Below are 72,089 nucleotides of genomic sequence, written 5' to 3'. Positions count from 1 at the left end.
AATATAATTAATCTATGAAACTTAATAAGTCAACTATAGATATAGCTAAAAGGATAAAATAATTTCAAAATAATTATACATGCATAATGATTTTTAAATACATTATCAAACTATTGGTGGAATTTTTATTATTTAAATAAACATTCAATGAAGAGCAAAATAAAAAAAAAAGTGATTAAATAATATTCAATAACAATATTTTGTGTTTAAGTTATGAAAAATAAAAAAGATAAACATTCATAACTACGTGGTGTGGTGTGCTAAGGGTGTAGAGAAAAACATCACATTATCACAATAATACGTGTAGGGTGTTTGTGTGCTTGAAATGTTTTCAATCACATAGGAGTAGAAGGGGTACCTGGGTTTATGGCGTAGTAAAAATGTTTCCACTCATCCATCCAAACCTCGGCGAGGCGAGCATTGTTGTGGTTGACTATATGTGACGTGCCACCGGGGAAAGTGTAAGGTGTGGATTTGCGAAAAACATGACCAACATGTGAGCACGGCGAAATTTCCAAAATGCCGCCACACATCCAAATCTATGAGTGATCATTTCAATAAAGATAATATTGAAAGAAAACTCTTGGTTCATGTTGTATATGAATAAAGATGTATGTATTTAGACACACAAACACACGCACATTATATCCATTTCCTACCCCTTTCTATCAATTGTAACACACAACAATAAACAAGTACAAGTGAGGACTGTATGAATTCATACAGAATGCATGGAGGACTGTGTAAACCTTATCAATTTTATATTTTGTAGTATTAATCAGTATAATATTTTAAACCTTAAATATTATAACATGGGAACAATAATATTTAAACTAGCAAGCAACATTAATTAGGTTAGATAGTTGTTTCATGTTAGTAAATTTTAGAAAAGCGGAACGAATTTTCACAGGCCACATATATTATCCTATACCTGGATTCATTGCATAATAGAAATCTCTCCATTCGTCCATCCAAACCTCAGCTACACGGGCTGCATTGTGTAACACGATTTTCGATACGCCTCCCGGAAATGAGTATGGCGACTTGTCACGAAATACGTGACCTACGTGTGAACATGGTATTATTTCCAGTGTGCCGCCACATTGCCACACCTAGAAATATCCATATCAACTACTTTTCCCCCAAAACTATATTTCTTTAAAAGAACATTTAATTTCTACATTAAACCCAATTTTCAATTTAAATATCTGTATGGAAATTATTTATAATATAATTGACATTTTATTGATTAACCAGGTTGAAATTAAATTAAATTATATGATTTATTTCATTAAGAATTATGGTATATAATACTTACTCTGAATGACATTTCTAGATTCTCACCACCCCATATATCCATTCCCTCATCGTATGAGCCTAATTCATAAAAATAATCTTTATCAATAGAAAATAATCCACCAGCCATTGTAGGAGTTCTTAATGGTGCTGTACGATCTTGATTACGTCGTGTCATTTCTCTTTGAGGAACTCGGTACCTAAAATAAATATTAAAAATATTAAACTAAATAAACCACTCAAATTTATTAATATACATACCATCTAAAATTTAGTTTCCAATTGAATCCACCCCAGGTCATATCAGATGCGGTAACATATTCAAATGTATCGTCTGATATAACATCAATTACTGGACACACGACAGTTTTTCTAGAAAAAAAAATTATTTAAATTTTATATGAAACAAATGACTAATTTGTGGCTCTCGTCAGTTAGATACGGCTCACGTCTTGTTTATAAAATCAAAATTTAATTATCATTATTATAATTTAAATTTTTTGATATACATTATAAAAAACTATCAAATTATATAATAATGTATTTATAAGCATTTTGGCTCTTGGTATTATTGTATTTATCTATGTGGCTTGCAAACATATTTATGTTGGCCATTTTTGTTATATAATATACACACAATTATAAAAAATAGTAAAACATACCTGTTTAGTACAATTCTGGCTAGAAGTGGTTCAAGCCAACCATCAGCACATTCACAATGTGCATCCAAAAATGTTATCACTTGGCCTGTAACATGTTTTGCCCCAAGTAATCGAGCTCTTATCAGACCAGAACGTTTTTCTGTTCTTAGTACTTTAGTTTCTACGGGAAGAGTGGCAACATAGTCTTCCAATTTTTTCCCCAGAAAATCTGAAAAGGATAAATAAAATATATAGAAATCGCTCTTACACATCTTTACAACTAAAATCACCTCTTTCACTAGCATCATCTACCAACAAAATTTCTTTTAAGAGGGATCGAGGTGATCGGTTGATGACACTCCATACAGTCCTCAAAAGAGTGGACCATGCTTCATTGTGAAACACAATTACTATTGAAGTAGTGGGCATCAATGTGGGATATTGTTTAGTTTTGCATTCTCCTTGTCTTATGTCTTGTAAAGATCGATTTAGTGAGATCATATCGCTAGCTATTATGTTAAATTGATTCTCTTTGAATTTTTGTTTCATGATGGCTTCTTGTTCAGGTTTCATAGTGACGCCTCGTCCTCCTTCGCCGTGTTTACCACGCTTTTCACGTACTGGAGGCATTGGCTGCCAACGCTTCAACAGGTGACTAGGATATGTGGTGTCGTCGTTATGATCGCCACTGTGCTTGAAACGATTAAGCATGTTGTCCTGCACAGGTCCCCATCCCATTCGTGGTGCTGGGGTGGCGTCAAACAGATCATCGACGCTGCCGTCGGAATTTCCGACAGAGTTGCTCTTCGTCTTGCAGTTTGGACCAATGCATTCGGTGTAGTACATGAGCACCATAATGTCAATGAAGATCCACAGCAGCGACGTGGCAATGATTATCTTGCAAGTATGCAGACGGAACTTGCTGCGAAACATTATGGCGGAACGACTCGGAGAATTGAGAAAGAGAGCAAAAAACTTTCCTGGTCTACCTGCGCACAAACAGCACTATCATAACAGCTCTGGATCGTCTTGGCCAGTGTCCGGAGGTGACGGTTGAACGCGACGGCAAAGTACCGCCAATGTCATGTATATGCGTATATGCGCGACGGACGTCTATAGAGCGATCGGTAAGTAATAAGTTGCAGTCACCGCCAGTTCAGAATGGCATCGCAGTATGATATTCGTATCGAACGATCGCCGACGTCGTCATTCGTTTGACGTTTCACTGTAATGAGGGTAATAACGCTAATAACTATTAGTGTAATATAGTAGTAACGCAGACGGGAACACATCACCAAAAACCACTATCACTGGTTTTGAAATATTATTACTATTATTATTATTATTGTTGTGTGTACAAAACGCAGGTTTTATAGGTTAGGTCCGTACGCATTCACCGTCGTTTGATCGTCCTTCTTTATAATTGGTCTAATGCTTTATCTTAAACCGTTGTCCAAATGCTTATGCTACTATCTATGGGTATCACTGTGTATGGTCACAAAAAATTGAGCAATAGTTGTAGCAATAACCGCTGTACCTTTACTTTTTTTAATAATCTTTGGAAAATATTGAGTTTATTTGAAACATTTAAGGCGCGAAAAAAAAAACAAAATGATATATCATGGTCGAAAATTCAGAGCTTTCTCCGATTCTTCAGTAAAATTCAGTAATCCCTATCTATTATTTCTAAAGGTTCGAGCAGGATTGAACATTTGAACCACGATTAAATAAAAATATAACAAATTTAATCTACTGCGAAGGCATCTGTATACTGTATTTGTTTCACTTTGGTTTTATTACGTCGGATACTCGGATTGAATCTTATAAAATGTGAACTAAAAACCAATATTACCATGATGAAAGCTAAGGCAGTGCTAAGAAGCTAAGAAATTGTTCGCAGCCTATTAATTTTATTAATTGAAAAGTTTGAAATTCTAAAGTTGTTATTACCTCATACCTGTAATTAATATGTTGTATAGCCATTCAAATGAATCCAGGTTTGTCGTCGAACGTAAATTCAAATGATTATTGAACCTAGTTTTAAAATGTTTTGTATAAGTCAAAATCCCTATTAGAAAAGAAATAGTTTCTACTTCATTAAAAATAATATTATATTAAATATTAATTGTATTCAAGTTGTGTATGGAATGTTTAGGACATTAAAATATTTATTGTTTATCTTTTTTTATAAAATAAAAAACTACATACTAAGAATGATTCAAATAAGTTCTAGATGTTTCAGCCTTCGAGCCACACTAAACTTCTATAGTTCTATATTACTTCTAGACAGGTTTGGGAAGGGTTTCGTCACCACTTGTCAATTAACTACAGGACAATTTTAAAATAGTCATTTTTTTATTTATAAATATATATGATTTAAAAAACTAAATAAATACCTATATAATAGTCGGACAGTCGATTCTCTGTGTTGCTAATGATAAGCTTTATGCATATATTTTATATTTATTTAATATTATATAATTTATAGGTACCTAGTTAATTTACACAAAATATAAGTAATGTGCCCCCTTTTAAAAAATTCTGGTTAATAAAAATAGTTCTGCGATCATAGACAATAATGAATATAATATATCATGTTCAAATTAAACTTGTAAAATGTCAATAACAAAACAATATAATATACTATTATGTTTTAAATAGTTTTAATGGTATGCGAAACGCGACAGCCTGCTGTTATTCAACATTACCCAATCTGCAATCTGTTCCTGGTGACCGCTCGTCTCTTTTTGTGCTTATATATAATTTGTAGGTTAACCGAAACCGAGTTGATAAGTGATAACATAACATCACAGATATGTATAATAAACTAGATTGCTAACTGCTGCATCCTATCAATGTGTTTAGTTGAAGCAGACAGCAGCCATTTAATTCGAGGCCTATGGGCTTTATCACGGCCTTAGATTTGTTTGATAAGGAAGCCGATAAAAAAAATAAATAATTAAATTATAAAACAAATTTTTATTGCACGTTATTTTTCTTATTTAAACAAATTTTGTATCTAAATATCAATAACAATTTTTAACATAGTTTATTCAGATAGGTTAACAATTTTTACATGTTATAAAATAAAATGGTTTTACTGAGTTTCTGTCGTTTACTAGCAGTTTTCATAATCGAGGATGTTATTATTTTACTGTAAGAATATAATCTCACGTTAAGATAGGTTCTGGTTACTTTGTTTATAATATCGATTTTGTGAGGTCTTGCCAATAAATCTGTTGAATTCCAGCAAGCATCACATTTTGGAAATAGCGTGGTGTCTGTCGCCAGTGAGTTTTGGACATTTATCATAATTTTTAAATCCATATTTTTAATAAACATTTGTTTTTTATCCACCATAATGGTTTTAAATAATGTTTCTGTCAATTTAACAATTTTGTATACCCCATAAGAAGCATACTTCAAACCGCCTCTGTTTTTCATAATTGTAAAATATTTTGGTGTGGTATTATTTTGATAAACGTGATCATTTTCAATGTATGGATCTGTAATAGCTTCAATACAACCATCACATTTCAAAGTTGGGATTAGTTTTTTAACAATATATCCACTTATGTAATATAATATATTTTCAATAGTGATGCTATTAAAATCTAATTTATTGTACTGTTCTGCTAACAATGAAATATCAAATTCATTTTCTAAATTTTGTTCTGGTGCTTTATATTTCCATTTGATTGAAAAAAGAGAATCTTCATGAGGTGACATCAGTGTACAGTTTCCTGAGCTAAGTCTTATTGAAGTGTGCAATAAAGTACTTTTTAGAGCATGTTTGAATTGCAAACAGGTAGGATTATTATTATGACCCAATCGACCTCTCATAAATCCAAAAAAAATTTCTATTGCATCTTGGCTTAATTTGTATGTCAGAATAAATTTAAAATGTTGATTTATTAACAAATCCTTTGCTATAGCTATAGTAGATTTTATGGATGCAGCAAAACCTAATATGAATGTTTTTCTTTTACTTTTCCACAGATCTTGCCCAGTAGCTGTCTTCAGTGAATACAAATAGTCAATATTATTTTTCATTTTTGTTTCTAAGTATTGAATATTTTGTTTATTAATTGGTTGTTTAAAGCCTTTTGCATATGGGTTTCTGGAATTCAAGAAATCAAAAATCTCATCTACAACCCTGATGAATCTTATTGTTGCATCACAATTTTCAAAATCTTTTGAGGTCTTGGATAGAAATTGTAGAGAGTCTGCGACGGAACTGCTAAGTGTTTGAACTGCTAACTTTACCTTCATACTATTGCTTTTCCAATTTATATGTGAAGAGTTTATCTTGTTTGCCAATTTAAAGCCCATGTCGTTTTGCAGTTCAAATAATTTATGAATATATCTCCATTCAATAAGACTGTTGTTTGAATCTTTAAATACTCCTAGTGTTCCCAAAGCATTCCTAGCTAATTTAACATTATGGCATGCATCAGGTGTGAAATAAACATTAGCTTTAGTTGAAGTTATCGAAAAATCAGACTTGATAAAATCAAAAGGTTGGTCTAGATCACATCCTAGAGTTTTAAAAGTTGAAGAATTAGCATATGCTCCATCACAGGTGACTGCCACAACATTAATCCCAAATTTATCACATTGGGTAATAGCAATCCTAATTAATTGAGCTTGTACATTTGATTTAATTTTATCTACAAACCAATACCCAATTGGCCATTTCCATTTTTGTTTTAAGCTAGACAACATAAAAACTAAAACCTCCGTTGACTCTTTTTCACAGTCTTCAACTGTCAAACTATTACCATAGTCACAATAACCAACAAACCTTAAAAAATTTATAATAAGTTATAATATATTCAACTATGAATAATATTTTCTAATAATACATACATATGACTAACTTTATCCCACTGAACTGATTTTTTAATACTCATGGAGTCTAATATCAAACAACAAAATTTGTCTTCTTTGGGAAATTTACCTATTTCTAATAGGACATCTTGTAAAATACCAGTTTCAGCATTTATATTTGATACCCAATTTCGTATAGCACTTGGATTAGGCAAAGAAATTGAAGTCCTTTAAATTACAATTTATTTTTCAAAATTACAATTTCTGTAACTCAAATATATAATTGTTTCAGTTATTGAGGATATATACCTACCTAACATAGTTATATGCTTTTGGAGAATAAAAATAAAGTGTAGTTGCAAACTTTTTTACTTCTTCGCTGTATCGCCTTGCAGTAGGAGCCACATTACCATTATTTATAATATCTTTTAAAAAAACCTCAGTAAAATTTTTTTCAATTATATTAGTAGTTTCTCTATCAGTACAGGATCCAATAGTAGACATCAATTGCTGATAAGAATAATTTTTATTAATAAAAATTACAATATAGTTTATTAATATATAAATATACAGTTAAGTTTCACTCATCCGGTAATCAGTCATCACTAATCACTAGAGGCATTTCACATATTATAATAACTTATTAAGTGTGTACTAAGACTAAGCCAATCTTTCTCAGTTAGCATTTACGTAAATACCTCAAGTGAATTTATTTTTGTGTTCTGCCTTCTAACCGTTTGTTGTAAAAGTTTAATTTGCTTTTTGAGGTTGGCTTTTTTTGGTGTATCAAACAATTTTTTTTTAAATTTTCTTTTAATTGTTGGTGTATATGTAGGGGTATGAGGTGACTGGCTGGAATCTGCAACAAATTTAATACATGACAAAGCATTATTGTATATAAATTAAAATTGTTAACATATTTAACTTACTAGGTCCAATAAAAGTCAGATCGACAACTTCATAATTACACCCAGCATTTTCAACACCAGAATCAATAGGTAAATTAGGAGAAGTAGTTATTATATTAATTATATTTGATGAAGAAGAAACTGTAGATAAAAATGTAATTTACTTAATATAGGTAAGTAGTAGTAATAGGTAAGTAGTACAAATACAACATTGAATGTAAAGAAGAATTTAATTTTACCTGAAGAACTATAATTGTGATCAAATTTGTTGCTGCTTAAACATTTTATTGCTTTTTTGGAACAATCGAAATTGGATGGTATAGCTGTATTTTTTAATATAAGTTTTTCGGGGGCTTCAACAAATTCACTTTTATTAAAATGGAGACTGCATAAGCGTGAAAATTTTGTTGGAATGAAGTTATCTCTTTGGATAGAGTGCACCCATTTTTGTCTCCTTAACTCATCGATTGGAAATCTATAATTAAAAACAAAATATCAAACACATTATTAAAAGTGTATTTCAGTAGAGCTAATTATTTTTGATAACTTTTTTGTAAAGTATTTAGTTACCTAAATAATTTTGTAGTTGAACCAACAACCCCGTCCTTGCTACTGCATCCATCAGCACAGCACTTATATGGCATAATTGGAAAAATAGCATAAAAATATTAAGTCTCAAAACAATATACCTATTGCAAAAAACAGAACACAACAATACTGTCAACAGTGTCAACTACTCAGTTTTGAGTTTTCACAGTAGTACAGTACACAAGTCAACAGACAACAACAACAATTGATAAGGCAAAATCTACGTCGGCCTCGATTAAAATGGCGGATAATAACTTCGCATATTATCATCAGTTAGCAATCTAGTTTATTATACATATCTGTGCATAACATAAACAAGTATCAACAAATTACAATGTTTTGAGTTTTGAATGTTTTCGTTTGCTAAGACGTGACAAAATTATTAATTAAAAATTATTATAAAAATTAAAAAATATAAGTAAAGTTATGCGGTGCCAGATGCCAGTTGCCTGATGTCATTGCGTCTACATCTTGATTTTGATTTGATAATTGGTGTAAAAAAGTATTTAAAAACATCAATATATTCGTTATTATATTATTCAAGTTAATCAATTATTATTTGTTTGAATCATACACAATGAACATTTATGATAGTGTTGTAAGAGGAACACAAGCTAGTCGGTTAATACTTGTTGAAGGTGAGACAACAACAACAATTAGTACAATTTAACTATTCAAATTCATGTATATATGTATACTTGACTCTTGAGTTACTACATGCATTTAAATTGGTATATGAAATTGAGTGTATCACAGAATATTTATTGTGAGCACTAATATCTAAGATGAATAACTTTATATATTTACAGTATATTTGCTGATAATTTTTTTTTGTTGATAATCAATGATAATTTCTATCTAGGTACTTACTATTTTTGTGATCAGCAGTCAAATTACAATAAATTTGAATATTTATATTTATATAAATATAGTCATAGTGGTGTTGATTAAATGTTCTTAATAGGCATATTTCTAATATAAAAATAATTTTTTTCATTCTTGTTTAAACTGTAGTACTTTTGAAATTAACTCATGGTACACATTTTGGGAACTGCTGATCTAGAATTTATTTATTTTTTCTAATTACATAATTTAAGAAATTGACAAAATCACAATAATATTGAATTTTAAATGTGTCAATGTATACCTTGCACGGTCCAAATTGTGCCACAAGTTAATCACTTTTAATTTCTATATCAGTATATTGTTTGGAAATTAAAATTATAAAATACAACCAAGTTCCAAAAAATTATTATTATTATTTATAACTATCATTATTCATTACTTATCTTCTATAATTTATTTTACAAATTGAGTACATTTTCGTCATACCAGTAACCAGTAGGTTACTAAAATCTTAAGATAATATGATTTAATGGTAGCAGCTACTATTTAACTATGTAAAACATTGTGTTTTAATTGTTCAACATTTTTAATGTATGATACGAGTACCATATAATTAAAAATGATTATGTATTTATGTTTTAGAGGCTAATTTACATTATATACATTAAATACTGATACCTATAAATCAGTGGCCTGATAAACCATGATGCCAAAAATATTTTTCAGTCCCTACTCTTGTTCTCTTTAATATAATATAATATATTTAATAATTCTAACTAAATCAAAATCTTATTAATTGTTTTTAATTTGTTTTTTTCAGATTCATTTTTAGCCCAAGGACAGTTTCTATTACATCTTATATCGACAAATCGTAAATCTTACGACATCCATGTACTTTGTTATGAACATTTAGTGTCCAAATACCAAACTTTATTTCCCTCCTTGTCTAATATTCAGTATCATGATTGTATGACTAACATTTTATCTTTAAATTTAAGTATGTATGAAACTGTTTCAAATATAATTGAAAAATCAACTAGAAATATAGTCATTTTTATTGATTCATTGTCTATGTATTTACTTAGAACTGACTTCAGTAAAGTGTATAAAGAATTATTGGATATCACATCATCAGATAAATGTAAATCAATTAATTTTTAAAATTATCATTACTTATTAATTTTATGATATATCTTAGTAACTTGTCTATAAATAATATTTTTACTATAATATGATTTTAGTTCCTAACATTGTACAATGTGTAGCAGTGATACACAATGATGTAACAGAAGTTAATCAAATTGAACACTTGAAAAACATTTGTAAGACTCATGTACAAGTACAAAGTACTAACAATCCGTTATTTTTAAAACTAAGATTAGAACATAAAAGGTCAAACGGTAAATGTGTAGTTCAGGTAATTAAACAATTTACAGTTATATTTTTAATTTATATAATTATCCTCTTTAATTTTATCTAGAAATTAAATGGTGAATTAAAATCAGATTGTTCATTTAAACTAATAAATGACTTGGCACCACAAAAAATCGAAGAGGATAAAGGCATACCAAAAAATTTAGCTAGTTTTAAATTAGATTTACAAGACAATGAGAAGAGAGCCAAGGAAGAATTAATTTTACCATATACTCTGTATGTTAAATGTTTTTGTAGAATTGAAATTATATTTTAATTATCTCATATTTATAATTTGTTTAGTGTGCAAAATACATCCAATGCTGGTGGAATGATCCATTACGTTCCAGATGAAGCAGATGACTGGGATGAAGAAGATCCGGATGATGATTTAGAAATATAGCATCGTATTATATTATTTATAAATCATGTTATGCAAATAAAATATGCATTTTGTTATACATTGATAGGTTCATTTTCACAAATTTTTTTTATTTTATAAATTCATATGTGAAAAATAAACTTAAATGTTTATTATGTGCTTTTAAAGAATTTTCTACAAACATATATTAATTCAATAATAATATTTTTAATTCTATCAACAAACTTGCATAAATTTATCAATTTAGATATGTTGTTTTCTGTTTTCAAATGATCTCTGAATTTGTAGCCTTGTAGGTAACATTTTCAAGCCAAATGCAATTAATTGAAGGCCGTTTGAAATTAAAAATAATATTACAATTGTTAGAAATTTGGTTAGTAAAATTATAAAGTTATATAATATTTTAAAACTGGTGTGTTTTACACATTTTTCATTAGTTTTAAAGTATTCACATATATTGGATATTGAATTATCCAATATTTCATAAGTGATGTTTAGTTATTTTCAGAAAAAGTAGTTTGTCAGGATAATAGAAAATAAATAATATACTATGTTGAAATTGTGAGATTTCTAAGAAAATATCAATAATATGAATATCAATTACCTAATTATAATTTAATGCAATTTTAATTAGGTAACTCTCCATGTGCAAGACTAAAATTTTCCAGTTTCCACTGTTAGTACCTATCCAAATACTTTAAGCTAGACAAGTAACTGTAGTAAGTAGTAACCGATAAACTTTGTTCTGTTTTATTACTATGAAAATCTATGAAAGTTTTAACAGTTAAATTAAAAAATATGCACTTAACCTAAAATTGAACACATTTTAGAAAACTGCACACTATTTAATAATTCAGCTGTAATCACAGAAGTAACTAGTTACCACGTCAAGGTATTCAAATATTTAAAAAAGGTATTTATAGACTACATTTTTTCCTTCAAATTGTCAGTTTTTGAATGGTTAGAAATCGATAAGTGAATTTGTAGATTGCAGCATTGATTACAAACACTATCAATGATAAAACTAGAAATTTGTGTAATGGTAGGCTAAAATATTATAAAATTGCCCCCTCTCTCGTTGAAAAAATATTAGCTATTTAATTGTATATTTTTTAAACTTATAGAAATAGAAGAATGTACTAGCTACTACCAATATACAATTAATATTCCGAGCTTTGGTATTTTGTTCGAGTGAAATTTGAGTGCATTCCTATACAAGTTTTGTCCGAGGTTGAAAACGATTAACGAATCAATAAAACTGGCCTGCAGTGATGGAACAGAGTCCAAGGTAACCACGATTGAACGTGGACACCGTTCGTGAATCGTGGGGGAAACGTACAAAGAAATTCGTCCGTTGAATGTTTTGTTGTGCATAATATAGCCAATAGTTTAAAATATAATACAGTGCGATTATTTCAAGTTGCACGAATTTTATAACTGTTCGGACTTAAAAAACTAAACCGGGCGATTCTTTTAACAAGCAACACTTATTATTTCAAAAACAGTAAACGTTTTTGAAAATATTTTTAGATATAAAATTATTAATAATAAATAATAATATAATATAACATAATAAAATAATTATGTTGAAAAAATATAAGTATTCGTATAAAAAATACAATAGGTCTGTCGTTTTTCGATAATAATATTGTTATACCGCCGCGGTAATGAAATAATAATGAGAAAATCATGTCAGTACCGGTGTGGCGGTGTCGTATTATTATGCCACATATGCACGCGGCACACGCTTGAGGCGGCTCGTCGCATATTTGATGGCGTAATACGAATCACGACGATACGGCGGAGGATAGCGTTAATGTGGCGCGACGGATGAAAGCCGTAGGACCAGCAGGTACGGTGCAGGTAGGTGTCGGCGTGTCGCGTAACCTACGGGTGAGTTGATTGGAATAAAGACGACATCTGTGGACTGTGGTGATGCGATTTTATAATAGATAATCGGACAGATATGAACAAGTGTAATAATTATATGTACCATACATAGTATATTGTATTAATTATTAATAAATAATTATTATTTTATTAACGGCACACCAGGCCACACACATGATCGGAGTCCGGAAGAAACTGTAGGTATACACTATTTTTGTTTGTGTTTATATTTGCGTGTTTCCGATCTAATACATAATTAATTGTTTGTTATGATAATGTTATATAATGTATAACATTATAATATTATTATTATTGTTTTTAATAAAATGTCTGTAGTAGATATACCGAAACGGACACTGCGGTATAATAATAAATTATCGTCCCGTCGGTAATAAGTCGCAGTATCTGATCGACGGTCGCTCACCAGACACCAACTACACTGTAACCGGTGAGCTGGATCGACACTGCTGATAAATTAATTCCACTGTGAATTACTGCCGTACACAAATGTCCGAACTTATAACTGCGCGCGAGTTGAATTAATCACACTGTACCTATTATATTTTAAACTATGGACTATATATTATGCAAACAAAACATATTCGACGGACGAATTTCCTTGTACATTTCCACCACGAACGGTGTCCACGTTCAATCGCGATTACCTTAGAATGCTCTGTCCCATCACTGAGGCTGATTATTGGATCTAAACAAGTGTGCACAGTGCAGGTCAGTTTTATTGATCCGCTTTCAACCTCGGCCAAAACTTGCATAGGAATACCCTCAAATCATCCCGTTGCTTCGGACGCTTCGGTTGTACCAAACGTCACGTGAATGTTCGGTATCAAATTCCATGATTTCGACCATGGGCTGTGTGGATCCGCGTTAATACTACGTATTTTCCAAACATTCAAATCAAATTAATAATAATAATTCACGTATCAAATTTTCGTATAAATAATATTGTTTTGTTGTTTTTCGACAAGGTTGTAGCCAGAAAAATATTTATTTTTTTTTTTGATGGGGGAGGCCGGGAGGGGGGGTTAGATTATAAATATGTTATATTATGTAGTAAAATATGAAAACTTCTTGAAATAAGAAGGCCGTGTTTTTCGATGATTATTATGTACCGTCGCGTGCAGGAGAGGGCTGAGTGGGCTGCAGCCCAGGGGCCCCTACAATTATATGATATTTAAATTAGGATACAGGAAAAATATTATGATGATATTACTTATATTATAGTAAGTTATACTCGATTTGATTGTTTTTATAATTATTTATTATTAAATAAGTAGTTAATTGTTACTATTACTAAACATAATAACATGTTATTTACCTATTATGATAAGTAAACAAATATACTTCCTTGTTTATGTATCAGGGGCCACCACATACCTAAATCCGCCCGTGGTCGCGTGAACTTTTCGGCTGCGCATGATGATAGAGAAATAATAAAAAGAGAACTATTATTATACGTATTATTGGGGTGTCGTTTTATAATATTATATATATGACGTATATTTCAATATTTGGATGTATGATATGAAGTGCGATGGCACGACGGAAAATCGTTGACATGTCGTGGGGATGACAGCGGTAGAACTTCGGGCAAGTGGCAGGTATACGTTCGCTGGCGACTTATTAGCGTGGGCGCGTGGCGGTGACAGTATACGCGTGAGTTGATTGGAATGAAACGTCAGCTGCGGTGACGCTGATTCGGCACGATATTTCCGGATACGGTGATGCGAGTGTGCGAGGCATCGACGGCAACCGGACACAGACATGGACGATAGATGCGATATTATAATATATATAATATAGATTATCGGACAGTTATGAACAAGACGTGTAAATTATAGGTATTATACCTCTCGCATGTATTTTATTTTTAACGAACCAGGTAACATATAGGTAGAACCGGGACCAGACTGTGCGCTATACCTTTGTTCGTGTGTACCCGCATTTTATCCGCGCGACGGATGACAGTCGTATAGAACCAGATAGGTGTCGCTACGACTTATTGGCATGGCGGTGATGGTGATGGTACGGGTGAGTTGATCGGAATAAAGACGTAATCTGTGGTGCCGCAGACTGAACACGCATATTTCCGGATATACGGTGATGCAAGTCTTCGCGGCATCGGTGGCGACCGGACACAGACATGTCCGATAGATGTATCGTAGTTCGTGTGAATCAACGAATTATTATAATTATTATTATTTTTTATTTATTCACACCAGGCAACATACATGATCGGAAGAGCGTATCGCTATTTTTGTTTGTGTGTATACCCGCAAGTTTTTGATTCAATACATATAATTTGTGTTATATAATAAATGTTATTTATATAATAATATAATATAATTAATTTTTTTTTTTAATAAAATATCTGGAGTAGACATATCGGTACTGATATACAGTGATACTGTATAATAATCATTATCGTCCCGTCGGTTGCAGTATCTGGTCGGCGGTCGCCATTTCGCCAACGTACCCGAATTACCATTCGATCTGCACATGAAATTAAAACTATGAATGAATCCGGCTCTATGATTAGGGTATACATTTAGAGCAAATTTTTAAATTATTATAGACTTATTAGTTATTACTTAGTATGGTATAAGTACTCGTAATATATGATAACATATAATAGTTTGATATTACAGTTTATTATATTTACAGGAGTGTAATTAAGAGCGAGATGATCGGGATTGATCCTCCCTAAAGCCTTATTTTACTAATATTTTGTAATATTTATAATTTACGAGTAATAGTAATCTAACTATAATACATATTATAAATAATTATATTCTCAATAGATTTTAACTATTTTAAGATTTTTTTGTTTTTTTTTTTGGAGTGATATAAAGCTTACAGTTTTCTACTTAAAACAAAATTCTGCTTTGCTTTCTGGGTTAAATTAATTAAGCTGCATGTTAATATGTCATATATATAATATGTAATGTATAATTTAATCTAATAATAACAAAAAATAAAATAAAATATTTTCCAAACACCTTCCACTTCTCGATTCCCAAGTACAGGTACATACAATTTGTTCAGATTAGAATATAGGCAATATAGCTGATGACAATTTTAGAAAATATGATATCAATATTATACAATATTAATATTTTACAGGTGTCAAACCTCCTCCGAAATGCTTTCAAAAAATATTTATTTTTCAACATATAGCTACGTAAAAAACAATTTTGAATTTGTTTTATTAATTACACATATATTGTGTAAAATCTGACTAATGACATTCATGTTCCACATAACACATATATTTACAATGTTTATGCTTAGTTTATATACTTATCCTTGCTGTATCCGTCGGTGTTGTATTAACAATTGTATACAATGTATACAATGTTTCAGCTATTTCTTGAAACATTCTATAGTATACGTATTTTGTATTAAATTAATTAATAATAATATAAATAATAACCATTCAGCCATTACTTGGTAATTTGGTATAGTATTACTTTTCATACAAATCTCGAAATAGTTGATAATGTATATATAATATAAAATAATGGTACTCATTTTTATTTTTATTATATAGCATGCTAATTTGAATTATAAGTTTAAATTTTTACATTACTATGAAATGTAATTACATATCAATCATGTATATATCATCTTATTACGAGTACTAATACCATATTAAGTTAATATAAATAATATAATAAGTCTGTAATAATTCAAATTTTCGCTCCAAATGTATAATAGATTAATTATAGAGCCGGATTAATCATGGGTTTTTTTTTTCATGTGTAGAATGGTAGTGCTACACGAAGACTGGTGTCTGGTATTGTAGCAATAGTTCCTACTATTGAACGTGTATTGACTAGGTAATAGCTGATATCTGCTATGATAATAATAATAAATAATAATATTAATGGTTCGCGTTGAATAAAATTTCGTTCGATACCGCCGTCGGCGTTTGCGTATAGTCGTGAACTCGCGAATCCGTCGTCATTTATAACTCGCCGTGCATGAGCCCCTGGTATGCGGTGGACTCGTTATGTGGAAATTTCGACGGACGGCTCGGTATTCCGTTCGACGTGGTGACGGACGTTCGCACGCCAAACGGCCCGCCGCATACGTCCCTGGTCCCCAGAACGCGGCTTGTCCCGTGAATATTGTAATATTCAATCACTTCCGGTCGATAAATATTGTAATTGGTGTCAATAACAATTGTTATTTAGTCGTCGGAACCGTAACAATTGCCGCGGTTATGTAAAATTAATATGCAATTATCGACATCACAGGAAATAGACGCACCGCGACCGGCGTTCGAAGTAACCCGCCGCAGCCCGCGCAATTTTCTCAGTCGACGGACGCCCGAGATCTGAGACCGTCCGTCTCATGGGACACTGGTCGTTTCGTCGGTCGTTTGAGCGGAGCGCGTGCCAAACGCCAGTTGGACACGATCAGTGGTACCGAGTACCGGCCAAACTTCGAAAGACGTCGTCGTCTCTGCCCGGCGCCCGCACGTCGAGTCACCTTCTTTTGTCGTGTATAACCACTGTGGTATACTAAAAGTTTACCGCGGATACCAACCAATCACAGCAAAAGATTTTTATGTGCACACGCCACACACAACCACGCGCAAACGCGTACGTAATGGTTGTCCGCCTTTACACGCGCCACACGCGTAACAACACCACCACAAATCTGCGTTCCGGTTTTTTAATGGTTATTACTTATAACTTACAGTTTTTCTACTTTATCGATTTACGCGTTATCGGAATTCGTCGAAGAGAATATGAACCAGCGAAGAGTTGTTTTTTTTCATATTTTTTTTTATTTTACGATGATCTTTATAAGCGAGTGCATGAATAATTTAAAATTCATATAACTCGTTTAAAAATAAGTTTAATATGACAAAAAACTCTTCGCTTGTGCACAGTTAATATCAATATTATTCTTCTCTCAGGTCTTAGAATTCTAATAATTCTATAATGTTACGTAAATAGTAAATTTGTTCCATTGTTCCAATATTCAAACGCGAGCGTGTGGATACGACGTTCTTTTAAGGGGTTCAATATAGGCAATTTAAAAAGTGATCGCGTGTGTGTCAATGTGTGCGATTTTGCTTCCACATATTGTATGTCCAATCTGATAATAATTGCTTCTTTTTTATTATTATATTTTCGACATTGTACGTAAAATTTATATTGTTATGAATTATCTTAAAAATATTAAAAACACCCTTAAATGAATTTATTATAAAATATGTTTTTAAAACAGTAAAATGTTAAAATGTGCTAAAATATTCTCTAAAAGAATTTATATTCTTAATCACATTTTCACGAAATGTTACACCTTGTGTTAATCAGTAAAAACATGAAAATATTGTAAATTCAGACAAATCCGAGCCCTAGATATTAGTGTTTTATGATTTGGCGTTAGCAGCTCGAACTTTTAAAATGTATTTATATTCTATAATGTTATATTCCTAGGCTTTTAGTAGTCTTTTTAAAACACATTTTATAAATAATGATAATTTAATAATATCGTATATTTATATAATTATTAAATAAAAATATTGTATAACAATAATACAGCGATAATTTGTTATTATTATAGTTATAATTTTATTATTTTTATGCAATTTAATATAAATATTATACTTAAAATGTATGTAATTGATAGAGATTTAAAATTATCTTAAAATCGTAGTAAATATAAGATATTAGTGTAAGAATTGACACTTAAAATGATATTTTTCTTAGGTGTACTTGTTTAAATGTAATTCAACCGTATTAATACTATTTAATAGTAGTATCTACTATAATACCCTACTATTATGTATTCAGTGTAACCTACACTTACCTACAGACTACAACGATGTTGTTGATCTGTATATCTATACAATAGGTATTCAATTTAATCGACTATGAATAACTATTATATTATGCAGGTATTAAAATAATTATTTGTGTTGATATGTTTAAAATGTCGATATGTTAGGCGCCTCTTTCTCTTTTTAATGTATCTTAGTGTTTGTTAACACAAATCATATCAAATCACATTAACACTTCATATCTGAGCTTAAAAACAATATTATATACGTAATACGATTAAGCAACTTTATGGAATCAACTAACAAACATTACTATTTTAAATGCTGAAATATTGCTTAAATATTTTCAAATGGATTAAGTGATTAACGAATATGCATTTTTACAAATTATAAATGTATACGGTTTACAGTATTTTATTAAGTCGCAAAATATTTATAGTAGTCAATAATTTTCTTGAAATTTCATTAAAACTGCCCTCACTAAACTTTTTAATAAACTCTGGTGAAATAATCAGTAGCGTACCTATATTCTTTTTAACTATGTAGAGCCAGAATTGTTTTTTCTGTAACTTGAGAAACCAAAAACAAAATCGAAAACTATACAAAAAAGTCTCAATTCTCAAGCGATGCTAATAGCTACGACATTACAACATAATGTATAATGAAAATTCGATAACCTGGTCCGTCGCGTATGCATATATAGGTACGCAATAAACACTATATGTTGTGTATAATGGTAATGATGTGGGACGGACCACGACAGTAGCAACAGGTGTTTTAGTTATCTGTGTATTATAATTTTTAATAATACTATGTATCGGTGTATATTATTGTTATCGTCACTTTATTCAGTCAGTGGACATTACGCGAGTTCGGCGATTGATACAGACACGTTGCAATCATATTGAAATGTGACGACGAGACGTTTCGAAAAGATTCCTGGGCTGGTGGACGCGCACCTGTGCAGATGGCGCTCTGGCGTATCGACGGAGGATGCCCGGAGACACCGTCCGCGACTACGTCAAGGCTACCATATATACCAGTTACCACTTCCATCACCAACATCGCCGCCACCACAGCAACCGGTAACAAAAATATAGTAATAATAAAAATATAACATGTATCGAGATGTTATAACATGTGCGACGGTGACGGTTGTTAAGGTTTCTACTCTTACTCATTCACCTCACGACCGCCGACGGTCGCAGTCGTACGTACTGCGCGGCACATCGTTCGATATTCTGTAATAATATTGCACTTAGATTATTTGATGGATCCGAATTTTTTCTTCTTAGACCTTCGTCGATAATAATATTATTATAATATTATTATAGCCACTGCAATGATTTAGCTGAACGTTAACGCCACCGTCCACAGTCGTCCGGTGGTTCGCGTGGGATGCGCCCCGAGTCAGCTTCATCGTATTTGTCTTCGTCTTCGTCATTATGGTGGTCGTGGGCTGCCGCAGAAGGATTCGTCGTGGACTACCGTGGGCGATCGCTATCCTAGTCACGTCATGTCTGTTGCTGTGGTCGAAAAACGATGATTCCGTGGAGTCGGTTATCGACCAGGCCGCCCTCGAAGACGACTGGGTGTCTCTAAGGTACGTTCTATTGTAATAGGTATATTTTTTTAATACATAAATTGTATATATACAAGTAGTAGTAGTTGTCAGTGAATGCACCTGTATTCTTTAGTGATATATCTATGCATAGTTTGGATTTTATAGTTGGTTAAGATTTTACTTTATTATGAATTAAATAGTTATTGATGAATTAGTAAGATTGGCCGTATACGGTCCCGGTTGGGTATCCGCTTAGTCACTTAAATAAATACCTAATTTGAAAATGAGACATTGCTGCGTAGTATTATATTATGTAAGATAAAATATAATAATGTCAATCTTTTGTGGTGGTAGTATTTGTACGAATTAATCATGTAAAAAACAATGATTTCTTCGTATCACATTATCAAAATTACAAAATGTTGTTACGGTTTTTTTTTATAATAATAAATAGTTATCTATCGTAAGAAATAAAAATACTGATTATACCAACTTTTTGAGACAATATTTTTTACTTACACCTAAACTAAATCTATGATTTATTTAAAAAACTAAAAATACTTTAATAGATAATATATAAACTGGTCAAAATATTAAATTATGATTAAGTAAACACCTAGGTATAGGTTGTATTTTTACGTTTCTGCAGTTATTCTGACAATATTGTCGTGCATGTTGTTTATGGGAAATTTTTACTAAATGATTACCCATGTAGTTAGCTATAATCAATAATGGTAGCCATGGACACAAATAATTGGTTATAAACCTTTATCAATAAAATTGTAACTAATGGTTACCACCCATAACAATATTCCTTTAACGTTTTTTGATGTCAAAGCTTTGTCAAAATAATATTTTATGTTAGGTATACAAGGCAGCTAGTAGACATATTAAGTAATCATACCCATCGATAAAATGAAAAATAATTAGTTTATTATTAAGCAATTGTTGTTTTTTTCTTCAAAATGTTTTGTGACAAAAAAATCGAAAAAAACCATTACTTCATGTAATTTGGTGCTTGTTTCTTATTATTTTTGATTTACAACATTTGTGTATCTGATAATTTTTTTTAAAAAAACGGATGAATTATGTTCTTATATTTTAACGGGTTTGAAGTAGACGCGTTTGTTTTGTGTACAAAAAACGTACGAAATTGATGCAGGTGTACATTCAACAATTTTAATACCTTTCTCAATAATGGTTTAGGTATATAATTAGTGATTGCGCTTAGCACAGTTAATTTTCTGTGTATAGGTCTCATCAGAATTTTCTGTAAAATCTCATCGAATATTCTTAAGTGTATAATATTTATTATAAATTGTGTAAATAATCTGTGGTAAATCACATGTGTTTGACAGAAAAAAAAATTTGATTGAAAAAAATATAATTACAAGATAATTTGTTTTGTGTATTTTGTGAATTTTAAGATCATACTAAGTGGGATCGGAATAACTATTGAATAGATATTTTATAATATTATCTGACAACAGATATTTGCGTTAATTTTTTCGGTATATAAAGTATACCCATCAATTATCATAGTGTTGTTGTTTAAAAAGAAAGTATTATTAGTATTCAAGTTTTAACAATATGTGCTCGAAGAGATTATTGTATACAATTAAAAATTTTCAAGTTTAACCCATGGTCATGACCAAAATAATTGTGTGTATCACAATATTGACTATATTATTATACTCTATACACGTTGTGTGTGTGCGAGCACGCGGCAAAATTCAGTCAAGCCTTCACGTTGAATGATTTCATCCGGTCGTTGTCCCGATGGGAAAAGAGGAGATCGATGCCGCTGGAATAATAATAATAATAATAATATTGTGTAGCAAAAAAAAGACAATGCAACTCAAGTTTTAATAGTAGTCACTAGGATAGGGGAAAAATGTATTTCAGTTATCCGGTTCACGGTTCAAATAAAATTAAATGCAAAAATCATTTAATTTTTATGTTTTTATTTATTTTTATGAATGCTCTTACAAGTTTAAATAACATATAACGTAATATAGCATACAACTAATATAATAATATTAAAAAAGCAATAAAAATAGATTACAGTTCTTAAATACACAGTATTGCAATGCAATTAAATATAGCATTATAGATATAATGATATTTGTGAATATAAGATTTGATATTGAAAATAGTGACTATTATAGAAAGTGTATTGTAAATTTATTTAAAAGGACGACGAGTAAAGTGATTAGACGGTTTTATTAGGTTTTGAATTCGTTCAAAATAACTGTACTTATTTTATACACTTATTGATAGTTTTAGATTTTGATAATTAAAATAAAATGTATAAATTAAAAATTAAATTTCCCAAAACGACTTTAAGTTTTCGTAGTGTTTTTAAAACAAAAACCCAAAGATATTTAAAGATATACGTATAGTGAAAAAAGTTTAAAAAATAAACTGATTGTACACTCACCTACTAATTGGTTCTTGTTTATAACAGAGTAACTGTTTGATTAGATAAAATACATTGTTTGGTTTTAATTGTAATTAAATGTAACAGTTTTGATGTCACGTTTTGCGAGAACCCTGAACAATAGAAATTCAAAAACAATGCGAATACTAAAAAATAAAACATTTAATTATAAAAAAAATTAAGCGAATTATTAACAGTTAAATTTTTTTTATTTAATGTTTCCGTTTTATGTTTTTACTTCCGACAATGATTCATGTTCCAGTCAAGTTGTAGATTTTTGTACATGAACAAAGTTATTGTCATATTATATTTCTGTCAGACTGTAATATATTTTTGCGGTGTACGTGTCAAAGTGCAGGATTTCGGATTAACATAATTTTATGTTATTATTGTCACACATAATAGTATACGTATGAAAAACTGATGAAGATTGGTATTAGTACTCGGTGGCTATATTATTTTTTGAATTTCGGTAATTTAAACGGTCTGGGTTTTGTGTTTCTGTCGAGTTGTGCGGAGTATTTGTCTCGCACGTAAATCTTTAGTAATAAAATTTTGTATATATATATGTCTATTCAGAAACCATAAAAATAAAAATATAAAATAAATTATTCACTGAAACCTCAATAATGGGTGTGGTGGTAATATAACCGCGTGGAATCTGCAGTTTATTATATATATATAGTCCTACACTATAGATGTATATTCGATCCGACGTCATAGTTCGTTATATTATTATTATTATTATTAATAATATTGTGGGAGTTGTAAAAACGTCGTTCCGCGATCCGATGTAATTTTGCGCGTGAACGCAGTCATTGCAGCTTATTGGATTTTGGACGTGCGCGTATGTACGACGCGCTACACTGCAGCATCGCACAGGTACATTATACGCGAGGATGCGGTGCCAAGATAAATAATTTCTAATAATAAAAATATTATGGCCAGAGTAAATCGAAAAAAATCTGCAGCTCCCGCCGAATATCACGTTGTCACACGTCTATTATTATTGCAAGTCGAATAGGTAGATGATGTACGTGTACGTTCGTACACCTACTCCGCGCGGGAAACCGTCGACAAGTGCGCAGTCGTTATAATCGGTGCGTCCAAATTGCATGCGTCGAAAAAAAGAAAACGAAAAATAGTGCGTGTAAGGCATATAGACCGCGAAAACGATTATATGCAGCGTGCTCGCGGGGTATAGGCAATAAATAACAATACGAGTAATGCCGATCCGGGTTTCAATTACCAATCGTAGCGCATCGCCCGCAGGTCGTTCGCATCCTCCTCCTCCTCCTCCTGCTATTCTTCCTAGCTCCTCCGACGACGACAGTCCTTGAAAAATCGGTTAAATTTTATTCGCTTCCCGTTCGGTCTATTATAATGTCTGTATATAGGTATATATAGAAAAACTCCCGGAACACGAACATAGCTTCTGAGATGGAGAGGGCGCGGGTACAAATATTTCAATTTTAACAGTCATAATAATAATATACGGTATTTTATATGTTATATGTTATAATTTATTATATATTATAATGCACGTACGTGATCTCATCATGGGGTTTTTTTGCCACCGTTTAATTTTTTGTTGTTTGCGTGCGAGCGCGTGCCGCTCGCGGACATTTAAATCTACCAATTCGACGTGCAAGCCGAATCGATAGGAATTTTGTTTTTTATACTTCAAAAATCTAAATATTAAATATTACAAAGGTATGGCAAGTAAACGCAAAATGTTTGTCGCTTTTTTTAGTAGTCACGTATATAATGTAGGACGTTTACTCGCCGAGATTCTCGGATCGGACTTGGTGATGATTATTATACTACTATTGTTTCGGTAACATCGGAAGCGATTCGATATTATATTTTTATATCTTCTTGTGAAACGAATGAACGAATGTACATGTTGGCATGTCGAATATTCAGTGCTAGAATCGATAAAATAAAAGTAGGAAGACACCGTTTACTCAAGAAAAAGGATTGCCCCTATCACTTTGTATAATATTATTATAATCGTACGTATAAAATATATATTAGAGGTCAGTGTGGTGCTATATGAACGATAACAAAGGCGTTGGATTGTAATTCTTATGCAATATACATGTGTGTATAAACAAATAGGATAATAAGATTTTTTTATTCTTTACGGTGTTGAACAGCCGGAAACAACATACTCAACAAAGTATTGGCACTGTAAAATTATGTGTAGTTATTATGTATACAGGATGATTCTTTTAACGGTAAAAATTCATTATCGTTATCTTGAAAAGTATTAATGTTTTTGAAAATATTATATAAACATACATTTTTAATCCGTATTCCTATGCGAAATATTTGTCCGAGAATTATGTTGTATAAAAATCAATATTTTCGAACGATTAGTACTATTTAAAGTTAAATGAGTAGGGCAGAGGTGCCCTGTATCTCTATAAATACTTCGAAAACATAGGATTACTACTCTGCTTATCTAAACTTTAAATTATTATTTATAACTAATTTGAGTAATTTTAAATTGAATTTTATACTTCATTAGTATTATTTTCGCTGTATAAACATATTAAAAAAAAGATAATACTTTTTGAGATAATAGGTGTTTACTGTTAAAATAATCACCTAGTCCTAGTTCATAGCTGTGACGGTTATTGTTCACTTCTGCATGCGAGATCGGTAAATATATAAATACACTAACTATACGTTATACATATTGGCTATGTCTTACGTCATCCAAAAAATGATAGAGACCATATAGAGCGTAGGTACGTTTACGTATATATTATTTATATTATGTTTACAATCAGTTGTTCCCTTTCACTGGAAGTGCCCACTCTATACGTTTTATGGTGTATATTACGCACTTGCGCCCGACTATTTATCTCGCTTATACATACAATATATGTGTTTAAACAAAATTAAATCACGAGTCGAGGATACAGCATCGGTTCATTTGTCGTCTGTATAATATTATTATTATGTAATTTATTATAGGCTTATTATAGGATTTGCTTAAATATATTTCTTTTGGTGGTTATTGAAAGTGACGAAAGAAAATAATTTTACATGTACCTGTAGTTTGGAGAATTAAAGGACAACTTTAATTAATTTTATTTTAATAACTAAACATTAAAATACTCATAGGTATTTTTAATATATTATTATTTTCTACATGCGATTTTTCAGGATTAAAGATTTTTTCCAAGATATTATTGAAACCCTAAACCATAATTATATAAAAAAATGTAATAGGTTTAGTTTTTCCAAAAACTTTAGCAACGTCATAACATATAAAAAATTTCAAAAATCATGGTTTGAAATATTTTTGATGACATTTGATGCAATCAAAAATTATTTCTCGTCATAACTGAGTTTTTGTTGTATGGTCATTCGTCACTACGATGATCCATTATATCATGACTGGAAATGTGATTATCCTCACGAGCGTAATCACTTTGTTTTGGACAATGGCCTGCCGAGGTTATTCATACAAAATTATACAATTATCTATATGAACGGTGCAGTTTTCTTACAACTTACTTTTGTAGAACTGTGCGTTCGATTTTTTTTAGAATTTCATTATTATATTTGATTTAATGACTGAACAGTTCGCTCGAATTCTCTGAACATTCTTTTCACTCTCAATATATAATATATATATATATATATATAAAATATAATAATCATTCAGTGAACTCGGTACTCATACATAGATGATATTATTTTAAAGTGTAGTATTCATTAGCTGTAAATATAGTAAAGTTCTGTAAATTATGTATATAATGTATATGACATACTACCTATATGTATTAAGTGGGAATTAGTAAAACGGTTTTGAAGTATGATAATTTGAAAAATTTGAGTTAATTTTTTTTAATAAATCACTACAAATTTTAAAAATTAATCAATAAATATTGTTGCCAATTTTAACTATACCTAATGATACTACACCAATACGGTATAATATTGAAAAAAAAATGCCATGTGTTCATCATAATATATTAAAGGTTTACTTAAAACATAAATATTTAGAGTTAGATTCTACCACGTCTTAATTTGTTAAGTCATTATAGCAGTAGTTGGTGTATCAATCCTTTTATCATGTATAATAATATATAATGACCACTATAATATAATCTATCTACAATGTCATTAAATAATTAAATGCACTTTCAGAAATTTCTAGAGGTATGAAATTTTTTTTAATTTCTTTTTAATATATAATTTTCGTATTCAGAATATTTTAAAGGTTAATAATAATAAGTTATCAACTGTAGTATAGTCAAACATACATAAAACAAATATTTTTATGAAATCTTATTTTTTCTTGTATAATGTACAAAATACATACACCAAATAAACAATGGACACTTAAACATACCTACGCGTATTATGTTTCTGATTAAAAATAATTCAATTAGATAACTATGTGTTTTTAAAACTTGGTAGAATGGTTTTTTATTTTATATGGACAATCGAAGGTATTTCGTCGGATTTAAATATGTTGATCAATGCTTTAGATTTTATAATTTGTTTTCTTTACTATATTTTATGAGATGATTCATAAATGTACAACTGAATTACCGAAGTAATTTCAATGGCTGTTAAAATTATCCTAACAGATATTTTTGATTCTCAGTAAAATGCTTTAAGTTCACATTTTTGTTTATTTGATCTTTCTGTCGTGACTCGTGATACATATTGTTTGGTTTGTTAAGCTCCGTTTCACTATATTCTAGGTCATCTATACTGTGTTATCATTGAACTTGAACAGGATTTCAATGACCAAATGCAAATCATATGTTCTCACCGATCATATGCGTATTTTATAACGGTAGACAACAGGATATAATGTGCGCGGGAGACGTCGTCCGACCAGACCTCGCGTGGTTCAATGTTTAGACCGCAATAACCAATTTGGATGGGCATTGACATTGTAGTATCGACTCAGTATAGTATAATCTTTAAAGTATATATATTCATCGTATTTCTGCTATTCCGTAATAGTTCCATGTACATTTTATAAACACATATGTACGTTCATACAATACCAATATACGAGTAATTGAGACTTCTTATAATTTTGTAGAAAAAAATATTCAAAAACATATTATGTAGCAATGAAATCGATATCTTCTAAAATTTACAGGTTCACATGACTTATGTCGATTATTTTAATAGTATACTTTCTATTTAATCACGAGTGAGTTAAATAAACACAATTAGTAACTCCTTTGGTTTATCTTTTTTTTTTATTTGAAACTTAATATTTAATGTCATTGTATTTTTCAAATTTCAATAATTTTCATTTATTCATGAAGTAGCCAATCCCATAATAATAATAATAAATATTATTAATAATAACTGTTAATGTCATGTACATAATAAGAAGAATTTAAAATTTAAATTCTAATTTACTTTTGTATACTTCTACTGCCTACGTGTACGTCATGGAGATAGACTTTAAGTATGGTCATGGTTGGTTTAGGTTAGCCTAAAAGATAGCTAATTGTGATTCATAGACTTGTTTTAAAATTCACATAATTCAATCTGATAAATGGAAAAATCTCATTACACAATATTTTTACATTATAGTTATAATATGTGGTGGTTACTGGACAAAAACCAATTCTTATTTATTAGTAAAGTAAAATGTATACATTTTTCGTCTTCATATAGTTATTTAGATTAAATCTAGAAACGTGTAAGTGTTTTGAAATAAATTATAATATGCATTAAATAATAACAATTTCTGAGTCAAAACACGTAACTTACTGTTTTATTTTAAAGTACGTTCGATAAATAAATTGTAATATGAAAAGTAAAAAATTATAAGTTTGATCTTTGTACGAACACATCGTTAAAATAAAATAATCGATAATAGTATAAGTTCATGAACACCAATATTATGAAAAACATTAAAACTATTTCCGGTCAATGGACACGGTGTTTGGTATAGATTATTATTATTTTATTCATAGTATTTTACACGAAAACGCTTCATATTCTTATTAAAATAAAAACGCTATACATAATACATATTTTATTAATCCGAATAATATAGCGAATAATGTATGGTTGCTGTATATAGTTTGTACCTATATCTAACTATATTTTCTGCGGAGAGTATCTGATTATTATACAAGACAAATGATTATTATGCAACTGATATATGGCAACTATAACTTTTAAATTGTACGTAGTACTTAACCAGTGCAACCGACAATTAATTAACACGGAAAATCGTGACTAAATAATATATACCTATAGGGTTCTGGCAGTCGGAAGACTCGTGACTACAGTAAACCATAGTTGTGCACGGTAATTAAGTGTCAGAAAGCCCTAGGAGAGAAATCATAACACGTATAATATATTATCATTTTTGGATTCATGATTATTTTTTCCTAGTTGCTTTTATTTTTAGCTACAGTAACATTTTTGTTTTGACATTTAACGTCATATCATATCACTGCCGGCGAAGAATCGTATCGTGTGGTTTAGTCGAAGTAGGACATTTTAATCGAAAATTCAAATATAACACTCTTGTAGAAAATCACACTGTGCCGAATATGATGGTGTGTAGATTAACATGACTTATGGAGATCGAAGAAGACGTGTAGGATGTTGGACGGGTATCATTTCTTAAACATATTGCATTCGTAACCGTGGCGAAGTGGTGTTAAATAATTAGTGCCGTTAATCGTTATACCTTCTCTTATTTTGTCAAGTGTTTTACACTCTTACTGTGACAATGGGTTTAATTTTGGATGTAAAACTCGCCATGATTATATAAATATATATATTATAACAGCCTCTACAAATTGGCGTACGCCTATAATGAATTATTATGTTTCATATTCACCTTAACCTTGTGGCTAGTTGATAAATTGCGTACCAATATTATTTCATTGCGAACTAACAAATTACATTATATTGTGTTTATTTAAGTGTAATTATGGTGTTGTTCGCATCTGTAATATGCATTTTAAGTTTTGGTTGTACAACGAAATTTTCTGTAAAACCTTGTTGGTCACTTAAATTTGACAGATGCAATCTTAGCTTTAGTTAACAGAGGAGGGGGGAAGAAAAGATTAAAAATATTATGTTTGATACAATATGCATTAATCTGCTATGCAAGTTTTACAAAATTGTTCGAACAATTTAATAAAATTAACTTTCATGGCATTTCGTAAAATTAATAACTAGTGGTAATAAAATAACTGTACAGGAAAATACTGAACAAATTGAAAGCAAAGGACTGTTGCCGACCACAAGCAGGAGATGCAATCAGTAATGGAAGGGGGTGGCTGGTGTTGCGGCCAACCCTTGGTTTGGATTGATTAGTATCGTGATTTATTAACTCGGTTAATATTTTAAATATTTTAATCGTGTGTTGAAAATTTGCCAACTTAGCTTAAGTGTGCGTGGCCGTGGCGTATACCCCTTATTGTATGAGAAACCTGCAAAATGTCGTATTTCACTTAGACGTACGATACATAATAGTACATATATCCGTAGGCCGCGAGTGAATGATAAATCTTTTGATGATATTATATTATCGTATTATATATGATTACCGCATATACTTTTAATTTATATCATCATTTAATATAGTACTATATAAGTTGAATAGGTATTGGTTCACCAATCCGTTTCAGTACACGTGCTCGTATTAAACTGTCGTTTGTCGGCGTGATGTATACCGAATATATTAGAACGTCTGAAGGATGACTGCAGGATTATAATCGTAGTATACACGAACTATTACAATAATACTCGTATTGTGTCTTATTCGTGTCTAAGTACAATTTAGCACGCGTTGTGCAGAGCGCGTGTATCCGAATCGTAGATTTTGTGTCTCGAGAGTGGAACATGTATTATTATTATTATAATATTTTTTATTGTTATTATCCTATGATATTATATCGTCAGGGAAGCAATACGTGCGACGATGTTTTCAGCCGTCGTACACTTTATACTTTTATAATAATATTATTATTACGTACGTTCTACTCGCACTGCACATTCATTTGCAGACGTAGTACAGCGTAATGTATAATGGCTCGTAAAGAGGTTGTTGGCGCAGATAATAATATACGTAGACAAACCGAAACGGATGCGTCGTATTCAATAATATTATCGATGCTGTACATGCGTATATGTGCATGTAGGTATATACAGAATTACTATTTCATATGGGGTTTTTTCATTTTTCTTTTTGGTTTTGTATGACAAACGAGTTCTGCGGCGGTGACTTCGTGTTTGAAACCCATATGCGTTCGTGTGAAATATCCAAGAAAACCGTGCACTGTGTAACCTAACCGTATACCTGTTACGCGCCGTATGACCTCGCGGTTACCTAGCTGTCGTCGTCGTTGATCTAGCCGATGGCCTGCCGTAACGCATATATATATATATATATATAGGTACCGCTATAAATGTACGGATGAAAAACAAAGGGGATAATATACATTGATCGACCGCGGTAGTAGTTATCATTATTGTTGGTAGGTATATATAATACTGTAACACAATATAATCGATCGGAGACAAAAGAAGATCGATGGCGGGGGCGGCGGCGGTGGTATAGGAACCAACGTCACGACAGTAGTTGTACGAGACACGATACCGCAACGTTCATTGTTCGATGAGTATATAGGCACACCACTGCGCCGCTATACATATCATTATAATAATATATTGCTTTTGCACCGGTGCAGTGATTCCGGTCTTCCCGAAACGGGGTTTTCGTGTGGAAAGATATCCCGCAATATTTTGTTTTGGGTTTCTTTCGGCAGTCGCGTAAATACAATGTACAGGAAAAACGGAAATAGGCACCACCGCGAAACAGCGTATATCGTTATTATATTCACTTTGTTCGCGGTTGGAAACGGAAATAGTAGATGAAAAATTATTGGCGATAACAAAGTATTAAATAAAATTGTGTCGTTTAGGTGTATTATTATAATATGGCCAGTGGAGCACAGCTCATGTAGGTATAGTATACTTATTATGACTGGACGTCATGTCGTCATCGTCGCGACTATTGTAACCGATTCGACCCGAATTTGCACAAGTTATTGCATATTATTATTATGATGCTACTTTATTATTTTTTATCCTCATTTCCTAATGACGCGTAGTACGTTATTCACGGCCTTGCGGTCATCGCATTGCTGCAGACCGTTTAATGTAGGTTATAACTACTATATTAACTGTAGCCTGAATATGTGGGCTGATCTGATTACATGGCTACATTATAATTTTCAATACATTTTATGTGTTAAAATAAATGTTTTATATACCTTGTTAGTTGTTGTTTTTATAGATAATGACACTAACTTTTTACGAAAAAATTTTTTTTTTTTTTATTGTTTAATAGTCAGTAGTTTTTTTATTTTTTAGTTAAAATAATCTATATTTTAAATTCCATAACACTTCTAAAAAATAAAAATGCTTATTTATCAACGTTTATTTTTTTTTATTAGTAAAGTTTAAAATTTACACGAGCAGATTAAAATAGCAATGGTCCTTAAAAGTTATGTTCTGATACTTTGTTTATATGATCTTTAAACGTACCTATATTAAGTAAATTAACCGAGATTTTCAATATTATGTAATTATTGTAGGTGATTTTTATGTTTTTGGGTCGTGGTTTATTTTATAATAAAATAAATATCTAATACATCAATATTTTTAAACTGTATTCTGCTTTCGATTAGAAAACTTAGTATGGATGATCATTAAAAAAATATGAGAAAATTCATAAAATCGTTAAGAATTACGAGTAGAGTTTCACCATAAAAACCCAGTGCTATAAATACTTCAAAGTTCAAATTAAATAAAAATAAATTTATATTTTAGAAAAAAATATAAAAATTGACTTAGAAAATGAGTATAGTATTTTTTAAACGGAACACTCTGTACAGACTTGCCACCCGAGTGACTTGGGTATAATATCGTAACACGTCATAGTATACAAGTGATACAGGTATATAACTGCAGTCGTCGCCAACCATAACGACGAAAGCGAAGAAGACGTCGTATAATGTAATTACTCTTTATATAATTTTATATAATAAATAATATATATGTGTAATATTATGTTTGGACGTGGGACCTAAAAAATTATGACCAAAACAATCGCGTACCACATGAGCGGTCAACGATGCCTCGTTGTTTGTTGTGTCGGTGCAGTGCAGTGTATAGAACAAATGCGAGTAGTTATGTATTTATGTGTTAGCACTGTGTACAGTTTGAAAGTTATTCGAGCAAAACGGTGTAGAAGTCGTGTATCTATAGGTACACACGTACTGGTCGTCTTGGAGTGTTTTTGAGATAAATACATTTAATGGCAATTTTAAAAATGATTTCTACTTTTTTCATCGTGTTTTTCCAACCCATTGTTGTTGATTGTAATTTGTACGGGTTTGCCGTCAGTAAAACGATCGAACCACGATTGATAATTTAAAAGATACAAAAGCGAATTGTGTATGTTTTATTACAGAAAACACGTTTATTCTATTCGTTTTATACTTTTTAATAATTTATGTGATCTCCGATTGGTCTGGTAGACGAAAACTAACTTAAAATTATTAATGTTTTTAAATGTAGTTAAAATTATTTTTGAAAGAAAATTTTATATGGCCTACAGGTATCTATGGGCTACAATTTATCTATAAATTGAGTTTTTACCATCACAATTTGAATAAATAATAGTGATTTTATTAAATGACTTAAACATGCACAGAAAATTACATGAAAATATAAATAATTATTGTTCCTAAAATCTCAAAATATGCAACATAAAATGTTGATATTTGATTAATTAGATTTTATGAACATGCGGAGACGCACTTGTGTCTGATTCAACATCAGAAAATAAATAAAAATTATTAAGTTATTAAATCAGGTGTATGATATCAATTAATGTTTTATTTTATTAAGTTTCTGTAATGATCTAGGTATAGACTATAATTATTGAATTTTTAATGAATAACAACGAAGAAGGTATTTGAAATAATTGTATAAAATATATACAAATTACTTAAATATTTTTTTATAAAAAACTTATAATTATTTAATTTATTGTTCATAGAACTTTATTTGATATTTATTTAGGTTGCATAATGTATCTTAATATATACATTTTAACAATCTAACTAATTTATGAAAATTAAAATATATTATATAGTAAATACCATTGTCATTTCATATATTATTATCCCTAATAAATGTTGAGCTGTAATATTTTGTTGAGTAATATTGCTAAAAAAACTTAAGTTAATATCTTTAAACTTAAGTACCTAACCAAATATAGTACAATTTAAGATACTAAAAAAATACTTGTCTTACTAAATAAAAAGACTTTTGTATTGCGTTTAACATCATAGTTTAGCCCTATTCTTGTATAATTATTTTTTTTTGCTTCTATTTAAGTAGGTACTTGTATTTCTCAAATAATAATGTGAATGGTAATTTTTATACTCTACTCGTAACGTGAAATACAAAATATATTGAATATTATTAGACAATATTTATCTGAATAACGAATTATTGAAATTCGTACCAATTATAAAACATTAATACATTTTTGTGATGTATGTTACAGATTAAAAAGAGACCAACAAGAATTTATTGATCACAAAGGATTGCATGTAGTCGTTGGCCATTATTTGGGAGACGTTAACAACGCGGGGGCAAGTGCGAATCTCACCGATGGTAAATAAATAATAACTATAATAATAGGTATATTATTTCCTTTACACTTTTATAACGAATAATGTTAAAATACGAGTAGAATATACACAACTATATTAACTAGCCATATCCTATTTAAGTTCGTAATGGTTCTGTAATTTTACTGTGAAATGAACCGTTGGCCGTGACATTTTTTTCCTTATATGATTTTAATCCTTAAAAATAAAAAGGCTAATGTGTTGTGAATATTTTTGGAAAATGTGTTTTTTAATATTATCGTGTGGTTTTTTCATTTTATTATTTTCTCTTATACGTGATCAATTTATTCTTTCCATAGAGTTACTCAATCGAAACATGTTCGACCCAAAACCGAAGGAAGGACGCGATGGGAATCCGGTCATTATACCGCCTCATATGTCCTTACAGATGCAAAAACTATACAGAATTAACAGGTTCAACCTGATGGCCAGTGACCGAATACCGTTGAACAGGTCGTTGCCGGACGTCAGAAAAAAATCGTAATTATCTTCTTCAGCATTCGTGGTCATCCAACGTAAAATTTAATAGCCGATAGGTACTGATAAATGTATAATAATTTACAGATGTAGGCTGAAAAAAATTGATATCGATAAGCTTCCATCTAGTACCGTAATAATTGTTTTCCACAACGAGGCTTGGTCGACGTTAATGAGAACGGTCCAGAGCGTTATTGATCGATCACCAAAATATTTGCTGAACGAGATCATTCTAGTCGACGACGCCAGTACTCGAAGTATGTATTACTACACCTTTACGATATACCTACCTATATAATTCAACACATCGGACATTTTTGAAGGGCAATCTATTGAAAATAATATTATATGGCATGGGCACTAATACTTTGATTTCAGTATTTAAGTTGTTATGTTAAAGTTTATTTATTTATTACAAACACGCTTACGTCTAAGGTTTATTAGTAACTTAAATGAGTAGACGAGCAGTACCTATCTATAATTTATTATGATTTAGTACTAAATACACAATCGGGTAGATTGGATTTTTTCCATGGGCATATTCTTCAAATATTCATTTAAACATATAATAACAATATACGTCGTATTAAAGTCACGTAGTAGTATATCAAATGTATACTCACTTTGCTGAAAATAATTAGATATTACCATAAATGCTTTGGTTTCATAAGAAATAATTGAAAATAGACGATCTATGTATTGATTTCGATCGAAATTGGGTACCTATATTATTATTTTGTTTATGTAATATATATATTATAAGTGGATATCGTATTGTATATTATGTATATATATAAGTGATATGCATTTGTATTTTATGACTGTCATTAAGCAAAAAGCTCGAACCATTAGTGAATGATTGTCAAAATTATAAAATAAAAACCTTCCGACTCGTAATCGAAATGATTATAATAGCACTCGAGTCTCGACAAGGAATTCACGATATGGCCTGCAGTACTGCTTAGGTTTAATACGATTCGTATTATGTAAATCGGCTATTGAGTATAGGTACATTAACCTCAGGGAAGAAAGATGTAACACTATGACAATTGATTAAATTGGCTTTCGCCAAGTATAATATAAACCAATTCAATGTGCCATCCAACGGAACAAACATAATTGTCGTGGCAGATTTATTAAAAAAATTCTCTCATTTAAAACTATTCTTTGATAAGTATAAGTGTGGAATTAAACGATGTACCTACTTGGCGCCCTAGGGCGTAATTCTATCACTATACATATTTTACTACAATAATAATATTGCAACCACTATACTATTAACGTATATTTTTAACATCGTCTGTAGAATTATGTTAAAATTATATAGGTACATTGTCTTGTTTATCTTTTAAACCAAATAATCGTGTTTCGTATATTTTCTTTTTTGATTATAGTTTTATACTGTGTACGTCCTATGTGGTGTATATTTATTATTTTAAACTCTATGTTTATTTGGGCAACGGTTCACTCCGAAATGGTAGAATGGATCGAATTTATGTCTTTAACTTATGCTATTTTTATGTGTATTTACGTTTTACCAGAGGCATGTCCAGAATCAAAATGTTTGTTGGGCTCGGTTATAAATATAATAGTTAAAAAAAAAAGTTGGACCTATTAAATATTGATTTACATTTTTCTTGATAGACATATTAATATATTGATAATAATAAGTAATAAGTAATAACTATCTACAATAGTGTAAAATGTAAATGATAGGATTTTTGACACATTTTGTTTTATGTTATGTAATTAGTAAATTATTATTTATTATATTTATGAAAATGGGTGGAAAGAACCAAGTCGTTCTGAAAAGTCGTATAATAGACAGTAAGCGAACAAGGTTTATATCGATGGTTTTTCAATCGGATACGTTACTGAAACTATAAAGGGATAAGATTTTTTAACAATTAGGTACAGTCGTTAAAGTATTTTAATTATTGGTGTATAATAATAATATATACTATTTTTAAAATTGTTATTTTGTTCTAGAATTTTTGGAAAAAGAATTGGACGATTACGTTTCTAAATTGCCCGTCTTAACACGGATAATACGTTCGCCGAAAAGGGTCGGTCTGATAAAAGCGCGTCTGATGGGAGCCCGGCAAGCGAAGGGAAAAATATTGGTGTTCTTGGATGCGCACTGCGAGTGCACTTTGGGTAAACCATTTATCATACAATTAATGTTTTTTTGCCATAGTTTGTATATGCACTTCTTAATTTTTTTTCAGGATGGCTAGAAGCCCTCGTGAGTAGAGTAGCCGAGGACCGAAAACGCGTAGTATGCCCTGTGATTGACATCATAAGTGACGAAACGTTTGCCTACGTTAGAAGTTTCGAACTGCACTGGGGAGCTTTCAATTGGGACTTGCACTTCCGATGGTACACGCGGACTACACCCGACATTATGAAGGGGCAGCGGGATATCACTCAGGCGTTCAGAACCCCAGCGATGGCTGGGGGGTTGTTTGCCATGGACAAGTCATACTTTTTCGAGTTAGGCGGCTATGACGAAAAGATGGAGATTTGGGGCGGAGAAAATTTAGAGCTCTCATTCAGGGTAGGTATGACGGGTTTTCTATAAGACCGTATCTATAAATTATAGATAGACTATAATATTATTATATTATAATATTATTATATTATAGACTATAATTGTTACCCCCCCTCAAGGCTCATTAAATCTTAGTATTATAAATATTTATTAGAGATTCTTAAACAATTTTTAGATATTTTATTAAATTTTTTGTATAAACAATAAATAAATAAATTAAAACTATTAAACACTTATAAAAAACATTTGTTGAGTTTTCTTATGATTATTATGTTTTTTTGATAAATGTAATATGATAATTAAATATTTTGTTTGCACTAGTCATAGAGCCTTGTCTTATAGTATTTTTTAAAATTATAAATTAATTTTGTAATATTTTGTAGTATTGACCTGCTTTTTATGATTTTAATTTTAATTTTTTTATTATGCTTCACATTCTTGCATATACCATTTGATTGATTATGTAGTATTTTGTAAAATATTAAATTATAATGTTTGCATACTTCATTTTAATTCCGGATTTTTCGAATTGACTGATCTAATTTTATAAATATTTTCCTATAAAACCCGCGATTTATTCTTCTTAATACAGAACTTTCTAAAGGGTATTGGATATTGGTTGATAAAACGTATAATAATATTAAAATCGTTATAAAATTGTATCGTCATTGGTGAGCAGGTTTGGCAATGCGGCGGCAGCATCGAAATAGCACCGTGTTCTCATGTCGGGCACGTATTTCGGAAGTCATCTCCCTATACATTCCCCGGAGGCGTGTCTCATGTGCTGTACACAAATTTGGCTCGCGTTGCGTTGGTTTGGATGGACGAATGGCAGGAGTTTTACTTCAAATTCAACCCTGGTAAGTTGGCAAAATGTAGTGTAATCGGCGGTTCTAACCACGGTTTGTTTTTTGTGTTTATAGAGGCGGAAAAGTATCGCGATGAACAGCAAATAAGGACAAGGTTAGAGCTTAGAGACCGTTTGAAGTGCAAAGGGTTCAAATGGTACCTAGACAACGTGTGGCCCGAACACTTTATGCCAACTGATAAAAGGTTTTTTGGCAAGGTAATATTTTTGGTTTTTTTGCATTTGAATTTTTTAAATTCTCTTCGCTGCAAGGTCAGGTTTAACTTACATAATGTGTATCTGTAACACTATTGGTGCCATCACTGTTAAGTATTGTTTTTTTATTGTACGGTAAATAAAGTTCAAAATAAATAAGAATTATTTAATAACTCGTTTAATTTCCAATTTAATTAATATAATAATAATTAAAAGTCAATAATTAAAGATTTTTCTTTTTTAAATTATATATTATAATTTATAATTATTCTGTTCATAGTATTTTTAATTTTAAGCATATAGTTTTTATTTTTTTTATGATAATTACTAGTTTGTTAAATTTATAATTTTTGATCAAAAAGTAATAATTAGGTATAAACAATTTCATGTCTTCAATTAACATTTTAAATAGTGTATATCTACTCATCTATTGTTTATAATATATAAAGAATTGAATTAATTTCTTACATTCACTTTCTGTTATGAACTCGTTTTAATTCAACCAAAACATATTTTATGTGGAAATGTTATAATTGCAACTTTAATTCAGACTATTCTCATACCCAAAAACTAAAATAGATTTCATAATTTCTTTTATTCTTTTTTTTAAGTTTATTGTTTATCATAGCGTACTTATTTAGGTCTGTTTAGTAACTACACATGCATGATGCATGTGTTTTTTAAATTTTACTTTTATTTATTAATTGTTGTTTTTTATCGTATTTTAAATTTACGCCCATAAAGATAAATAGAAACTAATGTATTTAAATACTATTAGAAATCGTGGTACTAGGATTTAAATTTAGTGAAGGGATAAAGGTGCATTTATAATGTTTAAGTTTTTAAACAACGAGTATAAAAAAAATAGCTACGAACTATGGCTATTATTCCCAGTACTTAAAATATATCTTAAACCAGCGTGTGATATATGGTACCGATTGATAAAATGTAACAAATATAGGTATGATACATGATGTTTTCGTTTTAGATCAAACACATGTTGTCAAGTCGTTGTTTGGAAAAACCGTCTGGACGTGGTTCGCTGAACCAGCCCATGGGTCCGGTTGGAATAAGGGGATGCGACGTTCAGGGTCGTGCGTCCCTGTCACTCATGTTCGTTATGGCTCCAGTCGAAGGACTGGACTCCAACGTGTGGTCGGGGTCTCTGATGACCGACGAGTCTGTGTGTTTAGACACGCCCGAGCTGGAGGTACTCAATGAAATTGCACTGAAAGTCCGGATCGTCGCTTGTACAGGTCAAAAAAGACAGCGTTGGAAATATGATGCCGAGGTGAGCTTATTCCCAGGGTAGACAGATCATTTTTCACTAACATAGAAAAATTATTTAGAGCAATTTAATAAATCAAATAACTGTATAATCTTTAGTAATAGCCTAGATGTGTTTTCAGAAGAGGGAAGGTCTTACAATTTTGAATTAAATAATTTTATTGTCTTTATAGGTACATATGTAAAAAATAATAATAATGGTTTGAACATCAATAATAACTAGGACGTCAAGACGTAAAAAATACATTTATAAATTGAATTCCCAAAAATTAGTAGGTACCTATGTTTCTCCTTCCAATAGTAATTGTCAAATAAATATTATTTATAAAATGTATATATTTATATATATTATAAATGTTTCTATATCGTTAAAGTTACAAAACTATTTGGTAGTATTTGTAAATAAAATTAAAAGTAATTTTTTCTTTGTTGTTTAACTCTATTGATAAAAATTTTTAAAAGATTTTTTTATACAAACTTATTTCGTGTTGAATTATTATTACCGTTGTCGGTAGTCTTTCATTTTTATTTAAGCTTACAAAATAATATAACTAACTTATGAAAAATGAATAGTTATTGTGATTTGTGAATATAAAAAATACTGGATTCAATGTTACCATAGAATTGGGATGGGACTGAATTGTACAATATTCAGCTGCAGTTAGCAGTTATATATTATAGGATTTCACAGTCTTGCATAAATACACTCCTAGATCAGGTGTCCAAATCCTCGTTTTAGCTATTTATATTATTGTTGTACAATTTCAGACTATGAACTTGGTTCACATACACACCGACTTGTGTCTGGACTTGCCAACCGGCGAATCCAGTGTCGTGCTCAAAAGCTGTGTTGATCATGCTAGTCAGAAATGGATTTTTGAACAAGTTCCGTGGAGATAACTATAGGCACCAGTCTATTAAACTATCTCTTGTGTAAATTAGTAATCATATTATTCAACAGTCGTCAATTATTTATACGATGTCTTAAGTTCCTGTAAAATTGTTGGATTTTGTTTCTGAACAATTTTTTGATTATTTTTATATAATATTAATATTATTGTTGTTTTAATTTTTTTTTTTTTATTATTGTTTTTACTTTAGTTATGATTTTAAAATTAATTATATTTTAATATTAATTAAGTAAACAAATAAATATTAATTATATTATACACACCAATTGTTTGTATAATGGTCGTGATTAATACAATTTTATGTTTATCTATTACCGACACTATCGACTTGACTTATCGAGTGATAAGAACGTCCCCTCTTTTTTTATGTAAATGTGTTCAAAAATGTGGGTGATAATAATTATAAAGATGTACTCAGTTTTATAATTTCATTATTAATTAATCAATTAATGAAAATTTTATTATTGAATTTAAGTTTTTAGAAAATTTTTAAGTATGATTTTATATTAATACTTTATAAAAAATAATGTAATTTATTACTTGTAAATGTGTATAAAGTTTAACAATCAATAGTCAATTGTATCTGTCTGAATGTATTTTAAATATAATTTAATTTATTTTTAAAGACATTGTATTTAAAAAGATCAGAAAGTCTGTTGCAAACTGATATAGACAAATTGCTATATTAATTTGAATTTGGTGATTTATTGGTAGGTATATAGATCAAACTTAAATGACTATTAAATAATAATAATAATATCATGAACATTCACGTACAATATAGAAATAGAGAATTCTATTTTGACTATGTTTTCTACCAATATAGACATAACTTATGCCTAGTGTACCGACTAATGACTATCCTATTCCTAATATAATCGGTTAGGTTATAAAAAAACCTATAAGCATATTTGATTTCGTCATTATTTATTTGAAAATGACTTTTATGTTTTTAAATTGAATTCTTAAGTTCTCAAAAAATAAGAATTTAAAAATATTAATTAGATAGAAGAAAAAAATTAATTAAAAAATGTAATTAAGTCGTTTTCAAGTAAATCTCATGAGTCACGACGAAGGTTTTAGAAATTTTATCAAATAAACGGGTTAGTTATTACTTATTTCGATAGGTAAAAATATTGATAGTGATTTTAAACAAAAAATAAAAAAATAATTAATATTTATGTAACGTGTTTTTGAAACGGGTGTGTTCGCAATTTCTTTTACATTTCAATCGCAAACACTAATGATTTCTCACTACACAATGTACATTAATCCTACTTTAATTGATCCCCTCATCCTACTAACTATCGTCCTATTAACTTCAAAATACTAATAGTTATCGCAAATTAATCACTATGCACACATTTACATAATACGCAGGCCTTCGAAAATTACTTATATTCAGATTCCTTAGAAACGTTTCATATTTAAGGAGTTGTGTTTAGGCAATTATTTGGTTACTTGCAGTCACTGTACCTCTTTGTGTATACGTTATACTTTCTTACCATCACCCGCGAACCACATTAATGCACAATTCTTTGTTATTTATTTTCTGATTTTTTGACTGTCAGGCATGGAAACAACACTATGTAGTATAAATATTATATCTATATAAATGTGCAATGTATATACGTATTATATTAAATTGTACATAAAATAGTAAATACAATTTATATTATCTATAGGTATTATTAAATTTGGTGATAATGGTACCCACCTAGTATATAATTAATGATACTAACAACTCTATAATTTAATATAAGTAAATGATTTTGTATGGTGAATGTAATTTTTAATTTTTCTTAATATTAATTATATTAAAATTTCAACATATTCTTTGAAATTTAAATATTAAATTTGTGGTAATAGTTATAAAATGGTTTCCTTTTACACAACTTACGCGTATGCGTTACTGATATAGCTATAATGTGACGTATATTCACAATGATTCGAAATTAACAGCAGGCGAAGTTATGAACATATTAATAAACGATAAGTGGAATTTTAAACATTGTTAAAATTGTATATATTATTATGTCATGTTCTTTTCGTTTATGTAAGAATTACACTTTAAGTAATTAATTATTAATAGGTTAAGCATTTTTTTGTTTTAATACATGATAAAATAGTATCAAAAAATCTCTCCCCAGAAACCTTTCAAAAACCGCAAACTAAATTGGTTGGTGACTAAATTTATTATATTAACTTTAACATTCAAATTTGCAACAGTATAAATAACTAATGATTTTAAATTTAATACTCAAGTAGAAAGTAATTTTTGGAAAGATTAAAGCCATACTCATAAACGTGCACAAATCAAATAATTATGACTTACTGTTTGTTATTTATGATTTATAAACTATAAAGTATAATTTCATAAATTATTAAAAATAGCATACTGTACATTGTACACGGGTTAATGGTTATACCTATAAATTTAGATTTCCGTAAACATTATAATATAAACACAGATAAGATACTTTGAATTGTTCATAAATCATAATCGTCTTGTTTAAACAGCGTTTAAGTTATTATTATATAGTTGTTGTTTGTTCATTGAAATTGTATTTGTACGCGCAACCGTGTGGCATTATCGGCGCACACCGGGTAGACATTTATAAGATTACGTAAGGTAAGTGTGTTGTGGAAAGGAAATCGAATTAGTAAAAGGAGTGTGTGTGTTTCTTTTTTATAACTATTAACCAAGCTGGCGTTCGGTTGCTTTTAGTTATTATTATTTATTATTGTGTGTACAGATTATGTAAATCATTTTGAAATATAATATTTTAAAGTTTAGTTACGATTTGATGATCGAATGGCGTACAACGTTGTTTATGGTGTGTACGATGCACGCGTATAATATGGAAAGTCGGTAGATATTGGACATTTTGGAAAGACAACGTCGATGGCTCGATATTTTCTTTCAGAAACAAAACGGTAAAACTGTATAAAGACAACAGTTGCAGGCGGTCGATTCCCATGATGAAAATAATTCTGTTGTTTCGCGTGGATCGCGGGATTTAGTCTTCGGAATAATCGATCTGTGGGTCGGGATGTAGGACGATAATACGCGGCCGAGACGAGAGCGACGGGGCTATAGCTACATAATTGGTTTTCAAAATACGTCTGTTTTGGAATACGTAATGTGCTAATTTCTATAGAATTATAATTATTATTACGACGAGATGCGCATATTATAATGTATATATATAGATGGATGTTACCGTGATCCGTGTCGATATACGATATGACGCATCGGCCATATATAATTTAACGGTCGAAAATCGATACAGAGGTGGAATAATTTAAACGAACGTATTAGCGGCGTGTGTAATTAGGGCCGAAAGCGATTTGTATATTATTATAATAATTAGAATATTGTTTTTCGAACGGCCGCGCGCACGTAACTATACGTTATATTATCATGGCACTTTGGGCACAGCAAACAGAGACCGCCGGCCGTGTGCAGAATTTATTATAACGGGCGCGTGTAGGTACCAACGTCGTGGCTGCTGTATGTCGTATACGTATAGGTATTATGTTAAGTATGTGTGCTGTACGAAGATCGGTCGATTTTCGGTTTAAAAGAGTCCATCGTTAGCCGCGTAAACGGTTTACAATATCGTTATTACTAATATACTGTTATATCGTATACAATAAGTGTAGACAATTGGTGTGCAGTGATATAGTATAACATTATATAATATATATATATAAAGGTATTGTTTTTCTGTAACTCGAGAGGACGCTACATATGCATTGTTTTGTCTCCGTCTTATTACTAGTGCGGAACATAATATAACCAATCTGCGCTCAGCAGTTCACGTTTATACCTTCTTTGGATTATTTAATATTAGACCGAATCGACTTGATACTCAATAGTAAAGACTTAAACGAACTAATAAAACATTATTTTATGTACACAAAACTCGATAAAAAGAAGTCGTATTATCCTAAGAAACCTATATACTATAATATAAATATATAATAAAATCTATTTTTCTACAAATTCACGGCCTTAAATATTATCTTTTCTAACAAATCTTTAACAACTTTAAGAATGTGTCCTATTTCTCGTTATCGATCACCTAATTAATTTACATTCGTTTTATGACGGTACCTTATAGTACTGTAGTGATATAACAACTCTTCTTGTTCAGTTTTACAATTAATGTTTCTGTATTCATATATTGACATTTGTCAAGATGCAAAATTTTTATTCAAATAGCATCTTCCAACAGTATCATTATGAAAAATTTGTTCAACATCATATGATTTATAATCGTTTTGTAATTAAATGTCGTACCTATAACTCTTATAAGACGAGGTATATGCAATGCATTTTAAAAACTCTAGGGTTAGGTCTCATATTATGTTATTTTAATTGCTATATTATAACAATGCAATAATTTTTTCTTCGTGTCGTTTTCGATACTCCTTAATATTTTTAGAAATTCTGCATCGTATAAATTGTTTATTAATAAAAATGTATGTTCTCGTTGACGTTCTATTTCATATTTTTTGTAGTAAAGTTTTACATTTATTTATATGTATTATCTGGATGTTTCTATATCGACTAAGTATAATATTATATTACAAAATATAAAATGTATTAATTTGGAAATCACCTATTTAAAAGACTATGCAAAGATTCAGGTGTGTTATAGTGATGATGTGTGCCAATATACAGATTCAACTCATTGTTTATAATAATTCTAGTGGATATAACGGCGATCTTATTATATACTTGCGGTTTCCGTGCACGAAGTACCGCTGATTTTATAGATAATTTAACGTCAATCATATACAGTTGAAATTGCAGAGGCATTCTTATTGCACGGGAGCTTCCGGAACAGTGATTTCATGCACATATTACATGTATATAATGTGTATACATTATAATATTATGTATTCCACTGTGTACCTACATGACTATACATGATAATATTCACCGATAGTAGGACAAACAAGACTGTCAAGACTGGTCCTCGACGGATTTATTTCGATCTCGGATTCGATTCACCGTAGAGTACCCACCTATCTGATTTCGGAATTTGGAGTGCTATAACATTTTTCGTTAAAATTTAACTGCCATTCATTATTACGATGCGTTGTACGACGTGTATACACTATTGTGCTATATATATATATATATATATATACTCATTACACACATTATAATAAACGCGATATACACAACGAGATTCACGTTAGACCGTATATACTGTATCCTATATATGCCCCTTTATCGGCTATGTCTACTATATTTTATATGGTTATTTTAGCGCCCGCAATGTGATAAACATAATATACATGCAGGTGTATTACCATGCAGGTATATACTATACATATTATAATAACATTAAATAATGTAGTATGCGTGATCAATTTAACACATAAGACATTCAGTATTTTAAAAAACGCCAACGGTTTTTTTAATTTTAAATTTCTATAAAAAACAAATTTCGGACTAGTATTTTATTAATTTTAACTTATAAGTGTTTGAAATTTAGTTGAGCGGAGTAGTGTACCAAAATTATACCGGGTACCCCTTGCATTTCCGCTCAGCTCATATATTAAACTTTAAATACTTATCGTAAGCGGCTAGTACAAAATCTGATTTTTATACACTGAAGTACCTAATCATAAAAATATTGTGTTTGTGAACGGGAAATAGAAAATGCATGTCGTCATAAAAAGAAAGACAAATTACAACGATAAAAAATTGATATTTCTTTTTAGAAAAATGTTGTATTTAACGACTACTTTAAATGGTGTTAGACAATTATTTTCAAAATCGTCAATAGTTTTTCAAATTATGGGAGTGTCTTACGTTAACCGGATCACCCGGTATACGCATAATATATTATAATAATACGATGTGTCTAAGTATTATTATTAGCTATACATTTACGTCGCTATCGTCGTGTTTTATTATTCCGCTTCGTCGGCGTCCAGGTGGTTTATGGACGGACTTTGCGCGCCGTCCGAACGAATTACACTCGGCCCGCGAGCCATTCCTGTTTCGGATCCGCTCCGCGTGCAAAATACCGCGAGGGTCTATAGATAGGTTAGGTTACGAGACATCATTATACATATTATAGCCTCATACAATAATAATAATAATAGTAATAATAATATTTAACGTGTGTGTTATGCGCGTGTACAGCGTTTGGCTCGCGCACACGACATTTGAAAACGTGTAGGAAATATAAGGTGTCTTATATATATATATATATATATATATAAGTAAAGCGGTGTTGTACACGTACAATATGTATATGTATATCGTATCCGTCACGCGCGCGGTTTGTGTGGAATTTGCTCTAACTGTATTTGCTCTGTAACTATATATAATAATATAGCCACAGCAGTGTCTCCGTCCGCCGGCCAAACGATAATACTATTAGATCATATTTTTTTTATAATATTATCGCGGGACGACAAAATAAAAAAAAATTAAAAACGGGCGTCCGCCCGTGTTATGATTTCTATCGATCTAACGCGGCCGCTCGCACGAATAAAACTCGTTCAGTCGTAACAGTCGGTCGCTGGGAGGCCCTCGAATCGTGCCGCAGTTTATATAACTCATATAGCCGGTAGATTTCATTACCGACACTATTATTATGGTTTTTTTAAAAAATTTTTATTGTTTTAAGCGATATCATCGTTTGCCGGGTGGTGAGCATTTTCTATATGGTGCGCAGTGCGGACGACTGCGGCTCCTATTATATCACCCCGCGATTTACGCACAACTAATCGTACAATATTATAACTTATAAGTATATATAGGTGGGGTTCTGATATAAATGCCCTTAAAAATACAGGAAAATGTCCTTTATAAAAAAATGTATTTATGACCTAAAAACTCTTAAAAATTTCCTCAAAATATCAAAAAATGCATTATTTTTTTTGTGATTTTAATTCATGACATAGATTATTCTTAAGAGGACGCTATACCCGCATGTGTTGTCTCTGTCTTATACATGTGTAACATAGTTAAAAACTGTTTTTCGCGGGACAACTTAACTCCCTCGATAATTTAATCAAAACAACCAAAATTATAAATCGCATTGGGAAGAACTTTACCTGTGTCGTAGCGTTTTAATTTTTTTTGATAACACGAATCCAATTAAAGTTATCGGTTTGAGAACTTTAAGTTTTTTTCATTTAATTATTAAAAATTATTGGTTACCACTATCAAAAAAATCAAAACTCTACAACACAAGTAAAGTTCTTTTCAATGCGATTTAAAATTTTGGTATTTTTGATATAAATATTGGGGGAGTAAAGTTGTCCCGCGCAAAATAGTGTTTTAACTATGTTACGCGTGTACAAGACAGAGACAACACATGTGGGTATAGCGTCCTCTTAATCATATGTATATAATATTAATTTACTTTATCATAATACTAGGAGCTGGTGAAACTCGATTCCGGTATGTAGAAACCGCTTAGCCGCCTTCGAGGTGGTTGAGTGAAAATTGTTTCACCGGAAAATCAGTAAGGAATGGTGATCGGGTGTATAGAAATTGGTCACTAAAAATTTTATTAAGTCGATTGTCGTATTTGTGAGTAAACAGTTTTTTTGTATAACTTATCAGTTATCATTCGGTGTAATACCAAATCCCGTCACATGCCCGGTTTCTTTATTGAATGAATAAAAAAAAAATTAAACATGAAAAATGGTAATTGGGGATCTAGCTATCAGCACTCAATCGATGCAAATCGATACCTGTACTCCTGATGTCGAAAGTCAGAAGTTGTTTCGTAGGAGAAAAAGTTAAAGTCGAATTACGTGTTAAAACTTAAATTAAATTGTCAGATATCATCGGGGAAAAACTATTTAAACGACATTAAACCTTTAAATCTCCCATTAGGTAGGCAATCAGACTATGCCGGATCGCGGATGATGTACGCGTAGTAAGTGAAATCAAAATTTGTATAAACTCGAACTTCGAATAGTATAAAGTTCCTATACAAATACCTATTAGTTTACATATCGTACATATTATAATATTTGATAGTTGAATTAATATGCATTTACAGTGCCGAATCTCGAGAACTTAAATCGTTTATGAGCCACAACGAATTTTGCGTCCAGCATTGTCTCTCATATGGTTCGTATAATTCGTGTGTAATGAAACTTGAATAATATTCTGATTAATTGTCTTTTTAATGCATAATATGTCAAAAATTACCGATTTATGTGTATTATTCCTAATATGAATACCTAATATATTATATACTATTTGAATGTACCCAATTTATTCAAAGAATTAAATAATAATGCTCATACATGATATGTATAATTTCAATACATATTTTAAATATTAATACATATATTGTGTTTCATTAGGTTGATAAAATAAAATAGAATTAATATCTCGTACATCGATCGGTGAGAAAATAAAAAGAACGAAGAAAAACGTCCGGAGGATCGTCGTCGGCGGTCATACTCGATACCGTGATCGCGACCGCTACGAACGTAAATGGCGAAAAAACCGTAAAGTACGGCTTTCAAAAGACGCACATTACGCGAATACAAAAAGAACGGGTTGAAAAAACTCTCCAAGGTCTTAAAATCCCGTGAAAAGTGGAAAATATTCGAAAAATCACGTCAGTAGAAATAATAATTATCAATATAATCGACCGCACATAGACCATAGAGTAATTAATAATTATTACTCATCTATGACATAGACCTTTTTTCTATGCGACAGCTGCGATTCTGGTTATCGTGAACGTAACTATTATTATAAGAAGAAGGAGAAGATTACACAGATATTATAAGTAGAAATGTATTTAATATAATATAATTTCTATGTTATTTAATAAACTACAATAAAACAGTCACTTGATAAAACTAATGTTAATTAATTAAGACATATTTTATTGTAAATAGTTGCAAAACAACATTGACTAATTTGTAATGATTAAAATGAACAATTCAAACGGTAAGTGGGTGTCTAGTTAATATTGTATCATTTATTAATTTGTAAATTACGTATATGTTAATGTATTCCGTTTAATTTTTTCAGAATATTTTGGAAATACTATTACAAATGAATTATATAAGATTATTTACGCAAAACTATTAAAAAGCCATCAGGGACAAACAAATGAAATAGATATAGATAACATTACGAAACAATTAGAATCGCCTCAAAAAGAACAATTTGTATCATTGTTTATTGAATTAAAAACCAAAAATGTATTTAAATTTTACATGATTTTTTATTTTTTTATTCAACTATATACCATTAAATATTGCTATTGTTATTATTTTTTTAGGATCCTTTAGACACGAATTATGTACTTCGACTATGTCATAGATTATTAGAACAAAACAAATCAAATGCGTCATTCTTATGTACTGATCAAGTAAATTGACTCGTTAAATACTCATTAACAGTTATTAATTTTCTATATTTTACAGATAATAAGTCAGAATAAACTTAATCCTCAACATTTTGGACAACAAACACAATTTAAAGTTGACAGTCGAGAACGAAATGAAACCAAATTGCCATACGATTTGTTTGGGGATACATTGCTAGCAGATAGAATGAATTTTTCAACAGGTAAATCATTAAATATAATTGTATTTAGACGCAAAAAAAAATATAATGCAGTGTGTACCTACTATTAAATATTTTAGCTGATAAACTTGGATTAAAACAGGGATTTTCAGGAAGTGAAAGGGAGTACTTACTTAAATAATAATATTTATTTTTACTAAATCAACAAACAGAACACAAATATTCGTATAATACATATATATAATATTAAAAAGATATTCATCTCCTCTATAAGCATAGCTTGTGTTGGAGAGTTTTAATTGAATTGCATTATATCTAATAAAATTTACATTTAATTCTAATCATACTTTATAAGTAAAATCGTAGTTCTTAAGTACAACTTAAATGCATTTACATTATTCAATTTATTTATATTAATTTAAAATATTCTATATAGCCTAATTGTTATACTTATAGATATAGCATACAGAGGTTTTTATACCAAATTGTTTAAAGAATTCTTTACGATTAAACCAAGATTTTAGTATGTGACATCAGAGTTAGGAGTTAATTTAACTACCCTATTTATACGTTTGAAGATAGGAATACTCATATTTATTTATTTTTTGAAACGTGTACTATATAGTTGTGAGTACCTACCCCCCTTTTTTTATAGATTAAAATATGTAAAGATTTTTTTTTCGATCAATTTTTATACATAAGGATTTTTTTCTTTATTATAATGTAATAATATAATTAGAATTATATAATTACGAAATTAACAAGTTAAAGTAAGTTGAAATTTGTAAATACCTAATCCAATAATACATTTTAACACTTTATTTTTATAATATTTTGTAATTTTACTTATTTATACTTATTGTGAGTTGCAAGATAAGATACAAAATAATTTATAACAATGAAAATTTTAAAAACCAATGCATTAAAATTTTGTTTACAGTAATTTTTTATTTAATAAACATTAATGTTTACTAGCATGTTCTTTGGGTAGCTAAAAATAATAATTTTATTAAGACCGGATTATATCAATTATCAACTATAAAATAAACATGGTAAAAATTTAACTAAAAACAGATTTTTGAAAATTTCAACTTAAACTAACTGTTAATTTTTAAAATAGAAAAGAATTTAAAAAAAAATAAGTTACCGGAATCTGTAATAACATTTCCTTTTTCTTAGAAAAAAAAGTATGTATACCTTAGTTATTTATTGCTTATTGCATATTTTTAACCACCAATGAATTGAAAATTTGTATTTTGGAATTCAATTTTAATCCAAGGTGAACTAGCTAAAATATTTAATAGTACCTAATTAGCGTATTACACTGTATATTTTAATTATTTAAGACATAATTACTTAGACACTATTTTATTTAGCAATAAAATTTCGACATTTAAATCTATATGGCCAAGACATTAAATGGCTTGAATCGGACAAAGAAACCGCGTGCATAACAATTCCAAATTTAGAATTTGTGTTAACACAAGTCAATGAACTTGGACGTCTGCATAAAATTATCAAAGACTACATAAACGACGACAGCGAACACAACGGTAGTGTAGCCAAAGCTTTAAGATTTAGTTTACAAGAGAAAATTAATTCATATTACGTATATGTAAATAATTGGGTAAGTAGTATTTTTGTTGTGAATATTCAACTGAAATCCAGTCTTATAAATGGTTATTATTTTGCAGTTACATACCAACCTTGAGGTATTAGAACATTCTAAGGACTACTTACACATGTTCATCCCTTTAGACCATGATGTAATGATAAGGTACAAATGTCTAGCAAAAGTTGTAAAGAATGCTAAAGGCAAGAGTGGCTGCAATTTAATATCGTCAGTGATTCACTCCAGAATTCGTGAAATTGAAAATAAAATGTTTAATGAGGTAATGTTTCCTAAGGATTTTATTTATTGAATGATACATTTCTGTTTTTAGATCACCGAACCCATACGGGCGATGATTCTTCGTTGGATGATAGACGGTGAATTAGAAGATAAACATGGTGAATTTTTTATAGTGGAAAACCCGTCTGAAAGTTATTGGAATAACAGCCACGTATTAAGGTTAGTGAAAAATGTCATAAAAATTATTCAAAAATCTATATTCTATGTGTATAGCTTTTATTAATTGTTATAGTTCCACGAACACATTAGATTTTCTCAACGAATATCAGATAACCGAAATTTATCAAACTGGAAAAAACATGAGATTACTGTTAAAAATGTTTAGTCCAAAAATAAAAACAAAAATTAATAAACTTAGAGAAAATATCAAAATCCTAGCTTCTAGTGAAGGTAATTTGCGATTTGATGTAAATAATTAAAACGTTAAATTAAATTTACATGTGTTTTTAGACGGATTCAATATTATGTCGTCTGACAAATGTAGTAAAACATCAAAAATAATATTCGACTCGTGTGATCAATCGTCTGCTTTATTAATGGAAGTGTTAATTGGTGATTATGATTTGTATCAACACTTCGAAGGATTTCGAAATTACATGTTACTTGGTCGTGGAGATTTTTACACTTATGTAATACACGAGTTAGAGTAAGATTTTAGTCGAAATTGTTTTAAAACTAAGTAATATTAAATATATTTTTTATTTTAGACCATATTTTGGAAATAACGAATTACATAATTATCAATTGAAAGATATTATAAAAAATGCTTATGTTTTAACATCTACTGGAAATGATAGTAAGAAGCTATTTAATAACCTGAAATATAGAATCGATATAACCAAAAAGATGAACTGGGACTGTATCAAATTTGAGTACAAGATTGATGAACCTTTAAATCAAGTAAATCTCATCACAGCTGCAATAGTAATTATAAAAACAACACTAAGCTAATTAGTGTGTTAACATTGCAGATATTCGGTCCTTACCTTAACTACTATACGAAAGTTTTTCAATTCATATGGCGACTAAAAAATGTAGATTGGATAACACATAAAATATGGCAGGAACTTGTCAATTTTGTAAAAAAATCATACAAAAGGATTGGTGAGTTAATACTTAATTTAAAATTTTTAAATATAAATAATACACATATACATTTAAAATTATTCTTTAATTCTTATTTCCTAGTAACGTTTATATTAATACTTTAACAATTATAAATTACTACATAAATATACTTTTAATTAAATACAAACGAATATAACTGCTTCATCACTATATACCCATAATATATATGATATATATATGAGTATATATTGGGATTATATATAAATGTATATTTCCGGAGCTCGCACTTTTACGTGAAAAATTTTCGTATTCGTTTAGTTTTAGTTTTAAATACTTACATGAATTTTGACAAATAGAACTGAAATTGGTCTTGAGAAACATAAACGCATTTCTATCAAACATGTTAAGCTGCGTAAACGAAATTCAAAGCTTCATGTTTGAAATGATTAACGACGAATGGGAACAGTTCAAAAATGAAACCTATCGAGCTACTTGTGTCAAAATGGTTATGGATGCTCATATGTCGTTCTTAGAATCAATTACGAAATGTTTAGACGACGGATCCGTGGTAAGTAATATCACAGTAGTTTAAAAAAAATTCTTTCGAATACCTTAAATTTTATCAAGAACATAATATTTTTCCTTATACGAGCATTACGATAAATACATTTTTCAATTTTTGTATTATAAGTTATAGCTTTATTATTACCTATTTAAGAAATTTAAATTAATACTTATTATGTATAGACAATTTATACAAATTATAAATGTGTATGTTAGTAAATATATATTAATTATTATTATTGTTATTATTGTAGATTAGTTACAGATATACAACAAAAGATATATATTATATATTATTATATATATAAGATATATATTCATAGTTGTTTCTGCCTTTATTTTTAATTTTTGAAACAAATTTTTTTTTAAACTTAAACATTATAACCTGTAATTAAAAACAAAAATGTAATATCGGCATGTTTGTTATATCGTTACAGTTACAAGGTGATTATTTTTTAATAAACCTGCTGGTAATATCCAAAACATATTAAAAAGTATCCTAAAAGTACCTATTCTATACTTTTCATTATTGATTTGTAGTGCTTTTTTTATGAATATTAAAATATCAGTTGGGAATTCTCCAAATCTACCGTGTTTAGTGACTTTTTTTTTTAAATTTGCTAAATTTTTACTGTAGGTAGCTCTCATGCTATATATGACTAATCCAATATAAGTTCTATGTACAAAATTATATAACAATATAATAAATTAAAATATGTATATATATATGTGAATTTATTACACACAATATAACAGTGAACTGTACTTTTTAAAGATGTTTGATACTTTGATGATAATAATGTTCGATTTTTATTTTAATCTGAAATATTTGTGAAGTTAAAACCTGTAAAATACCTACTTTGGCTTTGAAACAAAATATTGATCTATACTGACTTTAAGTTATAACGACTTAACTTAGTCCTTGGAAGTCTTTCAGGCTATTGTGTATGAGCAACAGTCCATGAACTTTGTTGAAATATTAATATGGATAAGTATATAATATTATTGTTTTTAGTCTTTGGGCGCGTATGTTGATTCGTTGAAAATACATGTCAAAAGGTTTTCTAATATTTTCCGTTGTTTCGTTATTGATACGACAGAATCGTTGTCCGAAGACTCGAATACCAGAAAGTACAGCGAAAATCACGAAGAAATTATAAATACATTTATGGACAATTTCAGAGATATAAAAAAAAAATTTGAGGTAACAAAATTAAACAATCGTATAAAATCATATAGAATATTTATAAACAAAAATATAGACATAATTCAATTGGAATAATGTACGATATTTTTATAATTTATCATGAGCTCTATTACGCACCATCTGTAAATGTAAATAAAATATTATGTTTCGGATATATACAAATATACAAATACAATTTTAATTATAGACTAGTTTTTTATTTTAAATTTTTATAAAATGATATACATATCATGGTTTTCTAAAAAAAAAATATTTATAAATAAAAATATAAAATTTATTTTATAATTATTTATGAAGTGACTTAGCGAACTTTTTAGCTTGAAATTGATTAAGCAACGACAAAAGAATGTATATAATATTATCTAAAATCTAAATAATTAGCGTGCAGTAGAAACTAGGACTTTGCCACAGCAATGTATTAGTATCGTAATTAATTCACTTATCGATCATACTTTTATCGCTCATTCCTTATAAGACGTTTTTGTAAAGTATCTAATCTTCCCGAAAACATAAAAATAAAAAAAAACCTTTGTAAAAGAATAAGATTGAAATATTATCGGTGACGTTTTCAAACAAAACTATTTATTTACAAGAAGATTTCCAAAAAGATTTAAAGTTGTTATTTATTTTTCAGATGGAACTCTACGACTTTTTGATAAAACTTAAGGGTAGTGCAATACAAGGGCTAGGAACACTAGCCTTGAGGATTGACTTTAACGGCTATTACTCGTCTAACGGTATAAAAATAAGATATACTATACAATTTATCTGTTGTACGCTTTTTACATGAAAAATATCAAAGAGGTATATAATAATACGATTATTTTTTTATTTTCAGCGAGTTGCATACATTGGGCTAGACCGTGTGTAATTATGGATTGATCGCGAGTAGTACCAACGCCTATGGCTTATACAATATTGTTGTTTAATTTTTTGGGGGGGATAGTTCAATAAATAGCAGTGTCAAATAATCCGATTTGGAATGTAAAGAATCTTAATCCAAAATTTTATTCTGCATATTTCAAAGTTATATTTATTAGAGTATATTTACAAATTATCTAATTTTTTTAGGGATTTTCATAATTATTCTGCAATAAAATTGTTTATAAAAAATTAAAATTGAAATGCCTTTATTATGTCTGTTACCTGTTACTTATAATACAAAATTATAAATATAAGGTAGAAAAGACAATTAAATTATTTTTAAAAATTACGAGCATTGTTTAAATCAACTATTTATAATTTATGAACTATTTAAATTTTATGCTGTGCTTTTTTTTTAAGATGAAAAAGGAATATTAATGCGTCAAAGTATTAAGCACATTATAATATAGAAATCATACAACTTTGTATTTTTAATTTATATTGTCTAAAATAGTAATTTGAAATATTCTCAGAAAAAATGTATTATAGGTAGGTATATTTTTAAATTTATAAATATTATGTCTTTTTTCGTAAATGAAAACTTTCTTCTAATTTTAGATTCTCAGCAAAGCGATGAATGCATTGATTTAACAGAGTGTATTTTGTTTACATTTAATACGAGATTCCTCGTAAGTTATTAATACTAGATAAAAAAAAAAATTAACCTTCAATTCATAGTAATTTTTTTTATTAGCGTTTGAAGTTACCATTAATGATAATAATATTGATATGGCAGCGATATGACTATGCAAAAGAGAAAAATTAATAGTACTTATTTATTATAATTATAAAATAACATGTTTATTGATTTGGTTCATATTTGGTCATTTTTTATCCAGTATATATATTTGTTTTTTAAACCTTTAAGCCTCTAGCCTATAATACACTTATTTTTAGTAACAATAATTGTCATTTATAAGTTTATAGTTTATGAATAAAATAATAAAATCCCGAGAAACCACATGTTGTGCTAAACCGTGGATACAATTTGGTTATTGCAAAGTATATTTTCCTTTTTAGGCACGTACATTTAAATGCATCCCCTATAATATATTATATATACATTTTAAAACTGATTATTAAATGCACAGCTTTAAAGTTTAATAAGCCTAAACAAATTATTACATTTTATAATATCAAGTACAATATAAATATTAAATGAATTAATTCCTCAAAAATATTTTAATTAAAAACAATATTAATTATTTATTTACTTTGAATAGTTAACATCACTGTCTTATTCACTTATCATCATTATCTTAAAATCAGAAAACGGCCGCCAAAATTATCATTGTCAACTATATGCGGATAAATCAAATGACCGTCGGCTGTTTTTTGATTTCCCTTTAATTTATATAATAATATTATACTGGTAATATCGTTGTAATTATTATTATCAAATATTTTCCATTCACGGTATACACCTACTTAAAGTGTAAATACCTACACCTTGGTTATACCAACAGTTAACTAGTAAAACAAGTTATTAATTAGGTACGATATTTATCAAATCAATTCCAAAAACATTTTTTTCATATTATATTTTACTATATAATTTAGAACCTATTAATTAATAAAACTGCTCAATTGCTCTATAATTCAATGTTGGCCTTTGAAAATTTAAAACTAAATTAATACAGCCCTTTTTTGGCGATTTGGACGAACAGCTGCATATTCTATATTCACACCCCTTGGCTATATATACAGTATATGTGCCAAATGATCCAATTTCCTTTTAAAATTAGGTTTTATGGATCACGAGACAGTTCAAAAACCACTTGTTGAAACGTATACAACTTAAATAAAGTGCAGTTATTATATTAACTATTGAGTTTTGTACTTTACGGCCATCATTGTCGCTCGATATCATGATAATTAAATAATAACGGTTGGACCAAGACGTTTAAAATTTAAATTATCGATAATTAATTATGATAGGTTTATTATATTATTATTTTAAGTATTTAAGTAGGTACGTCGTTAAAAATAATTTATGCCCAGTTTGAGTTCGTATAAATTAAAATCATATCGTCTTTGATTTCGTGCAGGATTTAATTTCCAGATTCCCCTGATGGCTAGTTTCCAGTTTAGTTCATTATCGATTCAAATTTTTTTTTTTAATTTATGTATATAATAAACAGAGGTTATTTGTTATTTTAACGTACTTACCTTGTCCTCTTTCCAATAAAATATTTGCAAGTATTTTTTTTTGCGAATTATTGGTAAGTATTCACTCAAATCCTATGAATTCATAACCAGCGTTTTATAATTTGAGTTCTACCCGAACTTTCTATTGGCTGGGCCGGGGCACCACAGCTCCACTCATCGTAGTCAATTAGAGAGAATTTGTCGATTCAACATATTTGAACACATTTTTCCGTGGCATCGTATTATATTTGACGGTTCCAATCAACACTATACCGCCATTACGAAACGGCCGAAACACGACGTAACGACATGAAACAAACAATAACGCATTGGTCTTCTATTTTTACTCATTTGAGTCGTATGGAATCGATGTAAGAAAAAACCACGTCGATCTGTCGTGTAATAACGAGTTAGTGTCGTATACTTTGTATTATTATTATTATTATTACTATTATACAGGAGCTACAGCAGTGTGTAGACTAATGAAAAAGTCGATTTTCGCCTACGAAGTCTATAATATAATACGATATATTATTGCTGTGTGTGGATGACCGAGCGGTTTAACGACGACGACGACTAGGTGACTTTCATAATAATATAACACGCATACTCGTATAATACAAAACGTATAGTAAGTATGTTAGTATGTATTAATATTTCCGAGCGTCTTTCTTTCGCTACTTACTCGAGGTATACGACGATGGCCATTGACGGGCCCGAGCCGGAGTTTGTTTATTATTGTTAACGAATGAAAATTATTAAATGTCACAATGCTATACCAGCACTGGCTAAACTCTACAGGTAACAGGTATAGCCATAATTGATTACTTTACTATACATTATGATAATATTACAATGTCCGAACTGCAGAATATACAACAGGCGTTAACCATTATAATATACGACTATTATACCGATATCATAAACGCGCGTCTATTCATGCAGACTTGGGTAAAAGATATAATATTTTCTCCATAATAGTATAAAATGTATATACGAAGATAACTATTGTAATATTATCCAAGTGTTCAGGTATAGTTTTTAATACACGTCCACTGTAACAGTGCAATGTATATTATTATTATTATTGTCAGAGGCATAAGATGTCTGGAGTTATGACTTTAGTCGTAGGTGTTTTTGTGCAGATATTGGTGTCGTTTTAATCAAAGTCAATTGTGTCGCATCCATTTTACAAACGTACAACACGGCAAGTTGGTGTTTAGAAGGTCCGATTTTGAACAATGATGAGTTATAATATTATATTATAACAGGGTGAATGGGCTTACTATCAGTCTATGGAAGATTATCTATGTTTTCTTATGAATTCTAACGATATTTTAATTTTTAAGAAAGTTATAATAGATATGTAAAACACTAACATTTAAAAAAAGCTCATAAAGTCATAAATCGCTTAAAAATTAAAATACCGTAAGAAACCCACGAAAAACACAGGTATTATTTTTTCTTTTAAAGTTTTAACTTTAATAAAAGATTTATTCAATCTAATATTAAAGTTCACTGAATACAATTGGAATTGCTAAACACAATTTTGCTATGATGATGTATACGTTTGCAAGTTGAGAACAAAACACTTTCGAGTGTGCAAGCAGTGCAGGTGACATGTAAAGGAGCTAGTACTCACTACTCATCTATTCACTTGTATTCTTCCAAAACATTGAAACATACTCAACCGTATACGATTGAATATATCTTATAAATTATAAGTTATAAGTTATACGTAATTGAAATTAATAATTCAAGTTTTAAAATACTTATAGTAATAAATTCTGTGTATCAGCTATCGCCTTTAAATATTAAACGCAAAAGTTAAAATTTTTAATTTTTCATACAGTTCATAGCTAAAAGTTAAACGTAACATATATTATACGTTTTAATCGTTAACGAAGTAAATATTTTTCAAAATTATTAAATACAAGAGACAAAAAAAAATGATTTTATGGAGATGAAAATCATGTACAGAAATAGTGATATAATTGTGTATCATCATATTTGGTGTTTACAGTTTTGCAACGAAGAGCGAGAACGGCTCGTCAAGTATGTGTGTACGTCGTCGACGACCGTATAGAGAGTTTGCCTCGTGATTTTTTTCTGCATTTTACTGCCCCGCAAGTTTATATTTTTTTCTTTACGATGAAAGCCGCGACCGGATGTTATTAAATGCGTGCGTTGTTCAAACATAATATATCTCTAGTATACTTCGCGAAGATCTGACGTACAACGTATTAAATGTAACTAGAATAAAATAAAAAAAATCGTCAGATCTTCGAGATACGCACCCTGTATATAACGACTTGGATATATTAAATTGACCAATGACGGATCGGCGTGTCTCGCGGGCCCTCTCGTCAAAAAAAAAAAAAAGAAGAAAATAATCATAATAAACGCGATTATAAAAACGGCCTCGTCTAATTTTCCACTCTAGTTTACGACCGTTTTGAGAGCACTCTCCTCGCGGGTGTCCACCCACGTGCCAATTATACGCAGCGTCATAATATTATATAGGTACCTATATAGCAAAGCTGCTGCTGGCGTATTAAAACGTGCCTGTGCCGCGTCTAAACTCACACTCGGAGGAACACTGCTCGTTTGATGCGACCTGCAGTTGTATGCTGACATTTCTCGAATGAAATCGCTCTCTTTATAAAATAAATTTGTTACCTATAGCATTAACTATCTCATATTATTGCACCTTTAAGATCAGTAAAAATGTTGCTTCTATCTTCATATTGATGATTTTACCATTATTTTCAAATTATGTTTCATACGATCTGTTAACACATTCTCTGAATGTCTCTTGTCAGTATAACAGCTCTCTTGACGCTGAAAAATTGTTATTGTTTCAGATTATCACTCGGTTCTGTGTATTTTAAGTTTTATACAATTTTACAGGGAAGGATCGAGTGTCTTGAAAAATTTAAAAACAATAAATTTACATGTTCGCGGGAATGGCGTGCTTTATGTTTTGGTTCGATTAATAACGACAAGAAGCTATTATGATGGGTATATAATATTTTATATTATCATTTGATTTTACGATATTTTTATCGCATTTTATTTTTGTCGTTGTCTATAATTGTAATATTCAACTATTCAAAAATTGTTAAGGGACCACTACACCAGCATTTGTTTTCTCTGTCTATCTCCCCACTGTATAATATAGAAACAAAGATACTCCGTATTTCCACGATTACGACTCTCTGCACGTTCAATTTAGGGCAAATGCACCTATTATGTATTTTATAAAGGAGAATATTTCCTGTGCTTTGATCGGATAGATTTTTAACATTTACAATTTTGAATACATTATTAATGGTTAATCGTAATTATTTTAAACTAAAACATGCTTATATTTATAAAAAATGTAAATATAAAAAAAATCTATCGAGTCAATGCACAGTAAATATTCTCCTTTATAAAATATGTAATAGGTGCCTTTGCCCTAAACCGAATCAGAGAGACGTAGTCGTGAAAATACGGAGTATCTTTGTTCCTAATTACAGTGGGAGATAGACAGAGAAAACAAATGCTGGTGTAGCGGCCCCTTAAAATTGTGTTTCTTTACATTAACATTTTATATTATACCTTAAAATAAGTGACAAATATAACACAGATTTGGATAAGAATGTTAGTTTAATACAAATAATATTTATTAAAATGATTATTATAGTTTATTAGTTTATTACCAATATTGGCTGCAATATTTATTATAAACATGATGGGAACTTTATACATTTCATTTAGATAGTAAGTACTAAGTGCATCTTAAAACATCCTATACACATAACATTTAAAAAGTAGTTTTTAAATAAATTAAAGTAAAAATTAAATTATTGTATTTACTTATGTTTGAATTATAAATATATTTCATGTATATATACTTTGGACTTGTAAAGTTATATCTTAAAGATCATAAAATAAACCTACACAATTCTTACCATATAATAAGTATTTATAATCGTTTCGTGCATTTTGTTAATAAAATAAGACTGTGTCAGAATCTTGGTCATGTTTTGATCATCACTAATTATTTGCGTTACACGCTATTTACACATTTTATTCATAGCATTATGTTTGATAGCTACGTGCAATGTTTAATTCAGAATGCCAACAATTTCGCTCATAAGTAATAGTTTATTATACTTTTGAATTATATTAAGTATCTACATACTTAGGTGTCGCGGGTGACCTTGGGCAAAATATAAAACATTTATAAATAATTAAATTATTTACATTTTATAGTGAAGGTAAAGGAAACAAGGTGGACTTACTACCAGATGGTCAAACTGGTATGAAAATCATGATTGAATTATTTATTATACTTGAAATTACGATCTTTTTTTTTGTCATACAAATCGTAAAACGTTAATATTATATAGGTGTATATATTATACACCGTCAATATATCAACTAAGATTTGATTAAATTTTTGGTCTACTTACAAAAGCAATATGTGGATCATAAAACTAATATTATTTTCAGGAATATTTTTAATTTAATGTCAGAATTGATTAATTGATTTTCTTAGCATAAAAATTATATAATCGTAGTATCGTACCTATTACTTACTAGCATTGCATACAGAAATATATATAATTTGTACATATTCAAAAATATGAAAATAATTTACAATATTTTTGTATAAAAGATGTTCTTATAAATGTTTTTAATTATCGATCCTTACTTTGTATTTTTCAATAGAAGTAATACAAAGTAAAAAATATAAATTCTAGCTAGAAAAATAAACTAACTAACTATCCGATTATTACAATGTTAATAAATAATATATATTTTAAGATATTTAGAATTGAGATTTGAATTTGTTGTAAAATTAAAGTAAGACCACCCGATATTTCTATATATATTCAATATTGCAAGCAATTAGGTTAATGTAAAATATATATACTTACAGGTAGATACTATATACTAATATTAAATTTATTATCACTATAAAATTAACACACATTTAGCCTTATAGGATTATTCTAAAAAATTTAGAAACAAAGTCGCGTATAATTTTAAAAGGTACATAATTATATATTTATATATACACATAAAAATATATTTAAATTATATTTTAGTCTTTTTAGAATATATTTTAATACTCTTGAACACTTATTAAGCTTGATCCATAACATCGTTCAGTTTTAATTATAGATTAAAGGATTATTGTTGGTCACGTTTTGAAGTAGAAAAAATAATAATTACTTTGATATTTAGCCTTGATGATGTTTTTTGCTTTTTTATAACAAATTGGATCTACAGTTTGTAATAGTAAGGTGAATAGTGGAAAATTCACAATACCTTTTTACCGGAAATACTTTTGAAAAATTGTTGAAAAACTATATTTTAGTATAGTAAAGTTAATAATTACAATTCAATATCAACATACTGCATGATACATTTTACAGATTTGTGATATTAGATAATTTGAAAATTTTATGAAATGATATTATAGAAATAATATATGAAAATAATAAGGGTCTGTTTTTCACGAATAAAATTGTTTAAATTATAATAAATGAATTATAAACACTTTAAAAAATAATCGTTATTTTATATTTGATTTCGTTTAAAATAGAACTTAAAAAAGGCCAATATATAAAAACAATCGTCATATTTCGTATATTTTAAATATTTGTTAACTACCTCAAGGTAACTGAAGTATAATTTTGTATAAAATATTAATCATTTTACAAAAATTGTAGTAACATCGTAAAAAAAAAACATCACTATTTTAATTTTTATAAATCTATAAAAAACATCGAAAATATTTTGAAAATTAGTTCCTGAACAAAAAATACTAATTTTAGTTAAATAACATAATCGTACTGTTACTATTTAATCGTATTATTACTGTTAATTGTATTTCTTTAAAAATACATTAACAATAATATTTACGTTTTTCGTTAGCTTTTTCTCGAAAAAGTACTTGGAATTTTCTACAAAAACTACAGACTAGATCCAATGTTCTACTAGAAATGGCAGAAACCATAATAAATTCATAACCTTCAAAGTTGAAAGTGGAAGCATATCTTTTGTTTCAAAATGTGATTCACTTAAAATCTAAAATGTCTAGCTTGAAGCAATTAAAATTGTACCTATATATTAAATTTATATCTTCAATGTTCGCTTATATATTATATTAAGTACAATGTCAATCATCCTACGTAAAAGTTTGATGTACATAAATATTGGGTTATAAATTATTATTTTATAATATTTGAAGGAAATTTAAAGTGCTACTACAACGGTGACTTTTGGAAAAATTCGATCGAAATAATCGAATTAAAAAACTCGTTTAATACCCATAAAATATTTAATAATACTTTTACCTATTATGTTATATACAGGACTACAGGAGTGTATACGAGTACGATATTATATTACGCGGGCAATCTGCAGTATAATTATTTCGTTGTCTCAATGTGTACACAAATTAATCGAGTTCGGCTTTGTGATAATTTAGTTTTATTTATATTTTTTTGTTATTATTAATATACGTTGGTTTCAAGTACGAATTTCGTATTAATATTTATAAGCGCGCAAACAAAAGCACAGAATATAACAAATACCTATACATTTTTTTTTTATAACGAATGAACCCATCAACCTACGGGTTTGTAATATATCAATTGAATGGATCGTCTTGTCGTAAATGGGACGAAAAACCATTGTCTACGAAGAGGATTTGGATTTTTTTTTTTTAACACGTCGATAAATAAACAATTAACCGTTTAATAGTTTGCGAGGCCAAGGTTATTATTGTGCTCCGCGGATTATATTTATCTATATAATGGTTGAAAGCGAAGCGCCTCTTGCTATATACGATCTCGTATATTATTATAATACGCGGGTACAATCGGTTCTTGAAAACCGACGAGAACTTATTCGGAGATCTCTCGATTTCAATTCCGCTCCGTCAAATCCGACGACGGTCCTGCCTATTTATAAGTATACACAATATATAGGTATTTTACGAAACGGAATGCGCGTAATCGGCGATCAAGCACCCAGGTATTATCATATACGCATTATTATGCTGTGTCGTTATTATATTATCGTTTCGTAGACGCGCGATGAGGATGAATGACACGATGACTTCAAATCGTAATAATAACAATATAAGAAAAGCGCGCGCGTGGCATATTATAATACACTCGAGTGCGCACGAGGCTCCATCTCTGTCTCTCGGAAGAAGAGGAGGAGGAGGAGGAGGAGGAGGAGGAGGAGGAGAAGTATAAGTAGAAGAAGAAGAACAAACACGACCGATACTCCTCATCTCTTTTAATATTATTATAATAGGTATATATAATTTACGCGTCTTCGTGTTTTTATTATAATCTCTTCGAGTACTGGAGGCTGCATAGAGAGTCCATAACATTATACGTATATATAGTATAATATAATACACAGTGACGAGGATAAAACGATATTCCGTGTGTGTGTGCGCGCGCGCGCTCATCGACAGCGAAAAAAAATCTACGTGTATCGCAATGACGAACGTATAATATATAATACAACATATATGACTGCCAGGCATAAATTATATTATAGTTACGACTGGGTGGTGAGTATAATATATATATACGTCTACATAGGTGCTGCGTATATATGTGTTACACTATTACTTAAAGAATACGGTATGTGCAATGTACCTGCAGTATATATATATACTGTATAGTTTATATTATGTAGACGAAGGGATGGCATTTTATCGCGAGTGCAATGACGGGCCCGCCGGAGAAGACGGTCATATTGTTGCTGTATACACTGCAGTTGAACTCATGGATTGGAGTCATAGTACAGGGTGATGCATTTAACCGTCTAGGTATGCTAATGTCTGGGAATTTTTTTTTTCAAGTTGATTTTCGTATACCTAATTGAAAATATTATGTGTTTTTGCGGTCGGGCGTTTATTATTATTTTTTCCTATATTCAGGTACATAATATACCTCATGGGTTTATGGGCTTTTTTGCGTTTCGCTCCGTTATCTCGTCCATAATATTAGACTTTAAACCTCATACTCTCGAGAACGCGTTCGTGACGTTTTATATATATGACGCCGTGTTGCAGTATAAGAAACATCAGCGTAGTGTGCGTATACTATTTTAAGCGGATCACCCCGTATATATAGTGTATTATTGTGGTCTATCCGTCGTCTTCTCCGCCGATATACTACCATAAACGGCGGTTGGCGAACTGCAAACGACCGCGAGAGGAAGGTGTGCACGGGGGGCGGGTGGGTCGAGGAGAAGCGACGGGAAAGGTCGTAGGTCACGTGTGTAAAGACCACGCCGGTTAATTAATGGGCTCGCGATCGTTGCACGCCCTCGGTGAATCCTACACACGCACACACACACAAACTATGTATAAATCTACGCATTTCACGTCGTACAGGTGGTACATTATGTTACATATTATTATTATTATACGGAGAGATGATCCACTTATTTTCGAGACCGCACCACTCCTATTACGATCATCACCTTGTGAGGTCCCCCGGGCGAGAGTCGACTGGTACCAATATAATAATATAATGTTTACCGCACGCACACAGGCGCGCGATGGACTTGGACGAGTGTTCTGCGAGGCCGAGTCCGTCTTCCTACGTCCGCATCTCCAACGCCACCGCCGCCGCCGCCGCCACCGCGACGAGATGATGGTGTCCGTCAATCATTCGTATTACGGTGCGTCCGGAAGCGACCTACGGTTCGACGAACGCGAACAGCGTACAGACGATATATATACTAACGGGCCGTTTATGTACGGACGAGAGAAAAATACATCATGAAAACTATGGTTAATTTTTTAACTTTCTGCGTACATTTTAATAGTTTATGAGGAAACTATCGCTAAAAGTAACAAAAAATAAAAACAAAACGATAAAGGTCGGGTCGAAGGCGCTTCGCGAGGAATGAAAAATCGTAAGTCATCTTTTCGATGTTTCTACAATTTCTTGACAGCCCGTTAAAAACTCACTAAAATACCTACTGTGTCATAGTATACAACCGTCGATCATTATACATTTTTACGTCCAACTAGATCAATGATTACCGTTCTGAGGGACTTGAACATATCGTTAGGAAGGTGCAAGCAGTGATTACGGTGTACATTTTTAAACTTATTTACATTAACGGGAGAAAAAACGATAAATTGATAATGGCCGGTTAACCAAAACAATACAGGAAATTCAATACTTTTCTTAATATTTACTTATCCGTCCAGTTTAAAACGCGTATTAATTAACGTTTAAAATATTATGTTTTACTTGATAATATAGTATTATACTTTGACCCATAATCTCGGCGTGTTACTTACTCATACGTAGTTTATAAACAAACAATAATTATACGCTATTCGACATGGCGATACGTTGAATTAAATTTGTCCGTATAGGTTAGGTATAGCGAACTTTTCGAGACGAACGTTAATATTCATCTAAACTCGTTGAGTAATATAGCTCTGTAGTTCTCTACAGACAATATTATAATGTTATAGGTATTTACGCTTTTCTGTAATGTTTTAACAGATCGTTTGGACAAGTTTAAAATATTGTCGAGAAAAAAAACATTTCGAAAACTCAATGAGCATAATATCATATAGGCTGCAACTACGGTCAGTATACACGGTAACTATACTAACTGATAACGATATGGATATTATTTATAGTGTTGTTTATTATTATAGTGCATATTTGATAGAATTTACTGCTCCGTACGAATATTGCTACGTGTTAAAGAACACGTAAATTGCTGGTACATGTTAAGGTTTGGGTTGTCCGCAATAATAATATATTTAACATAATATTTAAAAAGCACACTGGTTTTAAATTTATATTTTCCCAGACCAGGTATAAAAGTACCACGTATATAATGTAATATTATGTTGAACACGGACGACGTTTTACAGATTATCTAATGAGTCTTTAACATTTTTATAAACATCAATTAGCATTTTATTTTTTTAAACCACTACAGCCGTATATAGGTATAGGCACATAAATGAATGTATACAACAATATATATTTTATAATATATATCATATGCAAATAACGTCTCGCACGAATATATAAAAAAAATAAGCGTTTTTTTTTTTTTGGTTTACATAGGTATACTCACGAAGTCACTATATTGCACTTGTAAAACTTATTCACTTAATTTATATACATATATATCATGTATAGTATATATTATATTATATATGTGTATCGTGTATGTACCTACCTACTATAGGTATACATATCTCCGATCTCTTACTGCTAAACGATGCTAATAACATATATATTATCATCATATTATTTACAATTAGTGTCACAGTAAAATACAACGAGTGCGAGTCGTACTTATTTTTCTTCATACTATGATATTGTATGCGATGCGTTTTTATAATAATAATAATAATATTACAGTAACATTATGACACTGCATATATTGCACAAAGTTCTGTGGCCGAACGATCAACATCGACATGATATGCGCACCACCACGCGACGACGACGGTAATAATTATCGAAAACGTCAGTACGGATTGTAAATTATAATATTATATGTATAATGGTGGGCGAGAGTTTGTTTTGCGATGGATAGTTTGGTTTTTCGCAGCATCGTCGTCGTTAGATTATTAAATAAGTATATGATTTTAATGACAAAACACGATTTTCCGTACACCGCCGTTGTGATCTCGCATCATAATTTTAAGATTTGACTACTTATAATAACGATAAATTTGTGACATCTAAGCCCAGAAAATGTTGAAGTCTTCTCGTCCTCGAATATCATTATAATAATAGCTTTACTCGAATTAAATAATAAATGACTAGTCTTCACTTGACACAAGATGAGACTCAAACATTAATTTACTAATTAAAATTCTTCAACTAATCGACTCGATAAATCAAATACGCACTATCTAATCTTAGCAAAATTAGGTTTTACAAAAAATAAAATAGTTGACAAATATGTTGAGTAAGATGCCAAATTCTTTTACGAAATAATAATATAAATATATTCTAAAATAATATATGATCATGATTGTCAAATACTTGAATTAGGGGGTTTTATCGGTAAAAATATCTTGCCCTTCAAATAGCCTTTATAAAATAAACTTAAATGTACTATATACATCATGTTTTTAATTTTCGTATTTTAGATTCTAAGCGAAACGATGAATGTATTGGTGTAACATTGTATTTTTTTGTGTTCGAAGACATACTTGTTACAGGCTTACAGCAGAAAGAAAAAAAAACGATCAATATTGAATATAAAATATATTATACTCAATATTGAAGATGGATCCTAAAAATTAGATCATTAGTATAATATTTTGAGGGGTCTGAAAAAACTTACCATTAATTTTTATAGACATCAGAAAAAAACAAAAAAGAAATTTGGAAAAACTGGATTATTATTAATTTTGTTTTTGTTGTTGTTGTGAGTTGTGACTACAAAATCAATAACATTAATAGGTAATCATTAAGAGTTACATGTAGTTTTTACAAAATATTTATATTTTCCAAACATAATAATACTATTGTAAATGGCACACCTAACATAATTTATTCATGGTGAAAAAAAAAATAATTGAATTCATTTTTGTCAGTGCAATCCCATCACTTATACACGACATCTCACCAAACCAACACTGTCCGTGAATTGATTCTATATCATTGTATCTATATATGCATATTATATACATTTTTCATTTTAAGTTAATTTATTCACAATAATCCACTCGCCCAACCACCCACCCACTCACCCACCACGATCATCTGTCCTAACTAGCTATAATATGTATTATAATATATAAGTTTCGGCGCCACTGCCTGTGCAGTATTTTTTTTAATTCAATATTATATTATTATATTTAAACGATCCGGTGGGTCGTCGACATTCCGCCACCGCTGCCGCCGCCGCCGCCGCTGCAGTCTTCTTCGTCGTCACCGACGCGTCGTCGCCCCGGAGATTGGCATCGACAGAATAATGTGCCTACGGACCAATTGATATAAACGGCCGATGATTAGACAGCGCGCGTAGATATATAATAATAATGATGATGATAATAATATTATATTATGTTAGATGCCGTGGGCACGTCCACGTGTGGGCTCTGAAGACGATGATTGCCCGAACATATATAATATATTACAATATACCATAAACGCGTCATGACCATATGATGTATAATCGAAACGCACATTTCGCGAAGCGTCCGCGGCGCATTATAATAATATGAGCACGACGACGAGGAAGTCCCGTCGCGTTGCCAGCGGAATTGGCGTTTTGTCGTGGATAAGCGTTACGGAGACGTCTGTTATACCTATAGGTATACGATTGTCGCGTCGTCCGCCGTCGATTTATGATTTACGACGAATAACATAATATACAAGCTGAATAAACCGCGGGTCGCGAGCAGCAGCGGGAGGTCGATCGAGAGGATAACCAGACGAGCGTCGATGTACGCGCGCATAATATAATATAATATATAATATACGAAATATTTATTTCCAATGGTATACCATATACCTACTCGTTGTACGTAATGTTATGTTATATATTGGTAATGAAATGACATAATAGAGTATGTATGTTTGATGTCTCAGGGTAAGTGATGATGTCGAATTACTGTAGTGACGTAAATGTGTTTTTTCACCGGATAACAAAAAAATATATATAATAACCATCGAACGTGTATATGGTTATTATAGTTAGGTTTAAGTATATCTTATATCATTACAATAATTTAACACTGACGAATGACGATATTTTAAAAACACTAAAAGCAAAAATGTTAATCATTGTGCAAGTATAGTCAAATAGTCTTGAGCAATATTTGTAACATAGCTGGTCCAGCTATTCGTTATCAGTAAGCATGTTTCTCATAAAATATAAATGTTTTATTTTTCATTAGCCACAACAAAGCGACTTTAGTTGTTTTAAAGCAGTTTTGCTTACCAGTGTGCGGTCACCCTAAGTGTTTTTTTTAATGCAATCTGTTGATACTTGATTTCAAATTTAAAGACAATGTATATATATATATATATATATATATATATATATATATATCCACAATCCATCTCAAATGACGTCGGATGCATTAAATGCAAAAACCAAAAATGCATAGTCACGATTTTCACAGGCTATAAATTAATTTTACTATCGAATTTTGGATTTTGATATTAGTATATCAAATTAAAACCAATTAAATTACTTAACGAAGATTTTAGCGACAATGTGTAAAGTATATAATTATAAAAATACAGGGCGATTATTTCATTAAACGACTCATTATTTCAAAATCTATTTTATGTTTTTGAAATAATGAGTGTTGTTTGATAAAATAATCACCTAGTATAATACACAATTTATACTGCAGTGAATACTGAATAGTCTTCAACCATAATTTAAAAATGTTACATTCTTATATTATTCTTGAAGACTGTATTATAACTTACAAGCTTTATACCTCGGGCGTGCAGCACATAACGTAGTTTAAACTAAACGCCGCGCGACGCAACAAAGCATGCGCCCGATAAATCATTTTATACAGTACAACAGAGATCGGCGTTTCCGGTTGTCCATCACGTCGTTGCTTTCAACAACGATTTCTGTCAGCTATAGTGGATCGCGATGTCTTTAATCTGGATTCGACGTTCATAAATGTCTCGTTTGGCATCGATCTATAACCTATTTTCAGTGGATTTGCCAAACTACAACTTTCAGTAATGTCCAGTCCGGGCTGGAATTTTGACTCGGTCATATCTATCATCTTGGTGCACGGCTTCTCGTGGAGACAGGAGACATAAGTGCAGTGTTTGGCATCGAACCGTACCCTCTTTTCAGACTTTCAGTGCATCTTCGAAACCATAGCTGGCAGTCATGTTTAGTCCAAATAGGAATTTGAATTGGTCTTATCTATCATCGTGGAGATTGAATAACGAAAATTGATTTTAGATTATAAAAACCTATATTTAATTAATTCGTCTTTTATAGGTAATAATAAAATGCACCAATATAAAATAAAAATGTTAAAAACTGGAAAAAGTTTGTAATTGTGTATAAAATACAATAAATACA

At 30.1% G+C, this 72,089-nt stretch overlaps 4 protein-coding genes across 5 annotated transcripts in view; 3 read left to right on the top strand and 1 right to left on the bottom strand.

Annotated features, from left to right (window-relative positions):
• The window catches only part of LOC132929035 (polypeptide N-acetylgalactosaminyltransferase 5), a 6,902-nt gene extending 3,645 nt beyond the window's left edge, over nt 1-3,257 (bottom strand). The window contains exons 1-5 of one of the 2 annotated variants that reach the window (XM_060994068.1): nt 2,228-3,257; nt 1,959-2,166; nt 1,558-1,668; nt 1,319-1,496; nt 359-539 (exon numbers count right to left, since the gene is read on the bottom strand). In XM_060994068.1, the coding sequence (XP_060850051.1) occupies nt 359-539; nt 1,319-1,496; nt 1,558-1,668; nt 1,959-2,166; nt 2,228-2,870 (1,321 nt within the window). In that variant the 5' untranslated portion in view covers nt 2,871-3,257. Of the gene's footprint in view, nt 1-358; nt 540-931; nt 1,113-1,318; nt 1,497-1,557; nt 1,669-1,958; nt 2,167-2,227 lie in introns of both variants that reach the window. The other variant, XM_060994066.1, reaches the window with a different exon arrangement.
• Nucleotides 3,258-8,570: 5,313 nt separating this feature from the next.
• LOC132929862 (elongator complex protein 5) lies at nt 8,571-11,059 on the top strand. The gene is made up of 5 exons (XM_060995477.1): nt 8,571-8,901; nt 9,930-10,250; nt 10,351-10,526; nt 10,590-10,759; nt 10,826-11,059. Exons 1-5 carry the CDS (start codon nt 8,841-8,843, stop codon nt 10,923-10,925), a joined length of 828 nt encoding a protein of 275 aa, XP_060851460.1. The 5' UTR covers nt 8,571-8,840; the 3' UTR covers nt 10,926-11,059.
• An 8,774-nt stretch (nt 11,060-19,833) lies between these two features.
• On the top strand, nt 19,834-41,256 carry LOC132930069 (polypeptide N-acetylgalactosaminyltransferase 13-like). The gene is made up of 11 exons (XM_060995731.1): nt 19,834-19,852; nt 19,944-20,212; nt 34,216-34,325; nt 34,642-34,822; nt 34,907-35,076; nt 36,809-36,976; nt 37,048-37,376; nt 38,050-38,230; nt 38,294-38,436; nt 39,422-39,724; nt 40,489-41,256. Exons 2-11 carry the CDS (start codon nt 20,055-20,057, stop codon nt 40,618-40,620), a joined length of 1,875 nt encoding a protein of 624 aa, XP_060851714.1. The 5' UTR covers nt 19,834-19,852; nt 19,944-20,054; the 3' UTR covers nt 40,621-41,256.
• An 8,315-nt stretch (nt 41,257-49,571) lies between these two features.
• LOC132930395 (gamma-tubulin complex component 3 homolog) lies at nt 49,572-55,898 on the top strand. Its single transcript, XM_060996246.1, has 15 exons — nt 49,572-49,587; nt 49,672-49,844; nt 49,925-50,014; nt 50,070-50,259; nt 51,564-51,799; nt 51,867-52,064; nt 52,116-52,243; nt 52,317-52,474; nt 52,535-52,730; nt 52,792-52,984; nt 53,056-53,188; nt 53,509-53,720; nt 54,732-54,920; nt 55,558-55,660; nt 55,762-55,898. Exons 1-15 carry the CDS (start codon nt 49,572-49,574, stop codon nt 55,803-55,805), a joined length of 2,259 nt encoding a protein of 752 aa, XP_060852229.1. The 3' UTR covers nt 55,806-55,898.
• The last annotated feature ends 16,191 nt before the right edge of the window (nt 55,899-72,089 follow it).

Source organism: Rhopalosiphum padi, chromosome 4 (genome assembly GCF_020882245.1).
Source record: "Rhopalosiphum padi isolate XX-2018 chromosome 4, ASM2088224v1, whole genome shotgun sequence".
Taxonomy (NCBI): Eukaryota; Metazoa; Arthropoda; class Insecta; order Hemiptera; family Aphididae; genus Rhopalosiphum; species Rhopalosiphum padi.
This window is presented reverse-complemented; position numbering and strand designations above follow the sequence as displayed.

Excerpts from the sequence above, each read along its gene's own strand:
- LOC132930069 (XM_060995731.1), top strand. The coding sequence starts at position 20,055 with ATGGTGGTCGTGGGCTGCCGCAGAAGGATTCGTCGTGGACTACCGTGG. Across the intron at positions 20,213-34,215 it reads GACGACTGGGTGTCTCTAAG|ATTAAAAAGAGACCAACAAG; the intron begins GTACGTTCTATT and ends TGTATGTTACAG. Across the intron at positions 39,725-40,488 it reads GTTGGAAATATGATGCCGAG|ACTATGAACTTGGTTCACAT; the intron begins GTGAGCTTATTC and ends GTACAATTTCAG.
- LOC132929862 (XM_060995477.1), top strand. The coding sequence starts at position 8,841 with ATGAACATTTATGATAGTGTTGTAAGAGGAACACAAGCTAGTCGGTTA. Across the intron at positions 8,902-9,929 it reads TCGGTTAATACTTGTTGAAG|ATTCATTTTTAGCCCAAGGA; the intron begins GTGAGACAACAA and ends TGTTTTTTTCAG. Across the intron at positions 10,527-10,589 it reads ACGGTAAATGTGTAGTTCAG|AAATTAAATGGTGAATTAAA; the intron begins GTAATTAAACAA and ends AATTTTATCTAG.
- LOC132930395 (XM_060996246.1), top strand. Across the intron at positions 50,015-50,069 it reads CATTCTTATGTACTGATCAA|ATAATAAGTCAGAATAAACT; the intron begins GTAAATTGACTC and ends TATATTTTACAG. Across the intron at positions 50,260-51,563 it reads TAGACGCAAAAAAAAATATA|ATTTAAATCTATATGGCCAA; the intron begins ATGCAGTGTGTA and ends TAAAATTTCGAC.